The sequence below is a fragment of the Rutidosis leptorrhynchoides genome, chromosome 3, assembly GCF_046630445.1.
Source record: "Rutidosis leptorrhynchoides isolate AG116_Rl617_1_P2 chromosome 3, CSIRO_AGI_Rlap_v1, whole genome shotgun sequence".
Lineage (NCBI taxonomy): Eukaryota > Viridiplantae > Streptophyta > Magnoliopsida > Asterales > Asteraceae > Rutidosis > Rutidosis leptorrhynchoides.
In genome coordinates this window covers 670343121-670415209 of record NC_092335.1, presented here as the reverse complement: position 1 = coordinate 670415209, position 72089 = coordinate 670343121, and positions in this window count along the sequence as shown.

Sequence of the window (72089 nt, the reverse complement as noted above, 5' to 3'; positions counted from 1 at the left end):
AAGCGTCCCTTCTTCATAACCTTTTATGCCTTCAAGAAACTAATAAGGTTCAACTTCGGACTACATCTATCTCCGTAAACAATCAGAGGCTCACCATCTTCGCGAGGTATACGAAGAATCTTCTCACCACAGATAACTTCGGCTCTTACCTTGGACAACCAGTCCATACCGACAATCACATCAAAACTTCCCAACTTGATAGGTATTAGATCAATCTCAAAATCCACTCCGGCTAGGTTGATAATACCTCCTCGGCCAATTTGGTCTACTTTCTCAAGTTTTCCATTGGATACTTCGACAAGTATACTCTCGTCCAAAGGCACTAATGACCAATCTATCTTAGAGTAAAAGTGTCTATCTACATAACTCTTATCGGCACCGGTATCAAACAGAACAGAAGCTAATAGGTTATTGATAGTGAATGTACCTGTGACTAAGTCAGGATCCTCACGGGCATCTCTGGCATTCATGTTGAAGACTCTCCCACGTGCTGGTCTGGCATCCTTCTTCTTGTTCGGGCACTCATTCCTGAAGTGGCCCTGTTGACCGCACTCAAAACACTTTCTTGGTCCAGTAGGGTTTGTCTTCACAACTGGGGTGGTGATCTTGCAGTCCCTGCCAATGTCCCCGGTCCTCTTACACTTTTCACAGACCACGTTGCAGTACCCTGTATGATGCTTGTAGTATCTCTTGCATTGCAGAAGACTACCCTTGTAGTTAGGGTTTGAACTAGGGTTCGGGTTCCTCCAGTCGTTGTTTCCCTTGAAACCCTCATGCCTCATAGCTGGGTACTGATCAAAGACCTTCCCTTTGTTGCCTTCCCACTTACGCTTCTCATAACTAGCTCCTGATTCTGATTTTGCTTTCTTTGGTTCCTTGTGGATGATCTGGTTCATTAGGGTGTGCACCATGCGCATAGCTTCTGACATTCGCTGGTTTCGAAGAGGTAACATTTCCCTGAATGGTCTTGGGAAGTCCCCACAAGTTGTAGTGACCCGAACTTTTCCATGTTTATATATATTAAATGAAATTGATATTTACATGATTAAGTGTTTCTATCATGTTAAGCAATCAAACTTGTTAAGACTTGATTAATTGAAATAGGTTTCATATAGACAATTGACCACCCAAGTTGACCGGGGTTTCATGAACGTTAAAACTTGTAAAAACTATATGATGACATATATATGGATATATATTTAGTTAACATGATATTATGATAAGTATGTATCTCATTAGGTATTTTAATAATGAGTTATATACATAAAAATGAGACTATTGAATTAAGAAACTCGAAAACGATATATATAACGATTATCGTTATAACAACGTCTTACTAATTACATATGAATCATTTTAAGATATTGATACACTATATATAAACATGATAAATGATAAGTAAACATATCATTAAGTGTATTAACAATGAACTACATATGTAAAAACAAGACTACTAACTTAAAGATTTCAAAACGAGACATATATGTAACGATTATCGTTGTAACGACATTTAAATGTATATATATCATATTAAGATATATTAATACATCATAATATCATGATAATGTAATAATTTAACATCTCATTAGACATAATAAACAATGAGTTAACAACATTTAACAAGATCGTTAATTTAAAGGTTTCAAAACAACACTTACATGTAACGACTAACGATGACTTAACGACTCAGTTAAAATATATATACATGTAGTGTTTTAATATGTATTCATACACTTTTGAAAGACTTTAAGACACTTATCAAAGTACTTCTACTTAACAAAAATTCTTAAAATTACATACTCGTTCATTTTCATCAACAATTCTACTCGTATGCAACCATATTCGTACTCGTACAATACCTAGCTTCTAAATGTATTTACTATTGGTATATACACTTCAATAATCAGCTCTTAGCAGCCCTTGTGAGTCACCTAACCATGTGGGAACCATCATTTAACATCTAGCATGAAATATCTCACAAGATTACAAACTAATGGAGGCTATATGTCAAGCCTTATTCACGTGAACACTCACCAACCATAAACACATTTCAATTCCAATTTTTATGCATCAAACTACTCTCTCTCAAGTTCTCTCTTGGTGTTCTAAGTGTTCTTTAATATCTTCATCAAAATCTAGCTCAATCTAGTTCATAAATCCATACATAAACCAATATACAAAACAACTACTCAAGAACACACCAACAACACTTCCAAGTTTGCTAGCTTACTTTCAATCTTGCAAATCCATTTCAAGTGATCATCTAACCTCAAGAAATCTTTCTTATTTACAGTAAGATATCTCTCTAATACAAGGTAGTATGCATATTCAAACTTTGATTCAATTTCTATAACTATAACAATCTTATTTCGAGTAGAAATCTTACTTGAACTTGTTTTCGTGTCATGATTTTGCTTCAAGAACTTTCAAGCCATCCAAGGATCCTTTAAAGCTAGATCTATTTTTCTCATTTCCAGTAGGTTTATCCAAAGAACTTGAGGTAGTAATGATGTTCATAACATCATTCGAATCATATATATAAAACTATCTTATTTCAAAGGTTTAAACTTGTAATCACTCGAACATAGTTTAGTTAATTCTAAACTTGTTCGCAAACAAAAGTTAATCCTTCTAACTTGACTTTTAAAATCAACTAGACACATGTCCAATATCTATATGATATGCTAACTTAATGATTTTAAAACCTGAAAACACAAAAAATGCCGTAAAACCGGACATACGCCGTCATAGTAACACAGCGGGCTGTTTTGGGTTAGTTAATTAAAAACTATGATAAAATTTGATTTAAGAGCTATTCTTCTGGGAAAATGATTTCTATTATGAACATGAAACTATATCCAAAAATCATGGTTAAACTCAAAGTGGAAGTATGTTTTCCAAAATGGTCATCTAGACGTCGTTCTTTCGACTGAAATGACTATCTTCACAAAAACGACTTGTAATCTGTATTTCCAACTATAAACTTTTACTTTTTCTGTTTAGATTCATAAACTTAAGTTCAATATGAAACCATAGCAACTTGAATCACTCAAAACGGATTTAAAACGAAGAAGTTATTGGTAAAACAAGATTGAATAATTTTGCTTGTTGTAGCTACGTGAAAATTGGTAACAAATCTATATTAATCATATCCTAGCTAACTTATATTGTATTATACATGTATTCTAATATATTATGTAATCTTGGGATACCATAGACACGTATGCAAATGTTTTGACATATCATATCGACCCATGTATATATATTATTTGGAACAACCATAGACACTCTATATGCAGTAATGTTTAATTTAGCTATACAGAGTTGAGGTTGATTCCAAAAATATATATACTTTGAGTTGTGATCTAGCCTGAAACGTGTATACACTGGGTCGTGGATTGATTCAAGATAATATATATCAATTTATTTCTGTACATCTAACTATGGACAACTAGTTGTAGGTTACTAACGAGGACAGCTGACTTAATAAACTTAAAACATCAAAATGTATTAAAAATGTTATAAATATATTTTGAACATACTTTGATATATATGTACATATTTGTTATAGGTTCGTGAATCGACCAGTGGCCAAGTCTTACTTCCCGACGAAGTAAAAATCTGTGAAAGTGAGTTATAGTCCCACTTTTAAAATCTAATATTTTTGGGATGAGAATACATGCAGCTTTATAAATGTTTTACGAAATAGACACAAGTAATTGAAACTATATTATATGGGTGAATGATCGAAGCCGAATATGCCCCTTTTGCTTGGTAGCCTAAGAATTACTAAACCGATCTACTAATTGACGTGAATCCTAAAGATAGATCTATTGGGCCTAACGAACCCCATCCAAAGTACCGGATGCTTTAGTACTTCGAATTCATTTTTATCATGTCCGAAGGATTACCCGGAATGATAGGGGATATTCTTATATGCATCTTGTTAATGTCAGTTACCAGGTGTTCACCATATGAATGATTTTTATCTCTATGTATGGGATGTATATTGAAATATGAAATCTTGTGGTCTATTATTACGATTTGATAAATATATAGGTTAAACCTATAACTCACCAATATTTTTGTTGACATTCAAAGCATGTTTATTCTCAGGTGATTATTAAGAGCTTCCGCTGTTGCATGCTAAAATATGGACAAGATTTGGTGTCAGCATGTTTATATAATATTGTTTAAAACTGCATTCGAGAATTACTTTGTTGTAACATATTAATATTGTAAACCAATATGTATTGGTAGTGTGTAAGTGTGATATTTTTAGATTATCATTTCTTGATAATCTAGGTGGTGTCCTTTTAACCTTGTCGATAAAATAAAGGTTATGGTTTATTTTAAAAACAAATGCAGTCTTTGAAAAACGTCTGATATAGAGGTTAAAACCTCGCAAAGAGATCAATTAATATGAAACATTTATAATCGATATGAATGGGACATTCCAGTTGGTATCTGAGCGTTGGTCTTAGAGAACCAGAAATTTGCATTAGTGTGTCTTATCGAGTTTGTTAGGATACATTAGTGAGTCTGGACTTCGACCGTGTTTTCTTTAAAAATGATTGCTTAATATTTTTTGTTGGAAACTACAAATTTTAACATGTAAATATTATATGATATATTAATCTCTTAACGTGTTTGATATTGTGTGATAGATGTCTACCTCTAGTACAAATCCCATCGACTCACCTAATAATAATGAAGAGTCGAATATATTTTGGGAAGATTTACAAATTCCCGAAGAGGAACCGGAAGAGGAGGAACCGGAAGAGGATGAACCGAAAGAAGAGGAACCGGAAGAGGAGGAACCAGAAGAAGAAGAGGTTCCGGAGGAAGAAATATTGATACCTACATTAAATCGATTAAATAAAAGAAAATCCTCAATCAACGGACCAAAGTTAATAATGGTCAATGGTGTTTCCGCCGAGGAAGCAAAATATTGGGAAGATTACCAATTTTCCGATGAATCGGATCCCGATGAGGATTCCGATGATGTTATAGAAATTACCTTGACCCAATTTAACAAAGCAAAATAAAATAATAAGGGAAAAGGTATAAAAATAGAGAAACCTGATTCCAACCCCGATGAACTTTATATGTATCGGCAACATCCGTATTTCCTAAATTGTAACAATAACCCAGGAACCTCTAAACCACCAGGTTTTTCTAAACCATTGTGGAAAACGATGGCTCGTATTAGAGGAACACCATATATCCCTAGAAAATTAGGAAAACGAACCAAGTCTGAAGAAGAAGAAACCAGTGATTCAGATTAGAGGGTTGTAATCATGTTGTGTATTATATGTAATATAGTGTGCTTGTGCTTTTATGATAAATGTAAAAATTGCTTGTATTGTTTGTTAATTATCTTTTATGAATCTAACCCTCGTCTATTTTTACAGTATAAAAACACAAAATGGATGTTAAGGATAGACGACCAAATATTTTAGAAGACCTACCAGGGGATATGATTGATGAAATCTTGTCTAGAGTCGGTCAGAATTCATCAACACAATTAGTTATGGCGAAATTAACTTGTCAAACATTTGAAAGACTTTCCAGAATGCCTTAGTTTATAAAAGGCTTTCCTTTGATAGGTAGGGTATATCACATTGGGGAGAACGTAAGTTACGCCGTGTTTTCTTTAAAGCGTTAAATGCGGGAAACCCAAATGCAATTTTACGCTACGGGTTAAGAACCTATTTTGACTCAACATATCCCAACATAGGATTTCGTGAGTTAGAAAGAGCTTCTAACATGCAACATAAAGAAGCATGTTATGCTTACGGATTAGTTATGTTCGCTTCTTACCAAAGTGAGAAAAAGAACATCGGATTACAACTTTTAAATAAAACCTTCCCACAAGTGACGGATTCAGTAGTTGGGGTGAGAAACAAGGTTTTTAGATTATTACGGGGCTGTTGGACATTACGAAACCCTCGTCCTTTTGACGATATTACAACATGCTGCCTAGCCAATGGTCATAACGGTTACTTTCCACAAGACCAAGTATGGGAAGTCGTCTTAGTAAAACCAGAATGCATGACTTATTTCTGGACTTATGAATTACGTGTCTTTATTACCTTTGCTGAACGACTTGCGTATTAACTAGATTTATCTTCAAAACTGTCTTGTATCAAAGTTATTGTGTGCTATATTTCATGTTATATGTAATATAGCGGAATTGTAAGTTTGAAGAATATTTGAATGTGATATATTATTATAATCAGTTTTTCATATCGAATTGTAGTAGTTGAATTGTATATTAGCTACTAAGTATGAACTTAACGGGTAGGTAGTATCCGAATTAAAACTTATAAAATGCTAATATGAAGAAAAATTTTTTATAAATGAGTTCATATTATGCTATGAAATACTATTAACTACTCTTAATATTCTGTATGATTAACTCGATTCAGTTGGCTATTTTGAAGGAAATGGCACCGACTACTCGACACACCATGAATATGAGCGAAGAGGAATTTCGTACCTTCCTTGCTACAAACATAGCCACAGTACAGGCTGCGCTATATACCAACAATAACTCTGAATCTAGCAATGCAGCTAACGGCGCAAGAAATCGTGTAGGATGCTCCTACAAAGAATTCACTGCCTGCAAACCTTTGGAATTTGATGGAACCGAAGGACCAATTGGATTGAAACGGTGGACCGATAAGGTCGAATCGGTGTTTGCCATAAGTAAGTGTACTGAAAAGGACAAAGTTAAGTACGCTATGCATACCTTCATAGGTACTGCGTTAACGTGGTGGAACACCTATCTTGAACAGGTAGGACAAAATGCTGCTTACGCACTACCGTGGTCGGCATTCAAGCAATTGATGAACGAGCAGTACCGTCCTAGAAATGAAGTCAATAAGCTCAAGGTAGAGCTTAGAGAGTTACGAACACAAGGGTTCGACATTACCACGTATGAACGACGATTCACAGATGTGCCTATTGTGTCTGGGAGCGTTCGAAGATGAAGAAGAGAAGATCGATGCATTTATAAAAGGGTTACCAGTAAGGATTCAAGAAGATGTGAGTTCACACGAGCCCGCTTCCATACAAAAGGCAAGTCGAATGGCTCATAAACTCATAAATCAGATTGAGAGAAGAATTAAAGAGCAGGCGGCCGAAGAAGCCAACACGAAACAACTCAAGAGGAAGTGGGAGGAAAACAGTGACAAGAATCACCAGTACAACAACATAACAATTACAACAACAATCGCAACAACTATCCCAACAACCGCAACAACAATCGCAACAATAACCGCAATCCTAACAATAACTACAACAAACGTCCCAACAACAACAACAACTACAACAATAACAATCCCAACAACAACCTCAATAACAACAACGGTAGCAAAGACCAAAATCAGCCATGTCATAGGTGTGAAGAAAATCACCCGGGGTTTTGCACGACATTTTGCAACAGGTGTAAAATAAATGGTCATAGCACGATAAAGTGTGACGTCTATGGAATAAGGGTTAACATGATTAAAGGAACAAATAGTGTCAGAACAAGTAATGCTGGAACGAATAGTGTCGGAGCAAGTAATACCATCGCTGTTTGTTATAAATGTGGAAAACCAGGCCACATTATTAGAAATTGCCCGAATCAGGGGAATGCTAATGGGCAGGGCCGCGGAAGAGTTTTCAATATTAATGCGGCAGAAGCACAGGAAGACCCAGAGCTTGTTACGGGTACATTTCTTATTGACGATAAATCTGCTTATGTTTTATTTGATTCGGGTGCGGATAGAAGCTATATGGGTAGAGATTTTTGTGCTAAATTAAGTTGCCTATTGACGCCTTTGGATAATAAATTTTTACTCGAATTAGCAAATGGTAAATTAATTTCAGCAGATAATATATGTCGGGATAGAGAAATTAAACTGGGTGATGAAACGTTTAAGATTGATTTAATACCAGTCGAGTTAGGGAGTTTTGATGTAATAATTAGCATGGACTGGTTGAAAAAGGTGAGAGCAGAGGTCGTTTGTTACAAAAATGTGATTCGCATTATGCGTGAAAAAGGAAAACCTTTAATGGTGCACGGAGAAAAGAACAACGCGAAGTTAAATCTTATTAACAGTTTGAAGGCGCAAAAACTAATAACAAAAGGTTGTTACGTCATTCTTGCATACATCGAGGAAGTTAAACCTGAAGAAAAGAACATCAGTGATGTTCTCGTCGCAAAAGAATTTCCCGATGTATTTCCGAAAGAATTACCGGGATTACCCCCACATCGATCCGTTGAATTTCAAATAGACCTTGTACCAGGAGCTGCACCAATAGCTCGTGCTCCATACAGACTCACACCCAGCGAAATGAAAGAATTACAAAGTCAGTTACAGGAACTTTTAGAGCGTGGTTTCATTCGACCAAGTACATCACCATGGGGAGCTCCTGTTCAGTTTGTCAAGAAGAAAGATGGTACATTCAGGTTGTGTATCGACTACCGAGAGTTGAACAAACTTACCATCAAGAACCGTTACCCATTACCGAGAATCGATGACTTATTTGATCAACTACAAGGCTCGTCGGTTTATTCGAAGATCGATTTACGTTCTGGATATCACCAAATGCGGGTGAAGGAGGATGACATTCCGAAGACTGCTTTTAGGACGCGTTACGGTCATTACGAGTTTATGGTTATGCTGTTTGGATTGACTAACGCACCAGCTGTGTTCATAGATCTCATGAACCGAGTGTGTGGGCCATATCTTGACAAGTTTGTCATTGTTTTCATCGATGACATACTTATTTACTCAAAGAATGATCAAGAGCACGAAGAACATTTGAGAAAAGTGCTAGAGTTGCTGAGAAAAGAAAAAATGTACGCTAAGTTTTCAAAGTGTGCATTTTGGTTGGAAGAAGTTCAATTCCTCGGTCACATAGTGAACAAAGAAGGTATTCAGGTAGATCCAGCAAAGATTGAAACTGTTGAAAAGTGGGAAACCCTGAAAACTCCGAAACACATACGCCAATTTTTAGGGCTGGCTGGTTATTACAGGAGATTCATCCAAGATTTTTTCAAAATAGCAAAACCCTAAACTGCATTAACGCATAAAGGGAAGAAATTTAAATGGAAGGATGAACAAGAGAAAGCGTTTCAATTGTTGAAGAAAAAGTTAACTACGGCACCTATATTTTCGTTACCTAAAGGGAGTAGTCTCCAGACATGGAATACCAATCTGGAGAAGTTAGCATGACTGTGTTTGAAGGAAGTAGTCTCCAGACATGGAATACCAATCTCTATTATCTCTGATAGGGATGGTAGATTTATTTCAAGATTCTGGCAGACATTACAGCAAGCATTAGGAACTCGTCTAGACATGAGTACTGCCTATCATCTACAAACTGATGGGCAAAGTGAAAAGACGATACAAACGCTTGAAGGCATGCTACGATCATGTGTTAATGATTTCGGAAACAGTTGGGATCGACACCTACCGTTAGCAGAATTTTCCTACAACAACAGCTACCATTCAAGCATTGAGATGGCGCCGTTTGAAGCACTTTATGGTAGAAAGTGCAGGTCTCCGATTTATTGGAGTGAAGTGGGGGATAGATAGATTACGGGTCCGGAGATAATACAAGAAACTACCAAGAAGATCATCCAAATTTAACAACAGTTGAAAACCACCCAAAGTCGACAAAAGAGCTACGCTGACATTAAAAAAAGATATAGAAATTGAAATTGGAGAGATGTTCATGCTTAAAGTTGCACCTTGGAAAGGCGTTGTTCGATTTGGTAAACGAGGGAAATTAAATCCAAGGTATATTGGACCATGCAAGATTATTGATCGTGTCGGACCAGTAGCTTACCGATTTAAGTTACCTCAACAACTCGCGGCTGTACATAACACTTTGAACGTCTCGAATTTGAAGAAATGTTTTGCTAAAGAAGATCTCACTATTCCGTTAGACGAAATCCAAAATAACAAAAAACTTTAATTCATCGAAGAACCCGTCGAAATAATGGATCATGAGGTTAAAAGACTTAAGCAAAACAAGATACCAATTATTAAGGTTTGATGGAATGCTCGTAGAGGACCCGAGTTCACCTGGGAACGAGAAGATCAGATGAAGAAGAAATACCCGCACTTATTTCCAGAAGATACGTCAACATCTCCAACTGCTTAAAATTTCGGGACGAAATTTATTTAACGGGTAGGTACTGTAGTGACCCGAACTTTTCCATGTTTATATATATTAAATGAAATTGATATTTACATGATTAAGTGTTTCCATCATGTTAAGGAATCAAACTTGTTAAGACTTGATTAATTGAAATAGGTTTCATATAGACAATTGACCACCCAAGTTGACCGGCGATTCATGAACGTTAAAACTTGTAAAAACTATATGATGACATATATATATATATATATATATATATATATATATATATATATATATATATATATATATATATATATATATATATATATATATATAGTTAACATGATATTATGATAAGTATTTATCTCATTAGGTATTTTAACAATGAATTATATACATAAAAATGAGACTATTGAATTAAGAAACTCGAAAACGATATATATAACAATTATCGTTATAACAACGTCTTACTAATTACATATGAATCATTTTAAGATATTGATACACTATATATAAACATGATAAATTATAAGTAAACATATCATTAAGTGTATTAACAATGAACTACATATGTAAAAACAAGACTACTAACTTAAAGATTTCGAAACGAGACATATATGTAACGATTATCGTTGTAACGACATTTAAATGTATATATATCATATTAAGATATATTAATACATCATAATATCATGATAATGTAATAATTTAACATCTCATTAGACATAATAAATAATGAGTTAACAACATTTAACAAGAACGTTAACTTAAAGGTTTCAAAACAACACTTACATGTAACGACTAACGATGACTTAACGACTCAGTTAAAATATATATACATGTAGTGTTTTAATATGTAAGTGTGATATTTTTAGATTATCATTTCTTGATAATCTAGGTGTTGTCCTTTTAACCTTGTCGATAAAATTAAGGTTATGGTTTGTTTTAAAAACGAATGCAGTCTTTGAAAAACGTCTCATATAGAGGTCAAAACCTCGCAAAGAGATCAATTAATATGAAACGTTTATAATCGATACGAACGGGACATTTCACAAGTATCGTTCCATTCGCTTAAATTCAGGGGTAACCATCATGGGGCACATCAAAGCTAACTCTAAATACCTTCGGTTATAGCCATCATGGTCGGTTCCCACAACCTTCAGCTCCCAAAACTCAGCTTCCATTTTCTGAATCTCCGTTCTGGGGCAGTACTCCTCGATCATAGCCCCTTTGAATTCCTCCCACAGGGTATCATAAGCCTCGTTAATTCCTTTAGCCCGAGCAAGCGTGTTCCACCAGGTTAAAGCGCCGTCCGACAGAGTACATGAGGCGTACTTAGTTTTGTTCACTTCTGACCAGTTGCTCACACGGAACACAGCTTCCAACTTCTCAAACCATCTCGTCAGTCCGACTGGACCTTCAGTACCACTGAAATTATGGGGCTTGCAGCTTTGGAATTCCTTATAGGTACACCCGTTCTGAACAGCTGGGTTGGCCGGTGGAGCTGGAGTAGGGTTGGCATTCGCCATAGCTACGGCTACTCGAGCAGCAATCATTTCCTCAATCTGTGCCGCTGTGGGTGTTTCCCTTGGGACTCTTCCATTTTCCATTGTTCCTCTGAACAAGAGTTTCGACTCAAGTCAAAATCCAACATTCCATAATATTATAGCATAAGGCACCCAGTATGGAACACAACACACAATTAATTAAGTAAAGCAACCAGATACAGATACCACGAAATCATTATACAGTAGCGTAAATAGAACACCGTACAAAATTTAAACAACATTAAGTTCTATCATTAATAAGAAAGTTGCATACATCCGTATAAGGTTCGTACAATACATGAGTAAAACATGAAACTACCAACGAGATTACATAACGAAATCTAATACAATAGCCCTATGGTGATGGAGGGTAAATGATGTTCATCAGTTGGGACATCTGATCCTCGAGCTCAGTTACCCGAGCACGGAAGGCATGCACTTCCCTTGTCAGTTCCTCGACGACGGGGGATGTTGGCGGGGCAGGCGGTGAAGATGGTGCTAGTGGTGCAGGTGGTGCTGATGTAGACGGCACAATACGGGTGGTCTTATGCACGAATGCATCGGCGGGATACGGTACGACCCTCTTATGGGCTGTGACCCTAACCAACTGTCCATGTGCATCCACGAACGGTCTTCCTCCGTTAATCCCTGGGATAACGGTACCATCGAAATGATACCGCTTATTCGGCGGGGTAGAGGGCGGCTGCACGGGCTCCTCCTCAGGGTCATCCTCGGAATCCTCCTCGGGGTCCTCCTCGCTGGAGTCGTCGGACGATGAATCGTCTGAATCATCTGAAGGTGGATCTGCCCGGCCGGTGGTCATAAGTCGATATCTGCCTTATGGAATCGGTACAACACGTCCATCAGCGGTGCGTCTAGCCCAATGTCCATGCTCGTTACGGAAAGGACCGTCTCCATTTCCCCCAGGAATCACAGTACCACCGGGATGGTGCTGTGGCTCTGGGAGTCTAGGGCTGGGTGATACTGGAATCTCCTCTGGATCCTCATCCCCGTCTGAGACGTCCATAAGGTCAAGCACGAGTCCACTGGAAGTTGAATCGCCAGAGTCATCGAACGGTAGCGGTGAATCAGCAACAATCGTAGGCGAGGCAATAGTCGTCTCTGAGTCACTCTCTAAGTCAAAGGTCATGGACAGCATGTCTGTCATCTGAACAAGAAAAAATAACTTTTTTCATGTCAGTAAGACATATAGCAAGCACGTAATTAGGCACTACAGCATCCTAGCAGTACATGACATGGTAATGAAAACAGTTCTAAACAGAAGTAACATGCAAAAGCAGGTAGTAGCATGCAGTAGCGAGAATAAGCAGTAGCATATAGCAAGTACACATAGTAGTAAAAGTAAGCAGTAGCATGCAGTAAGTTCCGCAGAAACAGTTAAACAAGCAAGTTGTAGATTAGTCCTATTAGCGAATCCTACTCGGCTCGGTCAAGACTCACTAATGCAACCTAATTCCCTACAACCGATGCTCTGATACCAAATGTGACGCCCCGTACAAAACCATCGTGTACGATTCGTCAACAACAGGATCTTTACATGGTCAAGTGCTACATGCTGTTTGAAAACCAGTTTTGCATTCATAAAAAGATAGCGTTTACAAAAGATAACGTGAAACAAAGGTCGTTACAAGGCAATATTTAAAAATAACATAAGTTACGAATGCAAGATAAAAGTTTCATGATTGAGACATCTCTAAGTAATGCAGCGAAAATCTAACACAGCAGGTCCATAACAGCAAGTCTATAACAGCAAGTCTAATAGCGGAAGCAACATCGTCTAAGCACCTGAGAAATACACACTTAAAAGTCAACACGAATGTTGGTGAGCTATAGTTTGTAATCAGTAAAGTAATGTAGACCACGAGTTATCGTATTCAAAATAGTATGAAAAGTATATGCTTATTCGTGGGCACCCGGTAACTAACTTAACGTAATAGTAATACCCCCTAAAAAGTACACTTGGCGAGTGCGTATGTCCTCGAAGTATCAAACACCCGTTAAATGCTAGCGCGACTAGCCCGAGTGGGGATGTTAAACCCTATGGATCCATATCTAATATTCGCGTTCACCTGGTAAAGAAAAATCAACGGCGACAATATTAGCTAGATGTCTTGATCGAGTTACAGGTGGTAAACGTACAAAAGGTGGTGAACATCTTGCTCGGTGCATTCACTGAATATCCTATTAGTTTTTAAAAGGAAAGAAAAATTATATAAGTTATCCAATTAATAGACTTTTCTAATTTTGCTCACGTTTCGAATAGCCAAAAGATGCAGCAGAGGAGCAGGATTCGTTTGGTCTCAATATAATTGAGTACTGTTTGGCTCCAATAACCCGGTCCACGTACAAATCCAACTATTACTACAAACCAGAAAATTTTGATGTCTATCAATTTAACCACTTAAAATAAATTATCGTAATTTAAAGAAATTTAGATAAGAAATAGAATAAAAATCTATGTCCTAAAAACTAGAATGTCGAGAAATAAGAAAGAAAAAGAGCGCGTCGAAAAAGGTCGAAAAAGAAAAGGGTTTAAAAATAAAAGGCGTCGAAAAAGAAAAAAAATGACTATAAAACTTTAAAACACTCGACTAACCCAAACTTATTACTATCACTAACTTAAAATTAAAATTGCAAATTCAGATTACTAATTGGAGTGATAATTGATACATAGGTAAAAGGCGTCGAAAAATAAAAATAAGAAAGTAGTGCGTCGAAACTTAAGAAGGAACTAAAAACTAAAAATTAAAAGTTGCGTCTAAAAATATTAAAGCTTACAAGTAAAACTATATCCCAAATGGCAATATCTTTAAAAAAATATTAAAACTTAGATAGGCGTCGCAAAATTCTAAAGCACCTAAATCTTAGTCTAAAGAGAAAGCACTTAAGGGATTTTACGGCAAAGCCTAAAAATCTAGAAGTAAAAAATAAGCTACGGCAAAATACTAGAACTTAAAACTAAAAATGAGCGAAAAATACAAAAATTACGCTAAAAACGAATAAAAAGGGACAGAATATAAAAATAAACTAAAAGTTGTAAAAAGTACAATTTTTATAAAAATATTATTTTTATATTATTTATTTTATAAAACTATTAATTTTATAAACTAATTAAACAAATTAAACTTAAAATACAAATTAAATAAATAAAACTAAATTAATTAATTATTTAAAATACTAACCCTAATTAGGGTTTAATTAAATAATAATAATAATAATAATTACACCGTAATTAATGCAGAATAGGGTTTCTGTGTGTCAGGGTGGCTCCGCGAGTCGCGGTGCTACGTACCAGAAAAACTCCGCGAGTAACGGGGTTTGAAAATTCAAATGAGGTGCAGGTATAAATTCGATAGTTTCAGTTTTTTTTTATATATATTTTTTCCTATTTTTAATTTAATTAATATATTTATATAAATTTAATAAAACTTATATTTTAAAAACTAAAATAGAAATAAAGATACTTATAATTTTATAAATAAAAATCTTAAAAATAAATTTATATATTTATTTTTTTTATTCGGTTTTTAATTTTTTATATTTTTTTTAATATTTAAAAAGTATATATTTTACAAAAACTAATTAAAACTTAATAAAAAAAAATTTTTATGTGTGTGGCGTTTCGCTTCGGCGTTCCCCGGCAGCGGCGCCAAAAATACTTGGTGCTATGCGAGGTGTATATGAAATAGCTTATATTTTACTAGGAAAAACTATTAAAGACGATACAATTTTACACAAGATATTTATTTATTTATAGAATGGATATACTTAAACCTTGCTACAACACTTATAGGCAGTGTACCTAATCGTACAGTAGTGTAGTTTTTAGTAAGTCCGGTTCATCCACAGGGAATATTTTAAACAAAGCTTAACGCTATATTAGTTTTAATTTATAAAAAACAAATATATATAAGTAATATTATTATTATAAAAAGGGGGTTTTTACCGTTTAATGACCGGTTTGTCGATTTTAAAACTTAGTCGCAGTTAAAACCTAATGTAAAATATTAAAAATAAATATAACTTAATTTAAAGCGTAAAGTAAATAACTATAATGAAATTGCGATAAATAAAAGTGCGATAAAATAAAATTGCGATAATTAAAAAGTACGATAATTAAAAGTGCAATTAAATACAATAACAATAAATAAAAGTGCGATAATTAGAAGTGCAATTAAATATAAAATAAAGGAAATTAAATATGAAATAAAAGAATTATGCTTATTTAAACTTCCGTAATCATGATGTTTGACGTGTTGATTTTAGTTTTATGCCCATGGGTTAATTGTCCTTTGTCCTGGATTATTCAATATGTCCGTCTAGCTTTTGTCCATAACAGTCCATCAGTCATAAATATAAAGTGCGAGTATCCTCGTCAAATTATCCTTATATCCAAAGTCAAATATTCCAACTAATTGGGGACTTAAACTGTAACGAGGTTTTAATACTTTGTTTAATAATTACACCAGGTTATCGACTGCGTGTAACCCAAGGTTTTAATACTTTGTTATCAATTATGCCAAGTGTCCTTGTACATAATTTCACCCCTGTTTTAATAATTCTAGTGGCTATTAATCCATTCCCGTGTCCGGTTAAATGAACGATTATTCGTACATATAAATATCCCGCACATCGTGTCCGATTGAGTGTATATGGTTATTTATAGGGACGTCCAATTGTAAATCTTTATATTAAAATTAACAAACTATCATTTAGTTAAACAAATATAAAGCCCATTAATAGCCCATAGTCTAATTTTCACAAGTGTCGTTCTTTTGTTCAAACCTCAATTATGGTACAAAGCCCAATTACCCAATTTTAGTAATTAGCCCAACATCATGATTACTTCGTTTTAAATAAGCATAATAATAACTTAGCTACAAGACATTAAATTAAAAAGGTTGAACATAACTTACAATGATTAAAAATAGCGTAGCGTTACACGGACAGAATTTCGACTTACACCCTTACAACATTTGCTAACATACCCTTATTATTAGGATTTAAAATTAAAATTAAAATTAAAATATAAATATATATATATATATATATATATATATATATATATATATATATATATATATATATACGTTTACGTAGGATGGAAGAAAAAGATATATAAAACGTTCAGAATGCGCGAGCTTTTATAGGCATTTTTGTCCAGGACAGCTCCGCGAGTCGCGGTATTTTTGCACTACAAACTCCGCAAGTCGCGGAGTTCGTAAATCCAGCTCACACAAGTTTGGATCCTAGTCTGCCGACAGTTTTAATATATAAATATAATATATATATAATTTATATAATTAATTATATATATATTATATTTATATACATAGTTAACTTGTAATTTTTAGTCCGTTGCGTCGAGCGTTGAGAGTTGACTCTGGTCCCGGTTCCGGATTTTCGAACGTCCTTGCGTACTATTTTATATCGTGTACTTTGCGTTTTGCGTCTTGTACTCTTGTAATTTCGAGACGTTTCTTATCAATAATTGGAACCTCTTTGATTGTATTTTGTACTTTTGAGCTTTTTGGTCGTTTGCGTCTTCAATTCGTCGAATCTGTCTTTTGTCTTCACCTTTTATTATTTAAACGAATATCACTTGTAAATAGAACAATTGCAACTAAAAGCTTGTCTTTCTTGAGGAATAATGCTATGAAAGATATGTTCGTTTTTAGCATTATCAGAGATCGAAACAAAAGGCTGACTTCGGACAGCTGTTACGACCTCTATACAAATCAAAAACACGCGTATTCAGTGGATATGGCTCCGTAAGTGAGTCCTCTAACCGCTGACCAATTTTCAGAACCTAACTCGCCTTCGTTTGACCGTGGCGACGGTTTAAGTGCGAGTAGGTCAGAAATTTTAGCACAACGTTACAAAGGCGTAGTGTCTTTCGGAAGGCCATAAATCCTAAACCGTATATTGAATTAAGACGAGGCCTAAACAAAAAGTCATCTACTTGAAACAAACTAACTAAAAATCAGTTTTCCAGAAGTCCAGGAATCTGATCAGATCCCAAAAAACAATAAACAAGTGCTCTGGTGTAGTTCTTGGTGCTTGATGATCATCACGGTCCTCATCCTTGATGCTTGTAGCTTCAAGTGTACAACTCATTGATGGGTTAGCATCACCTTGACCAAGATTCAACCATCAACACACAATATGTTAAGACCAAGTAAAAACACAACTCATTTATGATGAACCAAGGTTACATCATATTCTTAGCCTTAACACAAATACAAGTCCTATTTACAACTAAAGCTACAAACTTTACTTCAATCAAACAAGTATGAACACAATCTTAATCAAATAAAGTGATGGAACCCTAAGCTATAGAGCTTGGATCCTTTTCACACAAGTTATAAGATTACAAAGCTAGAAAGCTTGAATCTTTGGTGTTCTTGAAGGCCTTGAAGCATAAAGCTTAGATCTTCAAGTTACATGAAGACCACAAACACAAGTTTTGATCTTTATAACATAATAATGAGATCATAAGTTAGAAAACTTAGATCCAACAAAAGAAATGAAGATTCAAAGCTAGAAAGCTTGAATCTTGGTTGTTCTTCAAGATCTTGAAGCATAAAGCTTGGATCTTTAAGTTACATGAAGATTACAAACACAAGTTTGAATCTTTATAACAAAATAACAAGATTAAAGCTAAAAGATTTAGATCTACAAAATAGGTGAAGATTCAAAGCTAGAAAGCTTGATGTGACGATCGCACCAAATCCATATGGACAAACACATCATTCATCAATTTCATTGCGAGGTATTTGATCTCTATATGATACGTTTTGTAAACATTGCATTCTTTTGAAAAGGCACACCATAAATGAATATTTAAATCAAAGGTTTTCGACATCTGATGATATCTACATATAGACAATCACCGTAAATAATAGTTTATAATGGTACTTCCGTTGACAATGCAATCAAAATAAGATACATGGTGATGATTTGGTGAATGCAACGTTTCCTTGAAAATTATGCCATGTAAGACTCCATGCACATAGCTTGTCTAACATATAAGCAAACTGCGGAAGACTTCTAGGGAACCTGAGAATAAACATGCTAACAAGTGTCAACACAAAGGTTGGTGAGTTCATAGTTTTAATGTTTTGCATAATCTGTACATAAAGGTGGATCACAAGATTTCAGTTGTTTCAAACATGCAATTAAAAAGGGAGCAAATGAAACTCACCTTAGCAGTACATAAAGTTGTTCACCGAAATGTGATCGAAACTCGGAATACCAAATAACCATAGATCTCAACCTAGAGAGCATATGTTGGTCAATAAATGTCTACCAAGCTAGGTCTGGTCATAGTGTATCATAATCCTAATGCTCGAGATCGACATACAAAAGTTATCCAAAGTTGTTTCAAAAAGTCAATTTTGACAATAGTTCAACAAAACGAGACGTGCTTTATATAAGAATTCATTTACTCGGCTAGTAATATTTAAAAATCCATTTTATCAATCTCGTAAACAAGTTGTTTAAATCTTAATTGCAGATTCAAAAGCAATTTCAATTAACGTCAATCATAATTCAGTTGATCATATCTTTTAATCCGTTCATCGAAACTATTCGATATCTAAATGAAAAGTTATTGATTTTTCGTTAGCTTTCCAAAAACATGTATATCATATACCTTTTACTAGTAATATATGTATTTAATTCGTGATTCATTATAAACTATTTAACGACGAAATTTAGTATACAAGCATGCATAAACATATATACTCGAGCACTAGACATGGATACATAATTAATATATAAAAGATAAGATATGAATGCTCACGTATCAATATTGTGATTCAATATTGCAGGAAAGTACGTAGACACAACGGAGATGATAAACACTAGGTTTGACTTGCGAATAGTACCCATGAATATTACCCATAACCTTCATAGCTATAACCCAAAGTTTCCTTAGCTCTATCCCGCTTGAAAACCCATTTTGAAAGTGACACGCTTATGACCTCGTCGTAGTATTTTTTGTATAATACTAATTAATATTACTACTAATATTTCTAATAATAATATTAGAATTAATAATAATAATAATATTAATAATATTAATAATAATAATAATAATAATAATAATAATAATAATAATAATAATAATAATAATAAAAATATAAATATAGAGAGTAGAGAGACAGATGTGTGTGAAAAACATTCGCAGAAAACTGGAGAATTTATAGTACATTTGCTGAAACTGAACCCCATGCGATCGCATGGGTTTTATGCCTATTTCTCATGCGATCGCATGGCCCCAAAATTCAGCTCACAATTTTTTAACTTTTAGCTTGTCCACATATTTTTATATAATATATATAATATATTTAATTTAAATAATTAATTATATATTATATTAAATTCACGTGCATAGTTGACTTGTAACTTTTGTTCCGGTAAGTCGTACGTCATCACTCGACTCATGTCCCAGTTCCGGTTTCTCGATCGCATTTTCGTACGCTTAGAAAACTTGCATTTTACGTTTCGTGTCGCATACCTTTGTCAAAATATAGCCTTAAATTATCCCAAAACTATACCACTCAAAGTATATATATTAAAATTTCGAGTGTTTTGGTCATTTACTTCTATAAATCATTGTCTCGCTATTTGTTAATATATATAATAACAATTCGTTTTATGACCAGTTTAATATTATATTTTATATATTTTTAATATTAATATATACGTTTTAAAATACATATCACAAGTTATTCATATATCTAATTCCAACAGTTAATATTCCTTATTATTGTATGTCTCCAAATTACGTTATTTAAACAAACACTTTACCATTTATTTCGAATATCGTTAAAAATGAACGATTTCCCAAATCAACGTGGACCTCACAACAGAGACTCGTAATAATATCATAATCTTTAAGGGACTCAATAAATATATTTTAATTCAATCGTTTGGCATAATCTTTTAACTCCGTAGTTAAATATATCAATCAGATAATCAAACCAATAAGGTTAATGCACAGTATCGTTTTCATAACACTTTGTTACGTTTTCAAGTTATAGTATATATATGTATCTATTTACATATATTTATTCGCGAATCGTTGAGAACAATCAAAGGGTATTTGAATAGTTCAAGAATTTTAGGATTCAACTTCATAGACTTTGCTTATCGTGTCAGAAACGTTAAAGATTAAGTTTAAATTTGGTCAGAAATTTCCGGGTCATCACAGTACCTCCCTATTAAAGAAATTTCGTCCCGAAATTTGAGTGAGGTCGTCATGGCTAACAATAAAAATGTTTTCATGACGAATATGTGTTGATAAATAGAATTTTTATCACCGTTGAATAATATGGATAAAAAAATCCAATTACTCGAAGCGTATGAGGGAAGTTATCGTAATAGAGTGAAATGGAGAATAGAGATTCATCTTATCTCTTGACGTAGTAACGATTGATTACCGGAATTTAAGGAATAGAAAATCTTCATAATTTAAATAAGATTTGATTCTTCGGAATTTAAGGAAATTAGGATTTCCTTTGATTAAATGTGTAATCTGCCTCGATTGCTATGTCTGATATTTTGCTATAAATTGACCTCTTCTGTTTCATTTATTTTCACCACTCCTATAATCTTCTTCCTTATTTCATACTTACAAAAGATTTGTGAAAATGCTTCATCCAGTTCTGATTCTTGATATTTTCTTGGCTATTATATCATTCATTCTTCTTTTTCATCTGCCACCAGATGATGTTATTTTCTTCTACTATTACCTTGGGGTTATATTGTTTTTCATTCTCCCGTGTCTTTATATTGCTATACGTATTGATATACACGGTTTATAATTTCGGGGTTGTTTTCGGGCTTTATATTTTCCATTATATTTCGGAGCTTCATGCTTTCGTTTTCTCTTCCCGACTTTAAGTCAAGCGAATAATCTTCCAGAATTCGTAGGTATGAATTTCGGAATGAACATAATTAATATTCTAAGAAAGAAACGGTAATGGCACAATCTGACTTGTCAATTTACCAGAATACCTCGAAAAAGACTGAATCATCAAGAAAAATATTTTCTTGATATGTTTAGAGGTTAAATAGAATGAAAGAGTTATGTAACATGGTTCATGATGAGGGTATGATCTGTGAACCTTTATCACATTCTATTAGATACTCAGCATGACTTACTGTAATATAATCACGTTGATCAAGTATCATTATATTATACTAACTCATGCTTCAATTCCCAACACTACTTCAAAAACATCCATTTTTCGAAATTTTTAGAAATTAGAAACTAAAATAGTTTCTTTTATGATGTAACACAGATAGCGTGAAGAGATAAATAATTTCGGATGATAATTGTTATGAAGATATCTTCAGAAATATCGAAGATATTTATAATGAAAGATATGATAATATCTTTGAATTTCTAATATCGAAGGATGATGAAGAAGATTTGTTTGTAACGGATTTTGAGTCAAGAGCAAGGTATTCGTTAATGACTTCAGCAGATACTGAATCATTTGTATCCTTTGAAGGCAGGTTTAGTCTTTGTGATTTGTCCACAGCCTCCTTCATGGTCTGCTCAATCCTTTTTCAGTTCCAAACCTTCTCTTTTTCTCAGCTTTACCACCATACTATTCTTTATCATCAAACTTTTGACTGTTAAGGTCGTTTACAGTGTTTGCTGCTTCATCGGCATTTTTCAAAAAATTTGGAGAACTAGTTTTGCAGTTTGGGTGTTTTTCAGAAACTTCACCTTCGAAGTAAAAAAGTTTAGGAGATAGACAATATATGTATATATATAACTGTTGGCGTAGAATTGCTGCGAAATTCGAAATACTGATTGCTAATTTTTGGTAGTTGGTATGGCAATTACCGTTACAAGATGTGGATGAGTACATGATAGGGTTTCAATGAACAATTATAATGGTTTTTCGGAGAGACTTTAAGTCACAGATTAATGAATTTGCTGGTACATTTACTGTTAATGTGGTGGAACATGAAAGGTTCCCCAGTAACAAAAACGTATATGCCAAAGTTACAAGTCTGAAAGGTCGTCGTTGACTGGTTGAATAGTTGATAATACTGGATACTTTGAAAAGGAATTGCAAGGTTATTTTCGGTAAAAACAATGCTAATGGATCTTGCACATATTTAAAGTCAAAGTATAGCTTTGAAAGATGTAGAGATCTAAGAATGATGTCACCGGTTCAGAGTTATGACTTGGATTCTGATCCGTCAATATCAGAATATGTAATTGAATTTGTATGAAAATGATTGTATATCGTTGTAAGCATTGTTAATAATTTTTGAATCAAAGTTGAAGAATGTACAGTGTAACATATTAATTACAAACTTAAATATTTCCCGGGTATTACCTACCCGTTAAAAAAATTTCACAATTTATACTTTGTACAAAGAATTTTCGTTACAGTCTTTATGAAAATATCTGTATATATATTTTCTTCAGATGTAATACAGATTTAATAAGTTAATATCATATTAAGCTCATTTGATTTTTGGCTTGAATTAGAAATGAATAATCTCCAAAACATTAGAGATTACCTAATCTTCGCAGAGTATTTTACTAATGAAATTAATACTTCATTATTTATTCTTGTTGATATTCCTTGGTGAAGGATGTTGATGCTCGTGGAATTTTTGTAAACCTTACAAGGCACAGATGATGTTTTCTGGAAAGTTTCGAGTACATCGAAAATGAAAATGTAAAATCAATTATGTAATTGAATAATACGCTTGGTTTATTAGGAAATGGAATTCATTGAGTTGAAACAGAGATTGTAGTTAACGATTGTTAAGTCATTAACGAAGGATGTATAGCATATTAGTAACATGAACTAACCGAATAGTACCTACCAGTTATGATTCACATGTAATAGCTTAGTACGAAAAGATTTATTTTGTTTTCAAATTTCACACATATATAGATATATAATATACATATAATTTCTTCAGGGAAAATGAGTTAATACTTCATAAAGCGTTGATACAATATACGCGTTGTTGATTTGTGATGATGTTGGTGATTATGAAATTGGCGGAACTTGTAGTGCTATAGGTTTTGCTGGTGTTGGTGATACTGACGATACCGTTGATGCTGCTAGTAAAACAAGACTAGCTTGTAAATCGTGCACCATTCCTGTCAGGGTTTCTACTCTTCCTTCTATCATTTCGGTCCACTCATCTGATTTACGGTTACGGCTGGAATAGATTATCTCTAAGACTTTAGAGATTACATAATCGTCGCAGAATATTTCTCCAATGAAATTATGAATCAATACTTCATCGGTTATTGTTGTTGGTACTCCTTGGTATCTATGGTGCGTATGACATTGATGTTCGAGGTACATGTTGTGATGTTGAGGCTTGCGGTGTGGATGTTGTTGGTGGTGGTAATGGTACTGTTGGTGTTGTTGTCGGTGGTATTGTTGATGCCGGTGATGCTGCTGGTGCTTGTAACCTTTGCACCATATTCTCCAAGGCCACTACCCGAGCGCGAAGCTCGTTGACTTCTTCTACTACACCGGGATGGTTGGCGGTTCGGACGAGTGGATGAATAAGATCCAGAATTTGAGATAGTATATTATCGTGACGAGATACTCTGGAAATGAGAGAGAAAATAGTGTCTCGAACAGGTTCGCCGGTAAGTGCTTCAGGTTCTTCGCCAAGAGGGCAATGTGGTGGATGGAAGGGATCGCCTTCTTCTTGTCTCCAATAATTAAGTAGGCTATGAACCCATCCCCAATTCATCCAGAATAGATGATGGTTAATTGGTTGATCCATTCTGGTTACACTGTCTTCGGAATTCAGGTGAATATCCATATCGGAATAGCTGTCAGAGTTTAAGGAATTTAAACTAGATACGGGATCCATCTTGTATAATTAGGGAGATGATTTTTAATATGAATTAGATTATAGAATTTAGTTTGGTATTCTTTAATACATAATTTACATATGTATATATAATACCAAATTCCATAAATCACGGAGAAATTTTCGGAAGATGTCAGAAAAAGTTTAAAGTAACAGATACGCTAAGATATGAATTTTATCTATACACTATTCATGCAATCAATGCAGTAAAACGTGTCTAGACTAGGAATGATAAGCAGGTAATTTCCGACAAAAAATGATAAGCAAAACTTTTGACATGCAGACACGGTCGAAGTCCAGACTTACTAATGCATCCTAACAACTATCAGTTAGACACACTCATGCAAGACCTGGTTCGCTAGGACCAACACTCTGATACCAACTGTGACGATCGCTCCAAATCCATATGGACAAACACATCATTCATCGATTTCATTGCGAGGTATTTGATATCTATATGATACGTTTTGTAAACATTGCATTCTTTTGAAAAGGCACACCATAAATGAATATTTAAATCAAAGGTTTTCGACATCTGATGATATCTACATATAGACAATCACCATAAATCAAAGGTTTTCGACATCTGATGATATCTACATATAGACAATCACCATAAATAATAGTTTACAGTGGTACTTCCATTGACAATGCAATCAAAATAAGATACATGGTGATGATTTGGTGAATGCAACGTTTCCTTGAAAAATATGCCATGTAAGACTCCATACACATAGCTTGTCTAACATATAAGCAAACAGCGGAAGACTTCTAGGGAACCTGAGAATAAACATGCTAACAAGTGTCAACACAAAGGTTGGTGAGTTCATAGTTTTAATGTTTTGCATAATCTGTACATAAAGGTGGATCACAAGATTTCAGTTGTTTCATCCAGAAACGTTTATCAAAATATTCTACAAGATTGAGCACCCTGGTAACTAAACTTTAACGTCTATATAATAAGTACCCCTGTTTTAACATACATGCAACCAACATGTACAATACACGCAAACCAACGTGTACTAAACTCAAATAGCATACGTCTGTTTAATAGTTCAGGCTAGGGTTTCTATACCTGGAACAGATGGGGATGTCAAGCCCTATGGATCCATATACTACTACTCGCGCCCACCAGTTCTTATAACTAGCAGTTACTAGTTACCAAAGCTAAGGGATTTTCGGTTCAAACTCAGTGTAGAATTTAGTATGTACTTGTATCCATTGCGTTTAAAATAAAGTGCATGTATTCTCAGCCGAAAAATATAGATTGCAAAAGCAATTAAAAAGGGAGCAAATGAAACTCACCTTAGCAGTACATAAAGTTGTTCACCAAAATGTGATCGAAACTCGGAATACCAAATAACCGTAGATCTCAACCTAGAGAGCATATGTTGGTCAATAAATGTCTACCAAGCTAGGTCTGGTCATAGTGTATCATAATCCTAATGCTCGAGATCGACATACAAAAGTTATCCAAAGTTGTTTCAAAAAGTCAATTTTGACAATAGTTCAACAAAACGAGACGTGCTTTATATAAGAATTCATTTACTCGGCTGGTAATATTTAAAAATCTATTTTATCAATCTCGTAAACAAGTTATTTAAATCTTAATTGCAGATTCAAAAGCAATTTCAATTAACGTCAATCATAATTCAGTTGATCATATCTTTTAATTCGTTCATCGAAACTATTCGATATCTAAATGAAAAGTTATTGATTTTTCGTTAGCTTTCCAAAAACATGTATATCATATACCTTTTACTAGTAATATATGTATTTAATTCGTGATTCATTATAAACTGTTTAATGACGAAATTTAGTATACAAGCATGCATAAACATATATACTCGAGCATTAGACATGGATACATAATTAATATAAAAAAGATAAGATATGAATGCTCACGTTTCAATATTGTGATTCAATATTGCAGGAAAGTACGTAGACACAACGGAGATGATAAACACTAGGTTTGACTTGCGAATAGTACCCATGAATATTACCCATAACCTTCATAGCTATAACCCAAAGTTTCCTTAGCTCTATCCCGCTTGAAAACCCATTTTGAAAGTGACACGCTTATGACCTCGTCGTAGTATTTTTTGTATAATACTAATTAATATTACTACTAATATTTCTAATAATAATATTAGAATTAATAATAATAATAATATTAATAATAATAATAATAATAATAATAATAATAATAATAATAATAATAATAATAATAATAATAATAATAATAATATAGAGAGTAGAGAGACAGATGTGTGCGAAAAACATTCGCAGAAAACTGGAGAATCTATAGTACATTTGCTGAAACTGAACCCCATGCGATCGCATGGGTTTTATGCCTATTTCTCATGCGATCGAATGGCCCCAAAATTCAGCTCACAATTTTTTAACTTTTAGCTTGTCGACATATTTTTATATAATATATTTAATTTAAATAATTAATTATATATTATATTAAATTCACGTGCATAGTTGACTTGTAATTTTTGTTCCGATAAGTCGTACGTCATCACTCGACTCATGTCCCGGTTTCGGTTTCTCGATCGCATTTTCGTACGCTTAGAAAACTTGCATTTTACGTTTCGTGTCACGTACCTTTGTCAAAATATAGCCTTAAATTATCCCTAAACTATACCACTCAAAGTATATATTAAACTTAGGAGTGTTTTGGTCATTTACTTCTATAAATTATTGTCTCGCTATTTGTTAATATATATATATATATATATATATATATATATATATATATATATATATATAATAACAATTCGTTTTATGACCAGTTTAATATTATATTTTATATATTTTCAATATTAATATATACGTTTTAAAATACATATCACAAGTTATTCATATATCTAATTCCAACAGTTAATATTCCTTATTATTGTATGTCTCCAAATTACGTTATTTAAACAAACACTTTACCATTTATTTCGAATATCGTTAAAAATGAACGATTTCCCAAATCAATGTGGACCTCACAACAGAGACTCGTAATAATATCATAATCTTTAAGGGACTCAATAAATATCTTTTAATTCAATCGTTTAGCATAATCTTTTAACTCCGTAGTTAAATATATCAATCAGATAATCAAACCAATAAGGTTAATGCACAGTATCGTTTTCATAACACTTTGTTACGTTTTCAAGTTATAGTATATATATGTATCTACTTACATATATTTGTTCGCGAATCGTTGAGAACAATCGAAGGGTATTTTAATAGTTCAAGAATTTTAGGATTCAACTTCATAGACTTTACTTATCGTGTCGGAAACGTTAAAGATTAAGTTTAAATTTGGTCAGAAATTTCCAGGTCATCACACTTGAATCTTCCATGTTCTTGAAGGATTCAAATTCATGTTTGAATCTACAAGATGTAATCAAGATCAAAAGCTAAAAAGCTAGATCCATACATGATGATGATGATGTCGTGGGTGATGAAGGGAGAAGAAGAAGAAAAATTAAATACTTACACTTTTTAGAGAGAGTATAACTAGAGAGAGAATTAGAGAGTAAGTGTGTGTAAAATGCAAATGAGAGCAAGTGTAAAATGGATGGAATAAGGCTTGTATTTATAGGTGGTGAGGTGAGGGTGGGGGTGAGGTGGCCGTAGGTTTACATGGGGGACAAGGGGGACACCTTTTTGCTTTTTGGTTAATGGTTGTCTAAAGTTGGTGCTTATGTTAGGATCTCATGCAACATTAAGGATAATACTTGACAAAAATGCTAGTATGTTCCCTCTAATAAATGGACATTTGTCTTACTTATTAATGGGTAACTAGCTATTTATAATTGGGCTAATTAAATAGTCCACTAACTAGTGTAGGGTGGGCTAAGGTCCAACAAGGTAGAAAATCCAACAAGACTAACTAGTGTGCTCTAGTAAATTACTAAGCGTAATTAAGCATCCAAAAACCTAAGTAATTGTTATTATAAAATAACAATTAGTATTTCGTAGTCATAATATACCGATTACGACAAAAGTTAAACGTGTACGCAGTACGCAGTTCGTTAAAAACGTCAAGTAACACTAACGGCCATAAAGGCTTTCGGGGGTTAAGTTAAGTATCCTACATACTTAATGATACGTTTTAACATATAAATGAAAGTAGTCAACATGTAGGAAGTTCTCAGAGTATAATATAGCTCAGTACGCACAAATACGCGGTTTCGCGAAAACACAAAGCACAAAAGCAAGTCGAAAAAGTCGGGTCGTTACAACGAATCATCACCCTTTAAAAAAGGGAGGTGATAAATCCACACTTGAATTTGATAGATTGACAATATTTTTCCATCATTTTTAAAGTACCTTATATGTGTAAAACTATTTGATAGATGTGTGAGAAAATATTAAGGGTATTGTGAGAAAGTGTGGAAAAAATTGGTGGCGCTATCAAATTTGAAATTGAAAATATCATTAAAAATAAGTTCCTCATAAGTAATTTATGAAAAAGGTAGAGTTTATAAATTAAAAAATTACTAAAATGTATTTTATTATATTATTTTACATATTATATTATTATTATTATTGTCATTTTATAAGTTCCAAACTCTAACTAGTTTATCAAATACTTATAAAAAATAATAAGCTCAAATTCTAGCAAAAAACTTCAGCTCCAGCTAAACTTCCGCTTCAGCTCAAACTAATTTCATTCAAGGAAACACAATAATTGTGAAGGATTAATTTAGTAATCTAACGAAGTGTCAAGCATAAATAAGTGTTTTCTCTCAAATATCCTCTCTCAAATATCCTTGCTCCTTTTTTCTTCTTCCATTTATGATAGTTTAATAATTCACCGCCAACACCTCTACTTTCTTTCCTCCTAGCTGTTTAGTTGTCCTAACGTTTTTCTCCATCCCCTACCACTAAAGAGATATTTTCTCGCTTTTTTTTGTTTTGTTTCTAGCTTCCAGGTAGGTTTTCCGGCCGATCAACAGCCACATCGCTACCATTCTTATGGCGGTGGTTTTTGTAAGGTTGGGATCCTCGTCATGTAATGACCCGGAAATTTTCGACCAAATTTAAACTTAATCTTTATATGTTTTCGACACGATAAGCAAAGTCTGTAATATTGAAGTCTCAAAAATTTTGAACTATGTTTCATATATTCATTTACCCTTCGACTATTCCCGATGATTCCGAACATAATTTGTCAACGATAACAAAGTATTAAATATATAATATTATACTTTGAGTTTATGTGTTTCAATATATATATAATTAATACATGTATCTACGTAATAAAATTTAATATTTAAAATTTAATTATATATATAGTAGTAGGAATATATATGTGATATCTATGCAAAATAATACTATATGTATCCTGTTAAAATGGATAACTATTAAATATATATAATTAATAAATTATGATATTAATATGTAATTACAAGTTAAAATATAGTTATTATATTAATATTAGTATTATTACTTTCATTATTATTATTAAAATAAATATTAGTATTATCAATATGATGATATAAATATGAAAATTGACATATATAACTTATTATATTATTATTATTAATATCATTATTATCATTAATAACATTAATATTATTACAAATAATATTATTATTAGTGTTATGAATAATATTATGAATACTATTTTTATTGTTAATATCAATATTATTATCTAATATTAATATAATTATTATTAAAATAATTATTATTAGTGTTTTGATTACTTCTAATATTATTAAATGTATTATTATTAATATATTTATATTTATTATTAATATTAAATATAAATTATATATATATATATATATAAATATATAGAAACGCGTGTAATAGCTGATGTATACATATATTTATCATTATCTATCTGATTGGATTAAAACCAGATTTCCTTTTTAACTCTTCTTTTTTTCCTAGCTACCCGTGATTTCCTGTCAATTTCTTCTTTCTGTTATAGATCAATTGGGGGTAGGTTTAGGAGATGAATTACTCGACTCCATCATCAGTTACTCAAATACACACTTTAAATCATACACTGCCTCCTTTGCTCCAAAAATCTTCTGAGGTTAAACAGATTTTTTTTATTTATTTATAAAGCTCGATAAACTCTGTAAATATACTTTTTGGTGAAAACTCGAATTCGAACACAATTCCAAAAAGTAGTATTGCAGCTTCGTTAGGATTATGTTACTCAAACTTTATGCAAAATCTCAGACTTCAATTCAACATATTCATCACGAATTTGGAAGTCAAAGTTAAAAATTTTAAAGTCAAACTTTTCTTTTTTCATGAAATTCGAATTTGATATTTTGTTTCTGTTTCAATTAAGTATGGATAAAGATTTTAGGAGGGATTTGAAACTTATGTTGTGTTATAATCTTTGGCTAAAACCTCATCGAATTCAAAATCAAATCTTTTTTTTTTTAAAACCCAGCGACGAGCTGTAGGCCTTCGTTTTTTTTTTTTTGCCAACCAAATTAATCAGTTATAATTGTTTATGTGCTGATTAGTAAATCCTAAAATCATAATTGTATTTACAATTAAGAGTAAGTGGATTTTGGTTGATTTGATCTTGTTATTGATGAAGAATATGATAGAATTCGTTTAAGGGTTAAATAAATATGAGGTGAGGATAATATAAGAAAAGAAGACGCAGAGGAGTGGCAGGGTGCTAGTGTCGGGAAGCGAGAGGTCTCTTGTTCGAGCCCCGTCGTGGGCAATTCTTTTTAGAAAAGCTTTCAAAAGGGTATACACTTTTATATTTTCATTTTCATTATTATTATTATTATTATTATTATTATTATTATTATTATTATTATTATTATTATTATTATTATTATTATTATTATTATTATTATTATTATTATTATTATTAGACTTATAATTATTATCATTGTTATTTATTACTTATTATGATTATTACAATTATAGTAATTATAGTTAATATTAACATTGTTGTTACTAATGTTATTATCACTAACATGTATTATTATTTAGGATTATTGGTATTATTATCATTTTAGTTATTATTATGTAATATCATTAAGTATTAATAGTATTATTATTATTATCATTGATATAAGTATGATTATTATGAATATAACTATTATTATTATTATTATTACTACAAAAATAACGCAAAACATTATTATTATCATTAATATTAGTATTAGTATCAAGTTATTATTATTATTATTATTATTATTATTATTATTATTATTATTATTATTATTATTATTATTATTATCATAAGTATCGTTTAATGAACTACTACTAAAATTATTATCTTTAGTAATAAAATGATTATTTTTATAGTTATTATTAATATCGGTATTATTACCGTTATCATTAATACTAGAAGTATCATTATTATTAACACTATAAGTATCATTAAAATTATCAGATTATAAAAAATTTTCATAATTATTATTATTATCAAATCTAATAGTATTATTACCCTTATTTTAATATTTTCATAAAGTTAACTAACAAATGATATTCATATAACAATATACTTAATATACATCATAAAAACTATATTAATATCTTATTTATTAAAATATATAAAATGAATATACTTAATAAGATATATAGTTTATTAATATTAAAAATTATATCATTAATAATAATGTATATATTTGTCTGATTACAAGTATAAGTTTTAATAGATATACAATTGATATAGGTTCGTGAATCCAAGGCCAACCCTGCATTGTTCAGTTGTTCAATGCCGTCATATATATTTTTACTACAAAATACAGTATCGTTAGTTTCATTACTCCCTTTCTAAATGCTTTTGCAATATATATATTTTTGGGACTGAGAATACATGCGCTTTTATAAATGTTTTACGAAATTGACACAAGTAATTGAAACTACATTATATGGGTGAATGATCGAAGCCGAATATGCCCTTTTTGCTTGGTAGCCTAAGAATTAGTAAACCGATCTACTAATTGACGCGAATCCTAAAGATAGATCTATTGGGCCTAACAAACCCCATCCAAAGTACCGGATGCTATAGTACTTCGATTTCGTTTTTATCATGTTCGAAGGATTTCCCGGAATGATAGGGGATATTCTTATATGCATCTTGTTAATGTCAGTTACCAGGTGTTCACCATATGAATGATTTTTGTCTCTATGCATGGGACGTATATTTATGAGAACTGGAAATGAAATTCTTGTGGTCTATTAAAATGATGAAAATGATTATTTATGTTAAACTAATGAACTCAACAACCTTTTGGTTGACACTTGAAAGCATGTTTATTCTCAGGTATTAAAGAAATCTTCCGTTGTGCATTTGCTCATATTAGAGATATTACTTGGAGTCATTCATGACATATTTTAAAAGACGTTGCATTCGAGTCATTGAGATCAACAAGATTATTATTAAGTCAATTATAGATTAAATATATTCAGAAATGGTATGCGTGCTGTCAACTGTCGATGTAATGAAAGTTTGTCTTTTAAAAACGAATGCAATGTTTGTAAAATGTATCATATAGAGGTCAAGTACCTCGCGATGTAACCAAATGTAATGTATTCGTCCAGATGGATTAGGACGGGTCCCTTCAGTTAGTATCAGAGCGGTGGTCTTAGCGAACCAGGTCTTGCATTAGTGTGTCTAACTAGTAGTTGTTAGGATGCATTAATGAGTCTGGACTTCGACCGTGTCTGCATGTCAAAAGTTTTGCTTATCATTTCTTGTCGGAAATTATCTGCTTATCATCCTTAAAGTCTAGACACGTATTACTGTCTCTATTGCATAGACAGTGTATAGATAAATTCATATCTTAGTGTATCTGTTATTGTTACCTTTTCCTGACAGCTCCCGTAGATTCCTCCGTAACTTATGAGATTTTAGTATTATATATGCATATGTAAATCATGTATTGCATGGTATTAATCTATATCCTATAATCTTTTTCATATAGAAAATCTTTCATCTGATCGTACGAGATGAATCCCTCGACCAGTTCGAGTCTCTCAGATTCCAATGGTTATTCCGATAGTTATTCCGGCACAGCTATTCCGACATGGATATTCACCTAAGCTCCAAAAGCAGTGTAAATGAAATGGATCAACCAACTAGTCATCTTCAATTTATCGGATGAGTTCGTAGACTACTTAATCAATGGAGACGAGAAGAAGGCGATCCTTTCCACCAACCAACTTCACCTCTTGGCGATGAACCTGAAGCACTTACCGACGAACCTATCCGAAACACCATTTTCAGCCTCATTTTCAGAGTAGCTCGACACGATTATATTTTATCCACAATTCTATACCTTATTCATCCGCTCGTTCCGACCGACAATCATCCCGGAATAATGGAAGAAGTCAACGAGCTTCGTGCCTGAGTTGTGGCCTTGGAAAGTATGATGCAAAATTTACCAGCTTTAGCAACATCACCGGCACCAACAGTACCATCAATAACAGTACCAGTACCATCAACAATTTATGCCTCAACATCTCATTCTGTACCTCGAGTATAATCATCGTTCTACGTATCGTTCTACATCAATTATCTTCGTTCTTCATGGAGATTATATAATCTCTAATGTTTTAGAGATTATGTATTCTAGTTCTAACGGTAAATCAAATGAGATTAATATCATTAAACTCATGATTACATCTGAAGAAAATATATATGCATGTATATTTTCATAAAGATTATAATTAAAAATTCTTTTGTACAAACTGTTAATGATGAAAATATTTTAACGGGTAGGTAATACCCGAGAAATATTTAGATTTCACATTAATAAGTTACACTGTACATTCTTCGAATCTGATTCAACACTCATTTACTATCCTACTTACACCCACAGATATACGTATCCATTCACCGCAGAATAACCATTTTCATTCAATTTCATAAATTGGATTTTGATTTATCAGAATCCAACAAGTGGTATAATGAAGAAAACATTGGTCAAAAATAAAATTTGTTAGAAACAAACAAATTAACTATGAGAAATTTTGTTAAGAATCCACGCTAACAAAATCCTTGCTAACCGTTCCTAGCTAACTGTTAATTCCTTATTTCATTTATTTATCGTAATTTAATTATCACAATATTATTTATCGTCATTTAATATCTGTTATTTATTTTACGCACTTTATTTATCGTCATTTAAATACTGTTATTTACGCATTTTAAATATCGGGACACGTATACAATGTTTTGACATATCATATCGACGCATCTATATATATTATTTGGAATAACCATAGACACTCTATATGCAGTAATGATCGAGTTAGCTATACAGGGTTGAGGTTGATTCTAAAATAATATATATACTTTGAGTTGTGATCGAGTCTGAGACATGTACACGGGTCACGATACGTATTAATTAATTTGAATATTATATATTAAACTATATATGAATTATTGGACTGTTAACTGTGGACTATCGACTGTGAACTAATGACATTGGACAATTAAAATTGAATTAAAATATTGATTATAACATATGAAACTAAACAATTCTTCAAGTTTGCCACTTGATTTCATCCTAAACCTCATTTGTATCTTGACGATTACAATTTGCGTTCAAACCTTTCGTGATTCTTGAAAACACCTCAATCATGAGAACGAACCAACCGCACTTCATCTACAGAAGAAAAGATCTATGCATATGGTTATGCACCTGAAAACATTCAGAACCTGAGTAAAAGTTTAACACGTATCTGTGCTAGCTCCTTTGGCATAGTTATTACCGAAAATAACATTGCAATTCTTTTTCAAATTAGCCAAATTCGTCACAGCTCCAGCAGATCAACTTCGACTCTTCATTCGAAACAACCTTATTATAACCTTGATATATATGCGTACTCTTTTATTGTTACGGGGAAACATTTTATATTCCACCATATTACCAGCAGACGTACCAGCAACCTCGTTGCTCTTTGGCTTAAATCTCTCTGACCAATCACTATATTTATCTATTGAAGTCTTAAGATGAACTCATCGGCATCTTATAACGGTAATTACCATACCAAATACCGGGAGGCATCAATCGATAATCTCAAATTTCTCAGCGAGTCTACAACAACAATTATATATATATATATATATATATATATATATATATATATATATATATATATATATATATATATATATATATATATATATATATATATATATATATATATATATATATATATATATATATATATATATATATATATATAACTTCTATCTTCTGGGCCTACGAACTTCAATTCTGAATTTCTGAAAAGCGCTTTAGCCTATGAATCAGTTTTCTGAGTATTGAAAAAGCTAATGAAGCAGTGAAAACTGAAGACTGCCTTAATATTCAGAAGTTTGATGATAAAAAAATAGTATGTTGGTAAAACTCAGAAAGGTTTGGAACTAGAAAACGGATTAAGCAAACCATGAAGGAGGCTGTGGACAAATCACAACGACTGAATCTGCCTTCAAAGAATCCAAATGATTCAATATTTGCTGAAGTCATTATCGAATACCTTGTTCCTGACTCTAAACCTTTGCGGAAAAATCTTCTTCATCATCTTTTGATATTAGAAATTCTAAGATATCATCATATCTTTCATTATAAATATCCTCGATATTTTTGAAGATATTTTCATAACTATTCTTATCCGAAATCATTTATCTCTTTGCGCTATCTGTGTTACATTATAAAAGAAACTGTTTTAGTTTCTAAATTCTGAAACCTTCGAGTTTAAAGTATGAATGTTTTTTAAGTAGTGTTGGGAACTGAAGCATGAGTTAGTATAATATAATGACACTTGATCAACGTGATTATATTACAGTAAGTCATGCTGAGTTTCTAATGGAACGTGATGATTCACACACCATAACGTCATCATGTGCCATGTTACACAACTCTTACATTCTATCTAATATATAAACATATCAAGAACATATTATCTTGATAGTTCTATCTTTTCCCGTAACTTCTGGTAATTTAACCAATCAAGAACGTGCTATTACAATTTCTTTCTTGGAACATTAACTATGTTCATTCTGAATTTCATATCTACAAATTTTGGACCATTATTCGCTTGACTTAAGGTCGAGAAGAGAATAAAAAGGCAAAGAGCTCTGAAATATAAGGGAGAATATAAAGCCCGATAATAACACATAAATTACAAACCGTGTATATCAATGTTTATCGCAACATAAAGACACGGGAGAATTAAAAACACTATAAGCCCAAGGGCGAAGTAGAAGAAAATAGATTCCTCCGGTGAAAGTTGGAAAAGGAGAATGATTGTTGCGATAGTAAGAATAAGAACAAGGATTAGAACTGGATTAAGCATTTTCACAATCTTTTGGATATATGAACTAAGAAAGAAAATATAGGAATGGTGAGAATATTGGAACGGAAGAGTTTAATTTATAATGGAAATATCAGACAGAGTAATCAATGCAGATCACCGTATTTAATTATAGAGATTTTAATTTCCTTATTAGCCGAAGAATCAAATCTTTTAGATTTCAAAGATTTTCTTTATATCCCTTGAATTCCGGAATTCAACTGAGAAAATGTCAAAAGATAAGACGAATCTTCTATTCCGGAAATCAGCCCTGACTACGTCAAAAGTCAAAATAAATCTTATTTTACTCATTTCACTCTTTTATGACAGCTTCACTCGTACGCTTCACATAATCGAATCGTTTTATCTATATTAATCAATAATGATAAAACTCTATTTATTAACTCGTATTCGTTATGAAAACATTTTTTATTGTTAGTCATGACAACCTCACTCAAATTTCGGGACGAAATTTCTTTAACGGGTAGGTACTGTGACGACCCGGAAATTTCCGACCAAATTTAAACTTAATCTTTATATGTTTCCGACACGATAAGCAAAGTCTGTAATATTGAAGTCTCAAAAATTTTGAACTATGTTTCATATATTCATTTACCTTTCGACTATTCCCGATGATTCCGAACATAATTTGTCAACGATAACAAAGTATTAAATATATAATATTATACTTTGAGTTTATGTGTTTCAATATATATACAATTAATACATGTATCTACGTAATAAAACTTAATATTTAAAATGTAATTATATATATAATAGTGGGAATATATATGTGATATCTATGCATAAATAATACTATATGTATCCTATTAAAATGGATAACTATTAAATATATATAATTAATAAATTATGATATTAATATGTAATTACAAGTTAAAATATAATTATTATATTAATATTAGTATTATTACTTTCATTATTATTATTAAAATAAATATTAGTATTATCAATATGATGATATAAATATGAAAATTGACATATATAACTTATTATATTATTATTATTAATATCATTATTATCATTAATAACATTAATATTTTATTACAAATAATATTATGATTAGTGTTATGAATAATATTATGAATACTATTTTTATAGTTAATATCAATATTATTATCTAATATTAATATAATTATTATTAAAATAATTATTATTAGTGTTTTGATTACTTCTAATATTATTAAATGTATTATTATTAATATATTTATATTTATTATTAATATTAAATATAAATTATATATATAAAAATATATAGAAACGCGTGTAATAGCTGATGTATACATATATTTATCATTATCTATCTGATTGGATTAAAACCAGATTTCCTTTTTAACTCTTCTTCTTTTCCTAGCTACCCGTGATTTCCTGTCAACTACTTCTGTCTGTTATAGATCAATTGGGGGTAGGTTTAGCAGATGAATTACTCGACTCCATCATCAGTCACTCAAATACACACTTTAAATCATACACTGCCTCCTTTGCTCCAAAAATCTTCTGAGGTTAAACATATTTTTTATTTATTTATAAAGCTCGATAAACTCTGTAAATATACTTTTTGGTGAAAACTCGAATTCGAACACAATTCCAAAAAGTAGTATTGCAGCTTCGTTAGGATTATGTTACTCAAACTTTATGCAAAATCTCAGACTTCAATTCAACATATTCATCACGAATTTGGAAGTCAAAGTTAAAAATTTAAAAGTCAAACTTTTCTTTTTTCATGAAATTCGAATTTGATCTTGTGTTTCTGTTTCAATTAAGTATGGATAAGGATTTTAGGAGGGATTTGAAACTTATGTTGTGTTATAATCTTTGGCTAAAACCTCATCGAATTCAAAATCAAATCTTTTTTTTTTAAAACCCAGCGACGAGCTGTAGGCCTTCGTTTTATTATTATTTTTTTTCCCAACCAAATTAATCAGTTATAATTGTTTATGTGCTGATTAGTAAATCCTAAAATCATAATTGTATTTATAATTAAGAGTAAGTGGATTTTGGTTGATTTGATCTTGTTATTGATGAAGAATATGATAGAATTCGTTTAAGGGTTAAATAAATATGAGGTGAGAATAATATAAGAAAAGCAGACACAGAGGAGTGGCAGGGTGTTAGTGTCGGGAAGCGAGAGGTCTCGTGTTCGAGCCCCGTCGTGGGCAATTCTTTTTAGAAAAGCTTTCAAAAGGGTATACACTTTTATATTTTCATTTTCATTATTATTATTATTATTATTATTATTATTATTATTATTATTATTATTATTATTATTATTATTATTATTATTATTATTATTATTATTATTATTAGACTTATAATTATTATCATTGTTATTTATTACTTATTATGATTATTACAATTATAGTAATTATAGTTAATATTAACATTGTTATTACTAATGTTATTATCATTAACTTGTATTATTATTTAGGATTATTGGTATTATTATCATTTTAGTTATTATTATGTAATATCATTAAGTATTAATAGTATTATTATTATTATTATTATCATTGATGATATAAGTATGATTATTATGAATATAATTATTATTATTATTGTTATTACAAAAATAACGCAAAATATTATTATTATCATTAATATTAGTATTAGTATCAAGTTATTATTATTATTATTATTATTATTATTATTATTATTATTATTATTATTATTATTAACATAAGTATCGTTTAATGAACTACTACTAAAATTATTATCTTTAGTAATAAAATGATTATTTTTATAGTTATTATTAATATCGGTATTATTACCGTTATCATTAATACTAGAAGTATCATTATTATTAACACTATAAGTATCATTAAAATTATCAGATTATATAAAATTTTCATAATTATTATTATTATCAAATCTAATAGTATTATTACCCTTATTTTAATATTTTAATAAAGTTAACTAACAAATTATATTCATATAACAATATACTTAATATACATCATAAAAACTATATTAATATCTTATTTATTAAAATATATAAAATGAATATAATTAATAAGATATATAGTTCATTAATATTAAAAATTATATCATTAATGATAATGTATATATTTGTCTGATTACAAGTATAAGTTTTAATAGATATACAATTGATATAGGTTCGTGAATCCAAGGCCAACCCTGCATTGTTCAGTTGTTCAATGCCGTCATATGTATTTTTACTACAAAATACAGTATCGTGAGTTTCATTACTCCTTTTTTAAATGTTTTTGCAATATATATATTTTTGGGACTGAGAATACATGCGCTTTTATAAATGTTTTGCGAAATAGACACAAGTAATTGAAACTACATTATATGGGTGAATGATCGAAGCCGAATATGCCCCTTTTGCTTGGTAGCCTAAGAATTAGTAAACCGATCTACTAATTGACGCGAATCCTAAAGATAGATCTATTGGGCCTAACAAACCCCATCCAAAGTACCGGATGCTTTAGTACTTCGATTTAGTTTTTATCATGTCCGAAGGATTTCCCGGAAAGATAGGGGATATTCTTATATGCATCTTGTTAATGTCGGTTACCAGGTGTTCTCCATATGAATGATTTTTGTCTCTATGCATGGGACGTATATTTATGAGAACTGGAAATGAAATTCTTGTGGTCTATTAAAATGATGAAAATGATTATTTATGTTAAACTAATGAACTCACCAACCTTTTGGTTGACACTTGAAAGCATGTTTATTCTCAGGTATTAAAGAAATCTTCCGCTGTGCATTTGCTCATATTAGAGATATTACTTGGAGTCATTCATGACATATTTCAAAAGCGTTGCATTCGAGTCATTGAGATCAACAAGATTATTATTAAGTCAATTATAGATTGAATATATTCAGAAATGGTATGCATGCCGTCAACTGTCGATGTAATGAAAGTTTGTCTTTTAAAAACTAATGCAATGTTTGTAAAATGTATCATATAGGGGTCAAGTACCTCGCGATATAATCAAATGTAATGTATTCGTCCAGATGGATTAGGACGGGTCCCTTCACGTCAGTTGTCGGTGTTATTCGTTTTTGGCGACCTCTTTCTGCTTTCTCTCCCGTCGGTGGTTCCGATCTTCCGACTAGGTTTTGGTTTTTCGGGTTATCGGAGGTTTAGAGACTATCCCTGGGTCATCGGTACTCCTGTGAAGCTTAATGTTTGTCAAATCTTGGTGTAGGCGGGGTGCATGTGTGGATTTGACCTTGCAAGAATTTGGTATGTGCTGCGGGAGATCTTCCTCTTCACCGTCTTTTTACGCGTGTTACAGGCGGTGAGTGCCGCGTACGGCACTCTGGTGCTTGCTGCAAAAGGGTGTGGTGTTTTTGGTTTTGGGTTTCTCTTTTATGGCGAGTGGTGATTGGTGGTTGCCGGATTCATCTTTTTCGGTCGTGGTTTTGTCGGAGGTCTGCGGAATTTGTTGGCTAACGGTTTTGTTGTCCGATATTTTTTCCGGTAGCCTGTTGGTGGTTTGTTAGGAGGCGATCGGTGTTTCGACCGACTCCCTGTCTTCTTCCGTTTGTCTGATGTTCACGGTTCGAGATCCCGATTTCTTACATGTGATTTTCGTTTTTGAGGGAATCGTTTAGTATAGCCGGTTTCAACTGTATCCATATGTTATATTGTTTAGTCACGTTTTAATTTTTAGATTTGATTGACTTCACCTTGTTGGTACGTTCATTTAGGTTTTAGTTGTTTGTTGACTAGGACTCGTTTTTGAATTACTTTTGTATCGATTATACTTGTTGATTTTCGAATCAATTAATGTTATTACATTTTTTTGAAAGAGGGGGGGGGGGGGGGGGGGGGATTAATGAGATGGATAAATAAATCACTAGTATGTAAACAAACAATCATTGAAGAATTTGACTTGTTTGGTCATTTCCATATTTCTATCAATTTGACTTTGTTACTATAGTTTTTCGTCATTTTTTTTGTAAAAAATACTGTAATAATAATAAGTAAAAAAATAAAATAAAAAATCAATGAATAGTGGGTGCAAAGCTAAATTTTCGTAAGGAATTGGATGAATATTATAGGGTACGACTAATAATAGTAACCTTTTTACTTACATTGTTGTTTAAAAAAAAACTTTTTACTTACATTAATTTTATTTTTTAATAATGATGATTAATAAAGTGTATTTGTTGTATGGAGTACTAAATACTCCATAACATATACGGAGTAGTACACCAATTTTCTCATGAATTACTACTCTAAATTATGTTCAGAGTTATTAGGAGTAGTAAAAACTAAAGCGACCTGTCAAAAAAAGGGAACAAAGAATCTTTATTATTATATGAGCACAAGTCATTAAATTAGTCCAATCAAAAGGACAAGGAATTAATCTTTATTCAAGCATTATGAATTATATTTGTCCTTTAATTCGCCTTTTCGATCATATTGAACCTATCGTCTTTATCAATTTTAATCATATCTCAGTTGTCCTTACTTTTGAAACTTAATACGCTAGTAACTACTGGTACGTATTTTAATTAGCACGTTATGAAATCTTTAATAGTTGAGCGAAGCTAATACCGTTTTATAAATTTGAAAAAGATAACCATCAAATAAAATTGTGTCAAATTAGAGCGTACGAAGTTGATAAAGTTCTCGACAATGTTCAAGTCCATAACGTTAGTGTTATGTCAATTGGGACGATGTTCTTGATGATGTCTCCCCCCGAAAAGTTGAGTTCTTCGATTAATCGTTGATTGGTTAAGAATGACGAGTATATTTTTTCGTTTTATATAAGTTGTTAAATTTTTTTCTTGATTGATTAAATTATGTACTTAAGGGTTTGTATTAACTATTGGACATTGTCCTTCAATCATCTAGTATTTCACCTTCAAAACTATAAAGATGATTCACGATGTTTTAGTGAATTTGGAATGATGTTCCGAGCACCGTCTCATCTGAAACGCTAATCTCTTCAACTTTTTATTGATTGATTGATTGATAACAATACTTTTGGATCCATTTTAACTAATTAACACAGTTTTTAACCAACTCATTCACCTTTAAAGTTTCCTTATACTCCGTAACATTTTCAGTGACCTGATCATCACTTCTCATACTCTTATGTTATATAAAAACTAGTCCCGACCGGCCCGCGCGTTGCGGCGAGACCTGCGTATTCATATTTAACGTAGCGTTGTATATGTACAGAGGGGGACACGACTCATGTGTTAAGCGCCGTTTTAGATGTCGTTGTATTAACCGTTTTTTAAAAAGTATCCGTTTCGAACGTAGTTAGTTTTGTTTTGTTCAATAAATTTTTTCGAGTGCAACGGTGTTGTCGGAAAATTTTAACTTGCGGCGAACAGAAATATACGGGCAGTCGTTGTGTTTAGCATTTTTTAAAAAGTGTCCGTTTCGAACGTGGTTAGTTTCGTTTTGTTCATAAAATTATTTCGAGTCTAACGTTGCCGTCGAAAAAATTTAACTCGTGGCCAGCGGGAAGATACGGGCTGTCGTTGTGTTTAGCGTTTTTTTTTTAGAAGTGTCCGTTTCGCGTATAGTTAGTCCCGTTGGGTTCGTAAGAATTGTTGAACGGTGGTCTCGAAAAAATTTAAATTGCACCGAGCGAGAAGATAGGGTCCGTTATAAATTCGGGTGGAGTTAGTTTCTTTTATTTTAATAAAATTATATATTTACACTTTTTACCCCTGAAAAAGTGTAAACTTGAGGGGTCGTGTAAATATAGCCGAAGTTGAAGGACCATTTGTAATGTGAACGCAAATTCAAAACGATAATCCGATATAACTGAAACGACGACATTTCCCATGCTTTTTAGTATATAAGGGTTAATAATTAATAAAAAAATATACTCGATAAATACTGTAGGGCAAATTTAGTAAAAAAAAAAAAAAAAAAAAAAGTTTTGTCATACTCTTAATAAAGAGAAATGAAACAAGACACAATCATTATCATTATAACATATAAATGACGGTTTGTTTGTTCATCTCTTAATTAAATAGTTTAGTGTTGAATGCTGAATCATTTAGCATTCAATACGTTTATTTCTCACATCTTAATGATGTATGATGCTAAATGGTTTAATATTCACTGTTAAACTATTGAAAGTTAAAACATTTTTTTAATCATTAAGCACATAACTTAATAGTAATATCATACTTAAGTTATATTCATAACACTTAGCAAAAGTATACTAAATTTTTTATTTATGTAACACGTTAATATAGTATTTTTACTTAATTCATATCATTTATTCAAATGATTATGAAACAAGTTATTTTCATTCATAATCACGTTTATTTAAAACCACTGAATCACTTAAATTATGAATCATTTAACGTTAAATCATTCGGCATTTTTTTCATCAGTTTTATTAAACACGGCTTTAGTTATGAGTATATGATGATGGTATTATTTTTTTCCGAAGAGAACAGAAACTTTATATGATGGTGATACAAGTAGAACAATGTAAATACTTAACTATATTCAAAAACATACGTCATCATCCTTTGATATATACTCCGTAAAATATAAAAGTGCAGTACAGTAAATTTAAAAACTAGAGATTGTAACTGGGGACAATGTATATAAGATAGTGGTGGTGAATTTGGACACATTAGTTGTCTCATTTGCAGGTGGCTGTGCATGTGCCACACGCTTTCCTTCAACACCTCATACTACTCTCGATATTATCTAATCTAATTCTTACTTTTTTAACGACTCAATTAATCAAAGCCATTTAAAAAAAAAAAAAAAAAAAAGTCTTAGGTTAGAAGTTTTATAACATAACGAACATGACATTTTTTATTGCTCAATAAGGACCTTTCTTTTAGTTTTCAACAATGAAGACTTTTTTGTTTAATGGGAATATTACATGTTTGATTTTAAATTTTATATAAAATTTCATCAAATTCGACTGCGCGTTGTTGCGGTTGTATTCAACGCGCGGTCGAATTGAATATACGTTGTTTGGTACCTAATGTATATAATATGTTGAGTTGTTTGTTGTACGTGTATGTATATGTATGAAATATAGCCCGAAATATTTAGTATTTTTTAAGGATGTCCGTTTCGCGTATAGTTAGTCGCGTTGTGTTCGTAAAATTATTTCGAGCTGACCGGTGGTCTCGGAAAAATTTAACTCACACCGAGCGAGAAGATAGGGCCCGTTAAAAATTCGGGTGGAATTAGTTTCTTTAATTTTATAAAATTATATATTTACACTTTCTACTCCTGAGAAAATGTAAACTTAAGGGGTCATTGTGTAAAATGAGCCAAAATTGAGGGACCGGTTGTAGTGTGAACGCACACTCAAAACGACAATCCAAAACAACTGAAACGACGGATTTTTTCGGCGTGCATTTTAGTATATAGGTATAATAATAAATATAAATATAAATAGTTTTGGCGAAAGTAATAATCATATATTTTCACTATTCGCGTTTACTTTTCTCTCTAAAAACCCTTCCGCCCATAAATCTTGAAACCTTTATTCTTTAATAAAAACCCTAGCTTGCTGTCGTCATCTTCCCTTTCCCAGCCTTTCTCTGGCCGTATATCAATTGAAGACGATAACAGTAAAGTTTTTGTATAAAATGAACCATCAGCTTCAAACTTCTGTGTCCCTGAATCCCCATAAGTGCCCGTCGAATCCGAATTCCTGCCAATGAATAAAAAAGAATAAATTAAGTTAGAGAACTCCTCTAGATCACCCAGTGCCCTACCTCTTGGAGGGCTCGACCAGTTTCAACGTCCTGAACATGCGTTATTGATGGAAGAAACCCTGGTCTGTACGCAACAGTCTTTCTCTTTTTTTCATTACAAAGAGTCTACTGAATTTGTCCTTGAACCGAAAATTTCTAATCCAGTAGTCGTTGCAGAAGTTAGTGTCTTTTCCATTCCAAATTATTTTGTTGAAGGAGGATGAGAAATCGACTCCCGGGGAATCAATTGTGTTAGCAATCTTTAAGATATATATTCAATTGGAACCGTTGTAGTGACCCGAACTTTTCCATGTTTATATATATTAATTGAGATTGATATTTACATGATTAAATGTTTCCAACATGTTAAGCAATCAAACTTGTTAAGACTTGATTAATTGAAATATGTTTCATATAGACAATTGACCACCCAAGTTGACCGGTGATTCACGAACGTTAAAACTTGTAAAAACTATATGATGACATATATATGGATATATATATAGTTAACATGATACTATGATAAGTAAACATATCATTAAGTATATTAACAATGAACTACATATGTAAAAACAAGACTACTAACTTAATGATTTTTTAAACGAGACATATATGTAACGATTATCGTTGTAAAGACATTTAATGTATATATATCATATTAAGAGATATTCATACATGATAATATCATGATAATATAATAATTTAAAATCTCATTTGATATTATAAACATTGAGTTAACAACATTTAACAAGATCATTAACCTAAAGGTTTCAAAACAACACTTACATGTAACGACTAACGATGACTTAACGACTCAGTTAAAATGTATATACATGTAGTGTTTTAATATGTATTTATACACTTTTTAAAGACTTCAATACACTTATCAAAATACTTCTACTTAACAAAAATGCTTACAATTACATCCTCGTTCAGTTTCATCAACAATTCTACTCGTATGCACCCGTATTCGTACTCGTACAATACACAGCTTTTAGATGTATGTACTATTGGTATATACACTCCAATGATCAGCTCTTAGCAGCCCATGTGAGTCACCTAACACATGTGGGAACCATCATTTGGCAACTAGCATGAAATATCTCATAAAATTACAAAAATATGAGTAATCATTCATGACTTATTTACATGAAAACAAAATTACATATCCTTTATATCTAATCCATACACCAACGACCAAAACACCTACAAACACTTTCATTCTTCAATTTTCTTCATCTAATTGATCTCTCTCAAGTTCTATCTTCAAGTTCTAAGTGTTCTTCATAAATTCCAAAAGTTCTAGTTACATAAAATCAAGAATACTTTCAAGATTGCTAGCTCACTTCCAATCTTGTAAGGTGATCATCCAACCTCAAGAAATCTTTGTTTCTTATAGTAGGTTATCATTCTAATACAAGGTAATAATCATATTCAAACTTTGGTTCAATTTCTATAACTATAACAATCTTATTTCAAGTGATGATCTTACTTGAACTTGTTTTCGTGTCATGATTCTGCTTCAAGAACTTTGAGCCATCCAAGGATCCGTTGAAGCTAGATCCATTTTTCTCTTTTCCAGTAGGTTTATCCAAGGAACTTAAGGTAGTAATGATGTTCATAACATCATTCGATTCATACATATAAAGCTATCTTATTCGAAGGTTTAAACTTGTAATCACTAGAACATAGTTTAGTTAATTCTAAACTTGTTCGCAAACAAAAGTTAATCCTTCTAGCTTGACTTTTAAAATCAACTAAACACATGTTCTATATCTATATGATATGCTAACTTAATGATTTAAAACCTGGAAACACGAAAAACACCGTAAAACCGGATTTACGCCGTCGTAGTAACACCGCGGGCTGTTTTGGGTTAGTTAATTAAAAACTATGATAAACTTTGATTTAAAAGTTGTTATTCTGAGAAAATGATTTTTATTATGAACATGAAACTATATCCAAAAATTATGGTTAAACTCAAAGTGGAAGTATGTTTTCTAAAATGGTCATCTAGACGTCGTTCTTTCGACTGAAATGACTACCTTTACAAAAACGACTTGTAACTTATTTTTCCGACTATAAACCTATACTTTTCTGTTTAGATTCATAAAATAGAGTTCAATATGAAACCATAGCAATTTGATTCACTCAAAACGGATTTAAAATGAAGAAGTTATGGGTAAAACAAGATTGGATAATTTTTCTCATTTTAGCTACGTGAAAATTGGTAACAAATCTATTCCAACCATAACTTAATCAACTTGTATTGTATATTATGTAATCTTGAGATACCATAGACACGTATACAATGTTTCGACCTATCATGTCGACACATCTATATATATTTCGGAACAACCATAGACACTCTATATGTGAATGTTGGAGTTAGCTATACAGGGTTGAGGTTGATTCCAAAATATATATAGTTTGAGTTGTGATCAATACTGAGATACGTATACACTGGGTCGTGGATTGATTCAAGATAATATTTATCGATTTATTTCTGTACATCTAACTGTGGACAACTAGTTGTAGGTTACTAACGAGGACAGCTGACTTAATAAACTTAAAACATCAAAATATATTAAAAGTGTTGTAAATATATTTTGAACATACTTTGATATATATGTATATATTGTTATAGGTTCGTGAATCAACCAGTGGCCAAGTCTTACTTCCCGACGAAGTAAAAATCTGTGAAAGTGAGTTATAGTCCCACTTTTAAAATCTAATATTTTTGGGATGAGAATACATGCAGGTTTTATAAATGATTTACAAAATAGACACAAGTATGTGAAACTACATTCTATGGTTGAATTATCGAAATCGAATATGCCCCTTTTTATTAAGTCTGGTAATCTAAGAATTAGGGAATAGACACCCTAATTGACGCGAATCCTAAAGATAGATCTATCGGGCCCAACAAGCCCCATCCAAAGTACCGGATGCTTTAGTACTTCGAAATTTATATCATATCCGAAGGGTGTCCCGGAATGATGGGGATATTCTTATATATGCATCTTGTTAATGTCGGTTACCAGGTGTTCACCATATGAATGATTTTTATCTCTATGTATGGGATGTGTATTGAAATATGAAATCTTGTGGTCTATTATTATGATTTGATATATATAGGTTAAACCTATAACTCACCAATATTTTTGTTGACGTTTTAAGCATGTTTATTCTCAGGTGATTATTAAGAGCTTCCGCTGTCGCATACTTAAATAAGGACGAGATTTGGAGTCCATGCTTGTATGATATTGTGTAAAAACTGCATTCAAGAAACTTATTTTGTTATAACATATTTGTATTGTAAACCATTATGTAATGGTCGTGTGTAAACAGGATATTTTAGATTATCATTATTTGATAATCTACGTAAAGCTTTTTAAACCTTTATTGATGAAATAAAGGTTATGGTTTGTTTTAAAATGAATGCAGTCTTTGAAAAACGTCTCATATAGAGGTCAAAACCTCGCAACGAAATCAATTAATATGGAACGTTTTTAATCAATAAGAACGGGACATTTCAACCGTATCCTAAATACCTGTCACCCAGATAGCCCCCGTATGTTTCATAAACGCTAGAGACAATTTTAGCCAAAATAGACTTATGGGTAGTTTTAGAAACGCCACCACCATTTTCCAAAAAGTGCTAGGTTTTTTGCGATTAAAGAACCAATGTTGAGTCCCCCGAATTATATTGTAAAATTGTATGTCCATTTTACCCATCATAGTTTTTTACCCGACCCAGAACCTCCCCAAAAAATTGCATCGTAGAGATTCAAGAAGTTTAATTATAGATGATGGTGCACCATATAGTGAAAAAAAGTATAATGGTAAACAAGAGAGGAAAGATTTCACCAACGTTAATCGTCCACCAAAAGATACAGATTTAATTTCGATCCTGCAAGTTATTTCTTGAATTTTTTGATTACTCATTGACAATATATAGCTTTGTTCATTTTAACTCCGATCAGTAGTCTGAGATAGGTAAAAGAAAATTCACCCATGTTGCATCCAAGACGAATGACCATCCCTTTAATTTCTTTCTTTAAGACTCCAACATCATAAGACACGATTACTTTATCTTTACCAACTTCAATTCCTTTTAAGTTTCCCGCATGCGATTGCCCTTTTCGCAAGGATACTTAACCCTTCTGCCGCAATGATGAAAAAGAAGGGAGAGATTGGATCCCCTTGCCCAATGCCCAGTTCGGTTTGAATTCTTTTGTGGGTGACCCCTTAACAAGAATAGAAGTTTTGGTTGAGTTAAGATATGAAGGTATCCACTTTATCCATCTGTTGCCGAATCTGAGACTACATGTCATGTCAAATAAGAAATCCCATTCAAGACAGTCAAAAGCCTTCTCGAAGTCTACCTTGAATACCAAGCCTTTTTTCTTTTGCCTTTGTTAATCAACAATGGTTTCGTTGGCAATTAAAACGCTATCCCATGCTTGGATAAAAACCCGAGATAGTTTATCTACAAATATTTTACCGTTTAACACACTTTTCTAGATTACCGCCGTAATTACTAATCAGTGTGATTAGTAATTAATTACAAATTTGGAATATAAAAGTGAAGAATGGATGAAAGGTGTGTGAGAATATGAGTCATTTTAAAATGACTGTTTGAAGTGAGGTATTTATATGGTAGGAAATGCTCGAATTTTACACGAAAGTCCCCCAAAACTGATCCATAGAAATTTGCATTTTATCCCTCGGATTTTCAAGTTTAAAAAACACCCGGACTGAATACACGGAAAAAAAAATCCTAACCTTGCTGAAAACGGACAGATTTTTGGAGTTGGGGCTCGGATCCGAGCCTGGCAAGGGTCGGCATTTTGGCTTGGGCCGGATCCGACACTGTCTTGGTTCCGGGCTTCGGCCATATCCGGATACCACCAAGGTACCGGATCCGGGTAATGTTGTGCTGGTGTCGGCCATATGCAAGTCGGTTGCTTGGAAGCCGGTCGGATTTTTAAAATCGAATCCAATCCAGGTCCGACCAACCGGATCTGGGTATGTCTAGTGGTGCGTTTCTCGACCGCTTACTGTTATGGCTTTGAATTATTCGTTATAACCCCGTTTTCTTCGATTCTTGCGCCATCATCTTCGCTTTTTCAAGATCTTCAAAATGAATAATAAAAAGCTATTATTAGGACAAATTCGTATTTTTCTTGGTTAAAATATGAGCGATAACGAGAGTGAAAACGTGACTTTTTACGTGTTATCGTATATGCAACTAGCGCAGTGGTAGTTGTTAGGTTTTGTTACCTGAGATTTTAAGATTAGATTTATGGTTTAGATTGAGTTTTCTATCTCATACTATTTAGTGTTTAGAGTTTTGGGTTTAGAGACTAAACCCAAAACACTAAACCATATACTCTAAATCGGGCTAAGTTTAGAAAAAACCTCATATTTTGTGTAACACCCCGTTTTTCTAAACATGATGCCCGGGGCGTCATACGGAGTCCAAGAATAGGTACTTGATCATTTGGATGTGTTTATTCAAGCATTATGAATAAACATTCCGTTAAAGGGATTTGACGGGGTGTTACATTTGGTATCAGAGCTTTGGCTATAGGGAACTAGGATACATTAGTGTGTCTAACCGTAGGGTGCATTAGTGAAGTCTAGTCTATAGCTGTGTGTCTTGGATGACTTATATACACCATACCTGCACTATTTGCTTCACAATGCTACATGTAGGGCTACACATTACACCACATACATATATGCCTTATACCATACAACATGGACTTGGACTAAATATACTATATCACGAAACACATACGTACACACGAAGCCAGATTTAACTAAATTAAGTTGACTATGCTATCTTGAACTTATGGAGTGATGTCGAATGGATATGTGAGATAGCGTAATGTAATGACCGGGATTACATTACGGTGACTCATATAGAAGTTCTGACATCGCAAAATAAGGAATTGGGAGCAAGTCAAGTAGGTTACTTGGATAAACACCGTTGTGAACACAAACTGTATAACCTTAAATATGAGTAGAGACTTACACTGTGCAAACTAATTGTTATTATAACTTATAAGTAACTTGTAAGCATGACACCACTCCTCACCGCTCAACACTTCCTGCCACCACCGATCACCACCCGTCACTACAAAGACACTACTTAAACATACTCGTCATCTCATACCACTACTCAGTACTGTTTATTGCTATTAACTACTAATCCACGCTGCCTCTGACTGCTAGTCACGACTGATCACTACTTCTCACTGCTTGTCATTACTAAATACTACTTACTATTGCCCCTTGCTACTTGCTACTACTCAATACTAATCATTACTACTTACCAATACCAAGCACTACTCATCACCATTAACACATCCACACTTTACTACTCACTACTATGCATCACAACTCAATTCTGATACGTCTTTAGAGGAGGATTCCTGGTTACAGCCCGCACAATACGTAGAAGATATTGTCCAATCGATTTCCAACTTACCTATCATTCAGTCACCCGCCGATCATGATTTTGTTTCCCAACACGAGCCTACCGATTGATAACTATTATGCCATATTGGGTGCATTAGTATACATGTATATATACTCATGATGCGAGCACGCTATCTAATAACTTATTCGCCACCGCTATCATCACTGCTTATCACCATCTATCGCTACTTATCGCTAACCCCATTACTCATTACTACTAGTAATACTACTTGTCACTATATCCTTTCTCATTCTTCCCCAACGTACTTTTCTTAAGCAGCAATCATTTTCGTTATACCCACAAACATTACCAACCAACTTTGAACGCATCGACGCGAACTACACTTCATCTGTTTCCCGCGAGGCACACACGTCTGGGAGACTGTACCAACCCTTTTCGATTAAATATCAGATTTTGTTCGGGTTGACATTATACCTTTTTCAATTTCGTTTTCCATGAAATTCTTCGCGAAACTTCTCTCACTCACCGATCATAATGCTTATACATGATGTCAACACCGGTGCTGATGGAAGCCTTAACGCTAGAGAAATTGGTCACAACCTTTATAACCCTGTGCCTCCCTTAGACAACATGTACTTTATAGAACTATTGAACTAGGAAATTTTAACCTCGTGGTTGAAACAAACTGGTTATCTGACATTACAACCAAGGCAACTACAACCCGAAGACTATTCGAATTTCTTTCACCAATAATGATAGTGTACGGAGAAGAGATCAGTACACCGTCATGTTACGCTAATTACTCGAAGGTCCAGAAGTACATGATATGAGAATGTATCGCAATTCTGGCACATGTGAGTAAAGATGATCCGACATTTAAGAGACCCGAGTATTTCCCGACCATTAGAGATTGCCCTGAGGTCACACGTCCACCCCACCGTGAAGTTGATAAAGGGTTGAATGAGTCGAACATCCGATAATTTTACACGAATAATCTACTAAACGAGAATTTAACATGTTACCTCAGAGTCAGAAGGACTCCTTGATACCGCTAGGCCAAAGGCCCTCGGATTAATTTGGTGCCATCAGCTGCACCCGTTACACGTACGATATACGGACTTGCACCTTTAGAACTACAAGAGCTTCCCGTGGTGAAGAACATCAGAGTTGTAATGCCCTAATTTGCGACCGGTATTAGAAGGTGGGTCACATAGCCATGAATTTCCGAGTTGGAGCTCAAGTCTTGTTTGTTAAGAAGAAGGATGGGTAGATGAGGTTGTGTATCGGCAACAGAAAATTGAACAAGTTGACAGTCAAGAATTGGTATCCGCTACCGAGAATTGATGACTTATTTGATCAGCTGCAGGGATCCAGTTGTTATTCGAAGATTGATTTGAGATCCGGGTATCACCAATTGAGAGTCAAAGAAGCTGATGTCCCGAAGACAGCGTTTAGAACACGTTATGGATATTATGAGTTTACGGTGATGTCATTTGGCTTGACGAACACACCAGCAATGTTCATGGACCTCATGAACCGTGTGTGTAAGCCATACCTAGATAAATTCATCATTGTGTTTATTGATGATATATTGGTGAACTCCAAGAACAAGGAAGAGCACGAGCAGCATCTACGATCGATATTGAACGTGCTTAGAGAAGAGCAGTTGTATGCAAAGTTCTCTAAGTAGCTCTAAGTGCACTTAAAATGTGGAGACACTACCTGCTTGGAACCAAATTTACTGTCTTCACCGACCATAAGAGTCTACAGCACATAATTGATCAAAAACATCTTAACATGAGACAACAACGTTGGATAGAGCTACTTAACGATTATAGCTGCGAACTTCAATACCATCCAGGCAAAGCGAATGTTGTGGCAGATGCCTTAAGCAGAAAGAGCGAGAGAAACCCCTCGGGGTTAAAGCGCTTAACATAGTTGTACGTACGAATCTTACATCACAGATCCGCGAAGCACAACGAGAGGCCGTCAAACAAGAAAATGTCGATGTTGAATTTCTCAGGGGAATGGATAAGAAATTTGACATCAAGGAGGACGGAACACGGTACTTTGCTAACCAAATTTGGGTACCAAAGTTTGGTGGATTGAGAGAACTAGTGTTGGAGGAAGCACACAAGTCAAGGTACCCAATTCATCCGGAATCAGATAAGATGTACAAAGATTTGAAGGCGTTTTATTGGTGGCCAAATTTGAAAGCTGACATTGCTACCTATGTAGGGAAGTGCTTGACTCGCGCTAAAGTTAAGGCTGAACATCAGAAGCCATCAGGATTATTAACTCAACCAGAGATTCCCCAGTGAAAGTGGGAAGGAATTTCCATGGACTTCATTACGAAACTGCCAAGAACGGCGGGAGGTCACGATACTATTTGGGTTATTGTGGATCGTCTCCCTAAGTCTGCACACTTCTTACCGATAAAAGAAACTGATATAATGGAGAAGTTGGCTCAGATCTACATTAAGGAAGTCGTCTCTAGGCATGGAGTGCCTATATCTATTATATCCGATCGCGACAGTAGATTTACTTCCAGATTTTGGCAATCATTACAGAAAGCGATGGGGACTCGTTTAGATATGAGTACAGCATATCACCCCCAGACCGATGGCCAGAGCAAAAGGACTATTCAGACTTTTGAAGACATGTTGCGAGCATGTGTCATTGGTTTTGGGAACGGATGGGATAAGTGTTTACCATTAGCTGAGTTCTCATACAACAACAGTTATCATGCGAGCATTAAAGCTGCACCTTTCGAGGCATTATACGGAAGGAAGTGTAGATCACCCGTTCGTTGGAGCGATTTGGGTGATAGTCAGTTGACAGGTCCTGAAATTCTTCAGGAGACAACCGAGAAAGTTCTACAGATTTAGGAACGACTGAGAACGGCTCGAATTCTTCAAAAGAGTAATGTCGATGTTAGACGGAAGGACATAGAGTTCCAATTTGGTGACAAGGTTATGCGTAAGGTATCACCTTGGAAGGGTGTTGTACGATTTGGGAAACGAGGTAAACTGAGTCCTAGATATGAAAGAGTTTGAGATATCTGAAAGAGTTGGACAGATAGCTTACAGATTGGAACTGCCACAAGCACTCAGCGGTATTCATGACGTTTTCCATGTATCCAATCTAAAGAAGTGCCTAGCCGATGATAATTTGATTATTCCTTTAGAGGAACTACGTATCGACGACAAACTTCATTTCATTGAGGAACCTGTTGAAATCTTGGGGCGTGAGGTCAAACAGTTGAAGCAAAGCAGAATTCCTATCGTAAAAGTTCTGTGGAACACGAGAAGAGGACCAGAGTTCACGTGGGAGCGTGAAGACCAGACGAGGCTGAAGTATCTGCAATTATTTCCCAAGGAAACTACTTTAGTGGACGATCACTAAAATTTCGGGACGAAATTTTCAATAACAGGTGGGTAATGTAACAACCCTGATTTTTCCGTTACTTCCGTTAACCTTCTGTTAGTTTATTTAACGGTGATTATTTAACTTTTATGTGTTTACGTGTATTAAATGCGTACTTGATCTTCGGAGGGTTTTAATAATTAATATGAGTTGATATTAATTCAGATAAATATTTCGGATAATGAAATACGATAAAAACGATACGATTTTGATCATAGCTTTTTGAGCAACGAAACGCTCGGGTTTATTTTAATAATTAATTTTATTAATTATTAACTTTTTAAAATATTTAATTTATTAGGTTTTTATTAAATTAAACAATTGGTTGCGTTTAACGATCGGGTTAGCGTTCCGGGCCTTCGGTACGACTAAACGGCACTTAAAACGGACCACGATTACACGGGATTGCAAAACGAGAGCCCGGGAACCCCATGTGGGGCCCATTCAGCCGACCCCTCCCCCTCACCCCCTTATATTTCAAATTTTTTAACTTTAGGGGCTTATGTGCTAATTGTTCAAATTAGGGTTTAATATAAATTAAATTGTGAGGGATAAACACTGCATAATACCCTAATAAAAAAATTACGCAGTCACCTCCTCCTGCTCCCTCCCTCATGTAGTGACCCGAACTTTTCCATGTTTTTATATATTAAATGAAATTGATATTTACATGATTAAATGTTTCCAACATGTTAAGCAATCAAACTTGTTAAGACTTGATTAATTGAAATAGGTTTCATATAGACAATTGATCACCCAAGTTGACCGGTGATTCACGAACGTTAAAACTTGTAAAAACTATATGATGATATATATATATGGTTATATATATAGTTAACATGATATTATGATAAGTAAACATATCATTAAGTATATTAATAATGAACTACATATGTAAAAACAAGACTACTAACTTAATGATTTTGAAACGAGACATATATGTAACGATTATCGTTGTAACGACATTTAATGTATATATATCATATTAAGAGATATTCGTACATCATAATATCATGATTATATAATAATTTAAAATCTCATTTGATATTATAAACATTGGGTTAACAACATTTAACAAGATCGTTAACCTAAAGGTTTCAAAACAACACTTACATATAACGACTAACGATGACTTAACGATTCAGTTAAAATGTATATACATGTAGTGTTTTAATATGTATTCATACACTTTTTAAAGACTTCAAGACACTTATCAAAATACTTCTACTTAACAAAAATGCTTACAATTACATCCTCGTTCAGTTTCATCAACAATTCTACTCGTATGCACCCGTATTCGTACTCGTACAATACACAGCTTTTAGATATATGTACTATTGGTATATACACTCCAATGATCAGCTTTTAACAGCCCATGTGAGTCACCTAACACATGTGGGAACCCCCATTTGGCAACTAGCATGAAATATCTCATAAAATTACAAAAATATGAGTAATCATTCATGACTTATTTATATGAAAACAAAATTACATATCCTTTATATCTAACTCATACACCAACGACCAAAAACACCTACAAACACTTTTATTCTTCAATTTTCTTCATCTAATTGATCTCTCTCAATTTCTATCTTCAAGTTCTAAGTGTTCTTCATAAATTCCAAAAGTTCTAGTTTCATAAAATCAAGAATACTTCCAAGATTGCAAGTTTACTTCCAAGTTTTCTAAATTCATTCCAAGTAATCATCCAAGATCAAGAAACCTTTGTTACTTATAGTAGGTTGTCTTTCTAATACAAGGTAATAATCATATTCAAACTTTAATTCAATTTCTATAACTATAACAATCTTATTTCGAGTGGAAATCTTACTTGAAATTGTTTTCGTGTCATGATTCTGCTTCAAGAACTTTCAAGCCATCCAAGGATCCTTTGAAGCTAGATCCATTTTTCTCATTTCCAGTAGGTTTATCCAAGGAACTTGAGGTAGTAATGATGTTCATAACATCATTCGATTCATACATAAAAAGCTGTCTTATTCAACGTTATAAACTTGTAATCACTAGAACATAGTTTAGTTAATTCTAAACTTGTTCGCAAATAAAGTTAATCCTTCTAAATAGACTTTTAAAATAAACTAAACACATGTTCTATATCTATATGATATGCTAACTTAATGATTTAAAACCCGGAAACACGATAAACACCATAAAACTGGATATACGCCGTCGTAGTAAAACCGGGGGCTGTTTTGGTTGGGATAACTAAAAGCTAAGAAGAACTTTGATTTAAAAGGTATACTTCTGGAAAAATTATTTTTCTTATGAACATGAAACTATATCCAAAAATCATGGTTAAACTCAAAGTGAAAGTATGTTTTTCAAAATAGTCATCAAGATGTCGTTCTTTCGACAGAAATGACTACCTCTTTCAAAAATAACTTGTAACTTATATTTCCGACTATAAACTTATACTTTTTCTATTTATATTCATAAAGTTAAGTTCAATACGAAATCGTGGCCACTGGAATCACTCAAAACGGATTAGAAACGAAGAAATGACGAGTAAAACAAGATTGATAAAAACTACTCATTTTACCTACGTGAAAGTTAGTAATAAATCTATTCCAACCATAACCTAATCAACTTATATTGTATATTATGTAATCTTGAGATACCATAGACACGTATACAATGTTTCGACCTATCATGTCGACCCATCTATATATATATATTGCGGAACAACCATAGACACTCTATATGTGAATGTTGGAGTTAGCTATACAGGGTTGAGGTTGATTCCAAGATATATATATAGTTTGAGTTGTGATCAATACTGAGATACGTATACACTGGGTCGTGGATTGATTCAAGATAATATTTATCGATTTATTTCTGTACATCTAACTGTGGACAACTAGTTGTAGGTTACTAACGAGGACAGCTGACTTAATAAACTTAAAACATCAAAATGTATTAAAAGTATTGTAAGTATTTTTTTACATACTTTGATATATATGTATATATTGTTATAGGTTCGTGAATCAACCAGTGGCCATGTCTTACTTCCCGACGAAGTAAAAATCTGTGAAAGTGAGTTATAGTCCCACTTTTAAAATCTAATATTTTTGGGATGATAATACATGCAGGTTTTATAAATGATTTACAAAATAGACACAAGTACGCGAAACTACATTCTATGGTTGAATTATCAAAATCGAATATGCCCCTTTTTATTAAGTCTGGTAATCTAAGAATTAGGGAACAGACACCCTAATTGACGCGAATCCTAAAGATAGATCTATTGGGCCTAACAAACCCCATTCAAAGTACCGGATGCTTTAGTACTTCAAAATTTATATCATATCCGAAGGGTGTCCCGGAATGATGGGGATATTCTTATATATGCATCTTGTTAATGTCGGTTACCAGGTGTTCACCATATGAATGATTTTTATCTCTATGTATGGGATGTATATTGAAATATGAAATCTTGTGGTCTATTTTTACGATTTGATATATATAGGTTAAACCTATAACTCACCAACATTTTTTGTTGACGTTTTAAGCATGTTTATTCTCAGGTGATTATTAAGAGCTTCCGCTGTCGCATACTTAAATAAGGACAAGATTTGGAGTCCATGCTTGTATGATATTGTGTAAAAACTGCATTCAAGAAACTTATTTCGTTGTAACATATTTGTATTGTAAACCATTCTGTAATAGTCGTGTGTAAACAGGATATTTTAGATTATCATTATTTGATAATCTACGTAAAGCTTTTTAAACCTTTATTGATGAAATAAAGGTTATGGTTTGTTTTAAAATGAATGCAGTCTTTGAAAAACGTCTCATATAGAGGTCAAAACCTCGCAACGAAATCAATTAATATGGAACGTTTTTAATCAATAAGAACGGGACATTTCAGTTGGTATCCGAGTGTTGGTCTTAGAGAACCAGAATTTTGCATTAGTGTGTCTTATCGAGTTTGTTAGGATGCATTAGTGAGTCTGGACTTCGACCGTGTTTACTTGAAAAATGATTGCTTAACAAATTTTGTTGGAAACTATATATTTTTAACATATGAATATTATGTGATATATTAATCTCTTAACGTGTTTGATATTATGTGATAGATGTCTACCTCTAGAACAAGTCCCATTGACTCACCTAATAATAATGAAGAGTCAAATGTAAATTGGAATTATTCGTGGACTGATTCACAAGTTCCCGAAGAGGAACCGGAAGAAGAGTCGGAACCGGAAGAAGAATCGGAACCGGAAGAAGAATCGGAACCAGAAGAAGAAATAGAACCAGTGGGGGAAATAATAAAACGGTTAAGTAGAAGAAAATCCTCAACCAACCGACCAAAGTTAATTATGGTCAATGGTTTTTCCGCCAAGGAAGCAAAGTATTGGGAGGATTACCAATTCTCCGATGAATCGGATCCCGACAAGGATTCTGATGATGTTATAGAAATTACCCCAACACAATTTAATAAGGCAAAAGAGAACAATAAGGGAAAGGGCATAAAAATAGAGAAATTTGATTCCAAACCCGATGAACTTTATATGTATCGTCAACACCCGTATTTCTTAAGTTGTGACAATAACCCGGGAACCTCTAAACCACCAGGTTTTTCTAAAATAATGTGGAAAAAGACGGCTCGTATTAGGGGAACATCATATATCCCTAAAAACTTAGCAAAAAGAACCAAGTTCGAAAAAGAAGAAACGAGTGAGTCGGAATAAGATAGTTGTATTTGTGCGGTGTAATATATGTAATATAGTGTGCTTATGCTTTACGATATATGTAAAAATTGCTTGTATTATTAAGTATCTTTTATGAATCTAACTCTTGTCTATTTTACAGTATAAAAACACAAAATGGATAGACAACCCAATATTTTAGAAGACTTACCCGGAGACATGATTGATGAAATCTTGTCTAGAGTCGGTCAGAATTCCTCGGCACAACTATTTATGGCAAAATCAGTTTGTAAGACATTCGAAGAACGTTCCAAGAATGCCTTGGTTTATAAAAGGCTTTCGTTTGAAAGATGGGGGATATCACATTGGAAAACCCATAAGTTACGATGTGTTTACTTTGACGCATATATTGCGGGGAACTCAAATGCTATTTTACACAACGGGTTAAGAAATTATTTTGACTCAATGTATCCGAATATAGGACTTCATGATTTAGAAAAAGCGTCTAACATGCAACATAAAGAAGCATGTTATGCTTACGGGTTAGTAATGTTCGCTTCTCACCAAAGTGAGAAAAAGAACATCGGGCTACAACTATTAAACAAAACGTTCCCACAAGTGACGGAGTCGGTAATTGGGGTAAGAAATGAGGTTTTTAGGTTATTACGAGACTGTTGGTCATTACGTAACCTTCGTCCTTTTGACGACGTTACAACACGTTGTCATACTATCGGTCACAACGGTTACGTTCCACAAGACCAAGGATGGGAAGTCGTATTAGTAAAACTAGAATGCATGACTTGTTTCTGGATGTATGAATTACGTGTCTTTGTTGCCTTTGCTGAACGCCTTATTTATTAACTAGAATTATCTTCGCAACTACTTTGTATCAAAGTTTTATGTGCTATATTTCATGCTATATGTAAAATAGCGGTATTGTAAGTTTGCAAGTTATTGTATAAAGGTTTGAATATGATATATATTTTTTTGTGATTAGTTTTTCATATAGAATTGTAGTAGTTGAAATGGTATGTTAGCTACTAAGTATGAACTTAACGGGTAGGTACTACCCGAATTAAAGAGTATAAAACGCTAATATGAAGAAAGAGCTTTTATAAATAAGTTCATATTACGCTACGAAATACTATTGACTACTCTTGATATTCTATATGATTAACTTGTTTCATTTGACTATTTTGAAGGAAATGGCACCGACTACTCGACACACCTTGAATATGAGCGAAGAGGAATTTCGTGCCTTTCTTGCTTCAAACATAGCCGCAGTACAGGCTGCGATAGATACCAATAATAACCTTAGATCTAGCAGTACAGGAAATCGTGTAGGATGCACCTACAAAGAATTCACTGCCTGCAAACCTTTGGAATTTGATGGAACCGAAGGACCAATCGGATTGAAACGGTGGACCGATAAGGTCGAATCGGTGTTTGCCATAAGTAAGTGTACTGAAGAGGACAAAGTGAAGTACGCTACGCATACCTTCACAGGTTCTGCGTTAACATGGTGGAATACCTATCTAGAGCAAGTGGGATAAGATGATGCTTACGCACTACCGTGGTCAGCATTCAAGCATTTGATGAACGAGAAGTACCGTCCCAGAACCGAGGTCAATAAGCTCAAGACAGAACTTAGAGGGTTACGAACCCAAGGATTTGATATTACCACGTATGAAAGACGATTCACAGAATTATGCCTATTGTGTCCGGGAGCGTTCGAAGATGAGAAAGAGAAGATCGACACGTTTGTGAAAGGATTACCGGAAAGAATCCAAGAAGATATAAGTTCACACGAGCCCGCCTCCATACAATAGACATGTAGAATGGCTCACAAACTAGTGAACCAGATTGAAGAAAGAATTAAAGAACAGACTGCTGAAGAGGCCAATGTGAAGCAAGTCAAAATAAAGTGGGAGGAAAAGGGTGATAAGAATCACCAATACAACAACAACAACAATTACAACAATAATCGCAACAACTATCCTAACAATCACAACATCAATCGCAACTACAACAAATGGCCCAACAACAACAACAACAACAACAACAACAACAACAACAACTACAATAATCATCTTAACAACAATAATAACCGTAACAACAACAACAATCAGAAGCAGCTATGCCAAAGGTGTGAAAAGTATCACTCGGGGTTCTGCACCAAATTTTGCAACAAGTGTAAAAGAAATGGTCATAGCGCGGCGAAGTGTGAGGTCTACGGACCAGGGGTTAACAGAACGAAAGGAACAAATGGTGTCGGAAGGAGTAATGGCGGAGCAAGTAGTGTCGGAGCAAGTTATGCCAATGTAGTTTGTTATAAATGTGGAAAACCGGGCCACATTATTAGAAATTGCCCGAACCAGGAGAACACGAATGGACAAGACCGCGGAAGAGTTTTCAATATTAATGCGGCAGAGGCACTGGAAGACCCGAAGCTTGTTACGGGTACGTTTCTTATTGACAATAAATCTGCTTACGTTTTATTTGATTCGGGTGCGGATAGAAGCTATATGAGTAGAGATTTTTGTGCTAAATTAAGTTGTCCATTGATGCCTTTGGATAGTAAATTTTTACTCGAATTAGCAAATGGTAAATTAATTTCAGCAGATAATATATGTCGGAATCGAGAAATTAAACTGGTTAGCGAAACATTTAAGATTGACCTGATACCGGTAGAGTTAGGGAGTTTTGATGTGATAATCGGTATGGACTGGTTGAAAGAAGTGAAAGCAGAGATCATTTGTTACAAAAATACAATTCGCATTATACGAGAAAAAGGAAAACCCTTAGTGGTGTACGAAGAAAAGGGAAACACGAAGCTACATCTTATTAGTAATTTGAAGGCACAAAAACTAATAAGAAAAGGTTGCTATGCTGTTCTAGCACACGTCGAGAAAGTACAAACTGAAGAAAAGAGCATCAATGATGTTCCTGTCGCAAAAGAATTTCCCGATGTATTTCCGAAAGAATTACCGGGATTACCCCCACATCGATCCGTTGAATTTCAAATAGATCTTGTACCAGGAGCTGCACCAATAGCTCGTGCTCCTTACAGACTCGCACCCAGCGAGATGAAAGAACTGCAAAGCCAATTACAAGAACTTTTAGAGCGTGGTTTCATTCGACCAAGCACATCACCGTGGGGAGCTCCTGTTTTGTTTGTCAAGAAGAAAGATGGTACATTCAGGTTGTGTATCAACTACCGAGAGTTGAACAAACTTACCATCAAGAACCGCTACCCACTACCGAGAATCGACGACTTATTTGATCAACTACAAGGCTCGTCTGTTTATTCAAAGATTGACTTACGTTCCGGGTATCATCAAATGTGGGTGAAAGAAGATGATATTCCAAAGACTGCTTTCAGAACACGTTACGATCATTACGAGTTTATGGTCATGCCGTTTGGTTTAACTAATGCACCAGCTGTGTTCATAGACCTTATGAACCGAGTGTGTGGACCATACCTTGACAAGTTTGTCATTGTTTTCATTGATGACATACTTATTTACTCAAAGAATGACCAAGAACACGGTGAACATTTGAGAAAGGTGTTAGAAGTATTGAGGAAGGAAGAATTGTACGCTAAATTTTCAAAGTGTGTATTTTGGTTGGAAGAAGTTCAATTCCTCGATCACATAGTGAACAAAGAAGGTATCCAGGTGGACCCAGCAAAGATCGAAACCGTTGAAAAGTGGGAAACCCCAAAAACTCCGAAGCATATACGTCAATTTTTAGGACTAGCTGGTTACTACAGAAGGTTCATCCAAGACTTTTCCAGAATAGCAAAACCCTTAACTGCATTAACGCATAAAGGGAAGAAATTTGAATGGAAGGATGAACAAGAGAAAGCGTTTCAGTTATTGAAGAAAAAGCTAACTACGGCACCTATATTGTCATTGCCTAAAGGGAATGATGATTTTGTGATTTATTGTGACGCATCAAAGCAAGGTCTCGGTTGTGTATTAATGCAACGAACGAAGGTGATTGCTTATGCGTCTAGACAATTGAAGATTCACGAACAAAATTATACGACGCATGATTTGGAATTAGGCGCGGTTGTTTTTGCATTAAAGACTTAGAGGCACTACTTATATAGGGTCAAAAGTATTATATATACCGACCACAAAAGTCTTCAACATATATTTAATCAGAAACAACTGAATATGAGGCAGCGTAGGTGGATTGAATTGTTGAATGATTATGACTTTGAGATTCGTTACCACCCGGGGAAGGCAAATGTGGTAGCCGACGCCTTGAGCAGGAAGGACAGAGAACCCATTCGAGTAAAATCTATGAATATAATGATTCACAATAACCTTACTACTCAAATAAAGGAGGCGCAACAAGGAGTTTTAAAAGAGGGAAATTTAAAGGATGAAATACCCAAAGGATCGGAGAAGCATCTTAATATTCGGGAAGACGGAACCCGGTATAGGGCTGAAAGGATTTGGGTACCAAAATTTGGAGATATGAGAGAAATGGTATTTAGAGAAGCTCATAAAACCAGATACTCAATACATCCTGGAACGGGGAAGATGTACAAGGATCTCAAGAAACATTTTTGGTGGCCGGGTATGAAAGCCGATGTTGCTAAATACGTAGGAGAATGTTTGACGTGTTCTAAGGTCAAAGCTGAGCATCAGAAACCATCAGGTCTACTTCAACAACCCGAAATCCCAGAATGGAAATGGGAAAACATTACCATGGATTTCATCACTAAATTGCCAAGGACTGCAAGTGGTTTTGATACTATTTGGGTAATAGTTGATCGTCTCACCAAATCAGCACACTTCCTGCCAATAAAAGAAGATGACAAGATGGATAAGTTAGCACGACTGTATTTGAAGGAAGTCGTCTCCAGACATGGAATACCAATCTCTATTATCTCTGATAGGGATGGCAGATTTATTTCAAGATTCTGGCAGACATTGTAGTGACCCGGGAATTTCCGACCAAATTTTAAACTTAATCTTTATTGATTTCGACACGATAAGCAAATTCTATTAAACCGAGTCTCAAAATGCTGAAACTATTTTCATGTAATCAGTTACCCTTTGGCCACGCCCGACGATTCACGAACAATTGTGCGTAATTAAATATGTAGTATATATATATATATATATATATATATATATATATATATATATATATATATATATAACATTTTGAAATAATATTATACTTTAATCTATTGAAATTAAAAATATAAAATAATATACAGAATAATTAAGTTACTATTAAAATGAATATACCTAAATTCTATACATAAGTAGTATTATATATCGTAATATATATATATATATATATATATATATATATATATATATATAAATTATAAATATTAAATAGTTAATATATATAATATATAATTACTACATAATGTATGATATTAAATACATGTTACAATATAGTTGCTATAGAAAAATTATTATTACTTTCATTATTAATATTAACATTAATATCGAATTTGATACATGTAATGTGTTATTATTATTTTATTATTTTATCATTATTGTTATTAATAATATTAACTTAATATCATTATTATTATTATTAGTATTATCTGAATTATTACTTATTAATGTTACTATAATTTCAGTTATTAATATTATTATTAGTATTTATCTTAATTCTAGTATTAATAACTGTATTATTATTATTATTAATATATTCATATTTATTAAACTATTAATATTTAATATTAATTATAATATATAAAATCAAATAAAGGTGTACGAATATATTCCCATCTCTATCAAACGTTATTTTTTTCCTACCTGATATTGATAAAGGTTGATTTCAATCTATACAAAACAAAGGTGCAGATATGAAAGTCTTCAATTCGTACATGTTTGTTACACATCGTGATCTACTTTTCAAACTCAAACAAAATTTGTCTCAATCACAATCTGCCTTTCTATATTCTATTTTTGTTTTTCTCTTTTTATATTAAACCCACTTGATATATTTGTACTCCTAGCTTCCTGCAACAAGAAACCACGACCAAGATCACGCTACCTGCTCGAACCACTCTACTTGCTAATTATGTTATTCGACTACACGAAGAACCACCATCATTATCTTCCTTCTTCATCTTCAAGAGCACCCGCCACCATCTAGTTCATTTGATCAACCACTAACCATCTTACTCTCTCTTCTAAAATTAATTCGAAATCACCACAATATGTTTGATCAACCAAACACTCCAACCCACGATACATTGTCACCACTAGTTTCATTGCTACTACTATTTCTGTTTGAAGTTTCGTATATCAACAACACGACACCATCCTACCACAACCCACCATCGAAACCTATCTTCAAACATCATAAGCATTACCATAACTGTACTTTTGAACAACATCTTATATCACATGCACAAGTCATTAATACTACTTTTGTTCTCTATACCTACTCGACAAACAACAAGATCAAAACGAAGTATTACCTACTGCTATTGTTGTCCGTTGTCACGACCCGGAAAATTTTGACTAATTTTAAACCAAACTCTTAATACGATAGTGTAATTTCAACATGATAAGCTAAGTCTGTTAGGTTGAGTCTCAAAAATTTTGAACTGTTCCATATATATATTTGACTTTCGACTGCTCTCGGCGATTTACGAACAACTAGTTGTAAATAGATATGTATATATAAATATGTATATATGTTATAACTTGAAATACGTTAGAAAACTATTATATGATTTAGTTATTATAACTAAATATGTAGAATAACTTATGATTTAATAAAACTTGTTATAAAAACATATTATTAAAAACAATTTTTTTTTATTTCTATTTTTATTATTACTAATAAAACTCAAATTTATCTATATATGGATACATGCACTTAGGCAAAATTTTATCACAAAACTATCTTTTCTTTCCCTTGGTGCAATTGCCCGATCAAACCCAAAAATGCCACCTTTAGTATTCTTGTTTGCTTGTATTAATTTAAACTTCACATCATTACCTTTATTATATTTTAAGAATACAAGATTACAAAAACTCTTGGTGGATTTTCTTTTCACATGATATTATATAATATCTTAAGATTATGAGATAATACATGTTAAGAAACTTACACCCATTTTTCAATAATGCTACAGCTATTGTCTTTGTATATTAGTGTGATGTTTTTTTTCAATATATAAGAATCCAAGGCTTATAATACTGTGCTTTCTTTTTCAACTTAAAATATCTAACTAATAACTAATATATATATGTAAACACTTAGATACATGCTCAAAATTTGGAAATGAAACCAACTTCATTATTTAGACAACCACGATCAACCTCTACACCACTTACCACCACTAAACCGGCCAACTCCTTAACCACCATCAGGGACCATCACCGGCTGTCACCACCATAGTCACCAATCGCTAACTCTTGTTTCATGATCACTACAAAAACGCCATCACTACTTTCATTAGAATCACCATCAATGATTACATTTCCACAACAAACCCACCTCACCAATTTAATCTACTTTGTTAGCCTAACCATCGACACCTTCACTACCCTTTAACCATCATCACTGTTATCATCAAACAAACACTCGATCACTACTGCGGTTTCTTTTTCTATTCCTGGGTTTGATCAATTAACAAATAACCGTACTCAATCACGTTTCTTGTTTATTGTTTGAACCCGGATCACCCTCTTCTTCAAACCCACCATTTTTTTCGGTACAACGCCACTTTGGTTCACCCACTGTGATCACGACAACAACACCAAGACCTCACCTTCACACCACCTTAACCCATAACGAACCCACCATATGTATTTCTGTTTTACAAGCCAAGAATAAACACCATATTGACACCTTGCAACCACCATGAAACAACCACCACCGTGAATAATCACCACCTAAACACCTTCCATCAACCACCTTCTACCACCTCTCAAACCCTACGAACCAACTGCAACCATCATCGATGTTTTATATAATTTTTTTTTTCTGTTGCAGCCCACACACGAGACACCCACGACCACCTCAACCTTTGTTGCATTTGTTTTTCTGTTTCAATCATGACAAAACCCCATAGCTGTTTTTCTGTCGTTGCTGCTACTTTATTTCCTAAATCCACGAATTAAATTAGGTGTGATAATGAATGGCGATGGTGGAATGATGAGCTGGAAATACGATCCGTTAGCGATTTAATCCCTGTATAATATTCTAAGGTGACAAACACGGGCCTGATCTAATTTACGTTTTATAATTGGGCCACTAATTAGGCTTATATAATTTAAAAGTTGGGCCATCATTTACTTTCTTTATGGGCCGAGATATTAGATAGAAATGTTACATAATGAATTGATGATAATAACCTTTATAAGATGATGCGATTACGCTATAGACGAGGATGTGTGTGATGATCAGGTATAATGATGATGATGATGATGATGATGATGATGATGAAGAGAGTTAAGAGGGTTTTGAAGAAGTTAAGGTTGTAATCAAAATTGTTTTGGAGAAGGTGAGGAAATCAGAAATAAAGTTAATAGATTTAAGTTACGAAATAAAAATAGAAATGCAAACTGGCTCAGCTGGTTAAATGGGGTGTTGGATTAATGAGAGGTCACGGGTTCGAGTCCCGTCGCGGGCAGTTTATTCCTTTTTAATGCTACTAAGGTATTAAAGTATCAATTGATATCTTAATTATTATTATTAACAAAATTAATTAGATTATTATTACTATTATAAATATTATCATTTACAATATATCACCAAAAATTATTATTTTTATTACTAATATTGATATTATTATCATTAGGATTAAAATTATTATTATTAAAAGAATCATTATTGTTAAAATTATCATTAATAACAAAAACCATCATTATTATTAGAAAATATCATTTTTGTTAAATTTATATTTTTATTAAAAATTATCATTATAAAGATTATTAGTTATTATTAGTATGTGGTATATTAATATTTAAGAACTTACTTAAGTTAAAAATAAATATTAACTAATTATTAACAAGATAGGAAATGAAAATATAAAGTATATTACTAAAATTAATATATAAACTTACTTGATTATATTATAGGTTTTAATATATATACTTGATATAGGTTCGTGAATTCGAGACCAACCCTATACTTGTTAATGACGTCATATGTATTTTTACTACAAAATACATTAGGTGAGTTTCATTTGCTCCTTTTTTAATTGCTTTTGCAATATATATTTTTGGGCTGAGAATACATGCGCTACTTTTATAAATGTTTACGAAATAGACACAAGTACTTAAAAATATATTCTACGTTGAGTTGTACCACTGGCATATTTTCCTGTAGCTTGGTAACTTCTATTTACATGTGGTATTGTAAACGCGAATCCTGTTGATAGATCTATCGGGCCTGACAACCCCAACCGGACTAGACGACTAGTATTCAACGGTTGCACAGTACTTCGTTTCGGTGACTACACTTGGTACAGTGTAGTAAGATTTCATAATAAAGGGAATATGCGACGTTGATTAAATGTTAAGTATGGTTATCAAGTGCTCAACCACTTAGAATATTATTATTAAAACGTTTATGTATATGAAATCTTGTGGTCTATTAACATATTGAAATGATTATTACGATAAACCTATGAACTCACCAACCTTTTGGTTGACACTTTTAAGCATGTTTATTCTCAGGTACGAATTAAGTCTTCCGATGTGCACTTGCTCATTTTAAGGACATTACTTGGAGTCGATCATCGCAATGGGACCAGATGTTGATGACTTCGTCCAGGGGGATAAGGACGGGTCGTTACAGGTGGTATCAGAGCGTTGGTCCTAGCGAACCAGGTCTTGCATTAGTGTGTCTAACTGATAGTTGTTAGGATACATTAGCGAGTCTGGACTTCGACCTTAGCTGCATATTATAAGTATTGTTTATCATTCCTCGTGGAAAATTACCTACTTATCATTCCTAAGTCTAGACACGACTCCCTGCACTTATTTGATAGATAGTGTACAGATAAATTAATATCTTAGCATATCTGCTAATTTATATCTTAGCGTATCTGTTTCTGTAGACTTTATCTGACACGTTTCCTTAAATCCCTTCATAATCTACGGGATCTTCTGTACTATATATAGGTATTCTATATAATTAGAATATCATCCGATATCCGAAAATCATTTCATATCGAAAAATCCTTTATTCAATCGTATGCAATGGAACTCACCATTAGATCAAGTCCCTCGGATTCCGATATGGAGTCTCACTCCAGCTCCGAAAGCAGCGTCACCAGAATGAATCAATCAATCAACTATCCCCAATTCATCTGATGGGTTCGTAGTTGACTTAATCAATGGAGACGAGAAGAAGGCGATCCCTTCCACTAACCAAATTCACCTCTTGGCGATGAACCTGAAGCACTCACCGGTGAACCAATCCGAAACACCATTTTTCACCCTCATTTCCAGAATAGCTCGCAACGATTACATAATCTCTACAATTCTAAACCTTATTCATCCGCTCGTTCTAACCAACAATCATCCCGGAATAATAGAAGAAGTCAACGAGCTTCGCGCCCGAGTTGTAGTCTTGAAAAATATGGTGCAAAACGTACCAGCTTCATCAACATCACCAGCACCAATATCACCACCAACATCAATACCAGTACCACCAACAACCCGAGTTTCAACATCACACGCCTCAACATCTCATTCTGTACCTCGAGTATAATTATCGTTCTACGAATCGTTCTACATCGTTTATCTTCGTTCGACATGGCGAATATGTAATCTCTAATGTTTTAGAGATTATATATTCCTGTTCTAACGGTAAATCAAATGAGTTTAATATCATATTGACTCATTAAAATCCATGATTACATCTGAAGAAAATATATATGTATATATATTTTCATAAAGATTGTAATTAAAATTTTTTTTTTCGTACAAACTATTAATGGTGAAAATATTTTAACGGGTAGGTAATACCCGAGGACTATTTAGATTTCACATTAATAAGTTACACTGTACATTCTTCGAATCTGATTCAACGGTTATTTACTATCCTACGTACATCCACAGATATACGTATCCGTTCACCGCAGAATAACCATTTTCATTCAATTTCATATTTGGATTTTGACCTATCAGAATCCAACAAGTGGCATAATGAAGAAAACATTTGACAAAATAAAATTTGTTAGAAACAGACAAATTAACTATGAGAAATTCTATTAAGAATCCACGCTAACAAAAATCCTAGCTAACTGTTCCTAGCTAACTGATTACATTTTATATATCGCAGTTTAATTATCGCAATTTAATTATCGCAATTTTATTTATCGTCATTTAATTTCTGTTATTTATTTTACACACTTTAAATATCGGGACATGTATACAAGGTTTTGACATATCATATCGACGCATCTATATATATTATTTGGAATAACCATAGACACTCTATATGCAGTAATGTTGGAGTTAGCTATACAGGGTTGAGGTTGATTCTACAATAATATATATACTTTGAGTTGTGATCGAGTCTGAGACGTATACGGGTCACGATACGTATTAATTAATTCGAATATTATATATTAAACTATATATGAATTATTGGACTGCCGACTGAGGACTAATGACATTGGACAATTAAAATGAATTAAAATATTGATTATAACATATGAAATTAAACATTTCTTCAAGTTTGCCACTTGATTTCATCTTAAACCTCATTTGTATCTTGACGATTCCAATCCATGTTCAAATCTTTCATGATTCTTGAAAACACCTCGATCGAGAGGATGAACCAGCCACACTTCATCTACGGAAGAAAAGATTTATGCATATAGTCATGCACCTGAAAAACTCTCGGAAACTGAGTAAACGTTTAACACGTAGCTGTGCTAAATTCTTTAGTGTTATTATTACCCAAAATAATTTGGTAATCCCTTTCTAAGAAGCAAAT